The following is a 70,688-nucleotide window of genomic DNA, read 5'->3' on the forward strand; positions in this document are numbered from 1 at the left end:
TCTAATTATGTGCTAAGTATTGAAAAAACCACTGATGTGGAAGTTAATGCTGATAAAAGAGCACATTTTTTATTTTAGAAAAAGGCTAAACATTAACATGTAAAATATAATTATTTTGAATTTACATGGCATTCAATTTTTAATTAATAATGTAATGTATCATTACACCTGTATTAATGGGATTCATTTTATTTGTCGTGGATCTTATTTGCTTAATTAGTTCGTTTGAATCCTTTGTAGAAGGACCACTCTCACAAATTTAATTATCACAAAATTTTCATGTTTCATTTAATATTTATGAAAATTTTCATTTCATTTTGATATTAGAGTGCCAAATTAAATTTGTAGCATTTTTTTTAAAACACCAAAACTGGTAAGATGTCATGGCCTGAGTTTTTGGGAAAGAAGGGCAAGGAAGCAAAAGCTGTGATTCAGAAAGAGAATCCTTATATTACTGCTGCGATTTACACTCCTTAAGATGCCATTGTGGCATTGTTACTGATGAGTACTGCTGCATTGCTGCAATCACATTGGGATCTTTGTGAATTGCAAGAGCTGCGACTATAAAAATGCTGCAGAGGTCCATGTCCCTTATTGGAGACTGCGTATGCATGATCATATTTGTGACAAAATAAATTCTTGCCCATGTCATGCGAAAAGATCACATTAATAAAGCATTCTCCATTTTCCTTCGCACTACTAGTGGTTTACCACCAAAAGAGCTCACCAAAAGTTGGGAATAATACAAAAGAACTGAAGAATTCTGTTGGCAACTAGTAAATGTTGCATATATTTTTTTCTTGAGGAATCTACTACTTACATATTAATAAGAATGTATAGGAAAAAGAGGAGTACCTAAACTAGTAAATATTGTTGTTTAGATAGAGAAATGAGGTCACACACTTAGCTGACGCGTCGTCTATTTCTAGCTACCCCGCCCTTGTGCCGAGAGCCAAAACGAGTTATTCCTTGTGGACTGAAACTGGATCATGCTACTCTTGCTCCTTTGGGGGATGCAATTGTAGATATAGTGCTTATGGACTTCTGTAAAATTCCCTGTGAGGAACCCCTCTCTATTTTCCATAAAAAACGAATTAAAATCAATTGATTAAATGTGCTTGACGAATTATAAACACTTGAATAAATGTACTTGTAGCACCGTGCCATGCTTGACGATGCATTTTTGGTTCCCCCTCGTGAGCTCGTTTGCCTGCCAGTCTCGAGAAAGACAAATGGTGACTCACTCCCAATCTGCCGTAAGTTTATGTTTTTTTCTGTTTTCAATTTTCAACACTCGCCCTGTTTGGAAGGAGGGGCTAAAATTTAGCCCTGAGCTAAAATTTAGCCCCCTCAAATAGAGTGCTAAACTTTAGCACTGTGAGGTGTTTAGGTAGGGGCTAAACTTTAGCACTTTGATTGCCAAAAGACTTTTTTACCCTCATCTATCTCCTCTCCTCTACCCCTCCACAACTCCTTCCTTGTCAACTCCAATTGAGCAAGCACGGCAGCCACATCCTCCTCTCATGCCCTCTCCTCCGCCTCCTGGAGCTGCGCATGGAGCGCCGCGGCCGGGGCTCCGTGGGGTCCGTGAGCCACGCTAGCGGATGAGCCGCGGGGTTGACCGCGGAGGGGAGCCCGCAACGCCGGCGCGGAGGGGACGTCGTGGCGGGAGGCTTGCGGGGCAGAGGCAGTAGCTCGTCGGAGCGGAGGCGGTGGCGGGGCCGGTCGGGCTCGGATCCGGCCGCGGCGGTGGTGCCCCTCACGGGGAGAGAGAGTGAGGGGAGAAGGCGGCAGGACCGGCGGGCGAGGCGGAGGCAGCGGGGTGCCGTGCGGCGAGATCTGGCGGGGAGGAATGAGAGGGAGGAGAGAGGGGCAAGGGGAGGAATTTTGGATAAGGGCACCCTTTAGTCCATTTTAGCACCCCTTGGAGGGGCTAATGGATTGGGGGGCGGGCTAAAGTTTAGCCCTCCTGTTTGGCACGGAGAGGCTAAAATCTAGCTAAAATGGGGGGCTAAAGTTTAGCCTGCTAAAATCTAGCTAAAATGGGGGGCTAAAGTTTAGCCTGCTAAAATCTAGCTAAAATGGGGGCTAAAGTTTAGCCCCCCTCCCAAACACCCTTTTCCTGTACTACTCTACTGGAGAATATATAGCTCCTAAAATTTCTAAAATGTTTAAATACTAATTAGGAGTATTAAATATAGATTAATTATAAAATCAATTGCACAGATGGAGACTGATTAGCGAGACGAATCTATTAAGCCTAATTAGTCAATGATTTGTAATGTGATGCTACAGTAAACATGTGATAATAATGGATTAATTAGGCTTAATAGATTCGTCTCACGAATTAGCCTCCATCTATGTAATTAGTTAATTAACTCATATTCAGTCCTCTTAATTAGCATCCGAATATTCAATGGGACATGAAATTTAGGTTGGACTAAAGTCCAAACACCCGTATAAATGATTCTGCAGACTGCGGGTCTGAAGAATCCATTCAGTTTTGGACAGTGCTATATGTGTTAAAGATCAAACACCCCTATAATGTATAAATGATTCTGTAGACTGCGGGTCCGAAGAATCCATTCAGTTTTGGACAGTGCTACATGTGTTACGAGAAATCATCCTGAGAATCGTAGAACAATCCTGCTCCTCTATCAAACGTAGAACAAGATACAGCATAACAGCACCGTCGAATTATTATATCTTAATTATTATTTCCCAGCTTCTCTCTGGCTCTCTGGTTCCTCATACATGAACTTTTTTTTGAAACGACTCATACATGAACTCAACTACAGATTAGTATAGCCCCTCTGCTCGATTCGGCAGATCGATCCCGACGGCAAACCGGACGCGTCAGTTGCCGCCGACGCCGAGGAGCGCGTCGACCTTGTCCTTGAGGTGCGCCTCCTCGTCCCCGAGCCGGGCGGCGGCGCCGCCGTTCTCCCACCGGATCAGCGTCGGGACGCCCTTGATCCCGAACTTGGGGTCCTCCCTCCAGGGGTGCGCCGGGTCGCGCCACGTGGGCTTGTCCCCGACGTAGGCGCGCAGGAGCACCGCGTCCCTGCCCTGCAGGGCCTCCAGCCGCTCGTAGATCACCGGCTCCGCCACGTTGCAGTCTGCGCGGCGGCCGGCGAACGGCGGTGAGTAACGTAGGCAACGAGGCTACTGCTAGGGGAGAGGAATTTTACAGGTGAGGGGGTTCCTCTTACCGGGGCACCAGGTGAGGGAGGAGCCGGGCTCGCGGTCCGCCAGGAAGAGCAGCAGCTTCAGCTTGCCGTCGGAGGCCGCGGCGGGGGAGGCGATGAGGCGGTCGAAGTGGGCGCTGAAGTCGGCCAGCGTCGCGTCTACCTTCAGCACCGTCATCTCGCCGCGCCGCCTTTTCGGCTTGTCGAGCAGATTTGGAGCAGCAAGAGCGAGTTGGGGAGGCACGGCAGGCAGATTAGGAGAAGGAAGAAGACGGCCGCCGAATTTTATCTCCTCCGTTGCCTACGGGAGCGCGTGCCCGTGATTCCTCTCCCGGTCTTTTCTCACGCTGCCGGGTGGGCCCCTCTCCTCCCTCCGCGTGTCTCGTACGCGAGCCGGATTCGTGGGTGATTTGGGCCAGCCCGATGGGCTGAAGCAGCCAAGAGCTACGCGAGCCCAACCCGTACAGCACAAGTTTCCCGTGCGCACTGCGCCCCCCGAGTCCACCACGGAGTCCATCCATCATCTCGTCGTTCGCTCTCGTCGTGGTCTCGCCGGCTCCGGTGATCTGCCCGCCGTGCCGCCCCGCGGCCGCCGCGATGCACGACCCGTCGGAGATCCGCAACCTCCCCATCGACATCGCCTTCGCCCGCCTCCAGGAGTGGCTCGTCGACCGCAAGCGGGTGCCGCAGGACTGGCGGAAGCGCCTCGCCGGCATCCGCGCCAGGATCGCCGCGGCCTTCCCGTCCCTTCCCCGGGACCTACACCCCTCGCTCCTCGGCCTCGAGCCCGAAGGTAACCGAATTTACTCTGCCTGACCGGCGGCGGCCGTCAGCGTAGCGATTCGGCGGATTCGATTCATCGCGCTTTTAAACCCTCGCCCAATCCCCACAGCTACGCTAGCTCAGCTTGATTCGCGAGTTTCTCTTTGTGTGGGATGTAATTGTTTGCCTGTCCTTCCTTTTCCTTGTTTAGAAATTGGGTATCTTGAAGCGAAGAAGATATACAGCATCCTGCTGGACTCCAACACGGAGAGCCGCAACATATTTGGCCGCCTGACGGGATCCGCGGTAAGCATTTGCTTGTTTTATCTTATGTTAGTTACATGAGGCAATTATACTTTCATGTGCGGCCGGAAAATGGCATATGCTTTGATACAATTTCTATGTATAGGGTGAATGGGAATCCGTCGTGAAAGCTTATGAGAAGGACCATGTCTTCCTCGGAGAGGCGGCACAGATCATGGTTCAGAATGTGAACTATGACATGTACGGTCTATCTTTTTCCTTGTTCTTTGTTTGGCTACTAGTAATGCCTGATTCCACCTTGGCCACAGCTAAATTTTTTACTTGCTCCTTTTTCTGCCCCAAGTCCATATCAGAGAAAGCAGATGCAGAAGACTCAGCAGCAGCTTGCTGAGCTCGATCGAAAGGAAGCGGACATTAAGCGGCTCGCAGCTTTGTCAGCTACTAGATATGTGGAGGCTTGCCAAGAGCTTGGTTTGCAGGTCAGTTTCTCTTTCTGACTAGCACTGGGTGGGCTATGCCTTTCTGATAAGTTGCTCACTAAATCATACTGTCATCCGCAGGGAGTAAATGTCCGGGAAGAACTAATAGAGTCTGCAAAGACACTTCCATCTACATTTAGCAAAATCTTGGAAGTGCTGAACAGTGACCCTGTCTCAAAGGCCATGGAGCACTACACAGCTTTTGTTAGAGACTGCCATTCTGAGGACAAGGTAGACTCAGGACTATGTAGAACATATCAGTTATTCAATACAAAAAAAAAATTGCTGCTAGAAACTTTGTGATTAATGTTAACCATTTTCTTCTGAACCTCAGGGAAGTTGTGACTCTGTGCTGCTGCGCAATCTGAAAAGCCTGCAGGAAAATCCTCCTCCTCTCCATGTCTCAGTATATACTGAGGTCAAAAGTTCTATTGGAGAGGCATTGAAATCTCATCGGTCTATAGAGCAGATTGACTCAAATATTCCTGCGGAGGATATTGATTGGGAGATTTCTGTGGATGCTAATGAAATTGACTGGGATATTGGTGCTGTTGAACAACCAGTTGAAGAAGCTGGTAATGGTTTTGGATCATATGAAATCATTGATGCTAATATAGAGCTGGCAGGTTCTGAAAATTATGACGTTAGTGCCTCGGACAATCCATCTTTGAACAAAGAGGGTCTTGCATCATCTGAGTCTGGGATTTGCTGGGACATCACTGCTGATAATTCTGAAGAAAGTGTGCATGATAATGCCAATATTCAGAATGCTCCAATGGTCGCTGAAGATAGAAGTCGTTTGCTGGAGAAGGAATACAGGAATGATATTCTAGATGATTTACTTGAGGTGTGTTTTGACCATTGTTTGGACCCGTCTTGTTTTGAAGTTTTTTCTTGGCTGTAATGAATACTGATGTAGTATTATAGTGCTGTTGTCTTTTAGAAATTCAGTAGATGACAAGTGTTCTTGGTGTATGAGCTTGTTTTTCCCATGCATCCCCTTTAGCATAGTGCTGTAGCTCATTAATTCTTAATAACTGAAACAGGTAAAATCATTTTTGACTCAACGCCTAGGGGAGATGAGGAATGGTGAGACATCATCTCTACAGCATCAAGTGCAAGCTGTCTCACCTTTTGTTCTCCAGCAGTATGCTCCTGATAGTTTGGAGAATATGCTTGTAGAGGTCTCTTCAGCAATCTCATTGCTCACTAACCAGAAGACTCTTGACCTTATAATGATCCTAAACTCTAAAAGGTAAAAGATTATGTAGCTTCACACTCGCTTATGTCTTTCGTTACTTCTAGTCTACTACAGTGGTGATTTCTTGGTGTATTTTTAAAGACTTGCATGGTACAGCTGTTTTTCCACCGTAAGTGCATGATGTTTTACATTTTCTTTAACTGAATTTTCGTTTCTTTCCTCTTCACAAGGTTTCTAGACAGACTAGTTTCTACTTTAGAAGAGAAGAAGCATCATGAGGTAAAATTACGGGAAGGTTTAGGTGATTTATCTGTTAAGCGCATGGAGCTGCAGAATGCACTGTCATCATCATGGCCGAAGCAAGTAAGTGGTTTCTTTCCTTGGATTAATTAACTAGAGCACAATGCTTGTTCGGTGCTTGCTGAGACACACTGTAAAAATGTTGTTTATCTGATGGACAAGACACTGTTCATTTGCTGGTGGATGATGGAAAAGACCACTTCTGAATTTTCACATTGTTTGTTGTTCCATTTGGCCAAATATCTTTCCAATGTGCCCCCAGTAATCGCTGACCAAGTACCGTGTCCAGAAACCAGTTTCACTTTTTCCACATACTTTTATTCTGAGCATATTAAAAAAATCATGAAGTAGCACATAATATTTGATCTAGGTAAAATCTGTGACCTAAATTTAAAAGGAAACAACATTGTAGTGTTGTAAAAATATGTATTCTTATATTTCATATTTGCTCATGATAGGCTGTGCAAATCAGTATTGTCTGTCCATTTTGTGCTAAAAATGAACCAAAACACTAATAGATCTCCTTGTGCTTTACATAGCCAACAAGTGTATGTTAATTTGCTTAAGGTGGAGCCTGCTAGTTATCTGCCTTTCTATATATTTTACAGGAGGCCGCAATTACAAAAACAAGAGAACTAAAGAAGCTGTGCGAGGCAACGCTATCATCTGTTTTTGATGGCAGGCCGGTGCATATAATTGGAGAGATCAATACTTTACTGAGTTCAAGTGTTAGTCAATTAGCTGGGTGACTGTATTTTCTGTTCTGGATCAAATAAGATTGAGATCTTAAGGTTATTAGCTGATGGTATATACTCCAGAAATTTAGATTTCCTGCTCATGTTGCTTGCTGCTCGATATTTTCTGAAAATGCATATGTATGAGTTTGACTTAAATTATCAGATTCATCATAGGATACAATTGAGCGGTGAAGAAAATAATGTACGGTTACCGAAGGTTTCATTTCTCAACGAACAATGTTTCAATCAATGTTTTATAAAAGTTCACTGCACCTTGGTTATCTTGTGCTTCTTTTTTTTTATACAGGGCCAGTTGGAAAGCAGAACTGGCCAATTTTACTATTACTAAACACCCTGTCCTATCTGTTTCTATAAAACGTCCAGTTACAAGGCTTAACTTGATGATTTTTGCAGCCTTAAGTTTAATAATTCGAATTGTTGCTGTTCCTCAGTGATATGTATCTGTTATGTGCAACATATAATATGGCTTATGATGCAAAAGGAGATTATGTGATCAAGATGAGTATTCTTTTTAAGTTTCGACTCTCAGAATAGCATAGTGGACTGCAGAGGATCACAATATATCCATTGTTTTAGTATTACTGTAGAAATAGTTGCATGCTCAGTGAAACTGCAATCCAATCACCTATGTCATCTTGACTTAACGAGAACTACTTATACAGCTGGAAGCTGGATAGACAACAAAATGTGGATGTTACACTGATGATGTTGCTCCATAGAAAAACATTAGACATGCACGATACAAAATTTATTTATGAAGGAAATGCTGGAACCATTTGCTGGAATGCTTTGGATATCTTTTCAAACCATCCTTGTAGTCGATGTAATTAATACCAAATCTCACAGTATAACCATCCATCCACTCAAAATTGTCAAATAGCGACCATGCAAAATATCCTCGTACATCAACTCCTTCCCTGCCATGTCATAATAGTACTTTTAATGTTGGTACATATACTTAAATTGTATCGTAAGTTAAATTCAGTGATCAGCAACTGATCTATGCATCTACTAGTAATCATGCACCAAACTTACTTGAGGGCTCTTTGAATGTGGAATAGGTGTTGCCGGTAGAATTCTATTCTGGTATTGTCAACTAAGGCTTCTTGAAGTGGTAGGTTTTCATTGTTAATTTCATCAACACCTGCATCATGATTAAACTTATCAGTTAATAGCTCTGGTTTCCTGGAAGCTGTCATAAAATGCAGTTAGGCTGTTGTACCATTTTCTGTGATGTAGATTGTAGGATTGTTGTATGTCTTCTTGGTGTATAGCAGGAGTTCTTCTATGCCTTTTGGATAGATATAGAGCCAAGGAGATCCAGCCTGGATACAAATGTTTTGTTGTTTTCATTCCAAAGCATCAGTTTCTAGTTTTCTATGTTAAATGACTTGGTTTTCTATAAAACGACCCTTTATCATCGACCCAGTTACACAACTATAAAACATGATGCATGATAATTTTTCTGTTTGAGAAATGCATACCTTTGGACCAATAGCTGTCCCATGTCTTTCAACTGTTGTTAAAGTATAGGTAGAGAAAGCTCTTAGCTCACCCAAGTTATTTAAGTCTGGAACGGAAACAATGTCTTACTTGATTACCTGTTTGATTGGTCAGTGAATCAGTATTATAGCTTTTGTTTCCATTGTTACTGTATTTGGTGTTCTGAGTGTATCTTGCTGTATAGTAGTTGAGGCCGATGAAGTCGAATGATCCATTTATGGCCTTTGACTGTTCTTTCGTGAATCTTGGTAATCTGTTACCAACTAGTGTTCTCATGCTGGGTGGGTAATCTCCCTTTGTTAAAGGATCCATGAACCTGTTCAAATTATCACTGAATTATGTAAATAGGTTTTATGAGAATCTTTGAGATTTTGATTTTATGGAAACTTCAAGAATGAAACCTGAAGTCTATTTAGTACAGAATTTAATGAAGAAAAACTCACCAGCCATACATAAATTCCAATGCACGCTTGGCAGCGTCCTTGTCTTGCTTGGAATTTGAGTATGGAACCATCCAATTACTGACTAGAGTAATTCCTATTTTTCCTTTTTGCTTTACCTGCATGATTATTGATTAACGATTATCATTGTAAGCGTAAACTACCAAGCTGGCTAAGTATATGAAAATGATTAATTGAGTTTTAGTGTTTTCAGTGGCTAACTATCTAAACAAGTTGATTGAACCTCAGAAATTCTCGTCTCTTGTCTGAGAAACCTTTGATGTGCTAGCTTCGTTGTCCATCATTAAGTAGAACTCTAGATTAAGGAGATGCCTGGCACGACCATCTCTAGTTTGTAGCAGCAGATTGTGGCTTTATGGCTCTCTATAGTATCTGCTGTCATGTTCTGCTCTTGAAGACCATTTAAGTGTGTAAAGGTCTTCAATCAGAATTATATGATTCGTTACAATACAAACACATATTCTTGGCATGCCAGAATGCAGTTTGTAAGATATTTGATTTGTTTTTTGCTGAAGTAATCACAATTAGGAAACCTAATCTGTACCTGGTATTTGTCTCTGTACACCTGAACCGCTGCTGCATGAGCAAGAAGCTGGTTATGAGATACGGTATAAGGTTCCCTTCCAGAGTCTCCCATGCTACATCCTGAATTTTCCCAAGAGGAGCATCTGCCTGGTGCTAATATACCACTGGCATAGCCAGCAATACTGAAACTCCAAGGCTCATTGAATGTTATCCAGTTCTTGACCCTGTCTCCAAACTCCCTAAAGCAGATGTTGGCGTAGTCACGGAAGTCTTCCCTGGTAATGATAACTCAACATATTACATGATTAGTTTTCTTTGATTTTAATAGCACTCTTATTATTGATCATAGCAGAGAGTTTAGGCTAATTCAACATATTAAGGCTTGATTCTTAGTTTTCCTTTGATTTCAATAGCATTCTTATTATTGATCATAGCAGACAGTTTAGGCTAACTCAATATATTAAGGCATGATCCTAGTTTTCCTTTGATTTCAATAGCATTCTTATTATTGATCATAGCAGACAGTTTAGGTTCCGGTGAGGACAAGTTACAGGATCTGATTGGTTGAGTTTACTTACACAATGTGCTGGCTCAAGAAGCCACCATACTGCTGTTCTAATGCTTGTGGGGAATCCCAATGAAAAAGGGTCACAAATGGTTCAACCCCTGCATGTTGTTTAGACATTAAGATGCAAAAAGATATAAGACCTTTAACTATTTATATTACGAGTATTTTACCTTCTGAAATTAGCTTGTTAATGAGGTTGTTGTAGTATTTTATTCCTTCCATGTTGACCCCTCCACTCAGTTTTCCATCTGCATCCATGCCATCATCCATCATTGCATCAACTAGAGGCTGGGATCAATCTATGTTTTTATTTAATCTACAGATCTCCTCTCTGTTAGAACTACGTTAGCGTTTGCTGCATATCAAAGTAAAAGTTTTCAAATGTTTACAATAGCAACAATTCTAAGTGGTTGGCTGGGATTTGTTCAAAGGCAGTTATGTGCCTGCGGCTCATCTGGGCTTTATTTAATCTCAAGAGCAGGATTCTTTTTCCATTTGTTGAGAATATGAACCTTGCGTGCATGGGAATAGGCTAGATTCATCACTTACTAGGCAGTATTCTTGTCCAAGAAATAGAAAACCTATAGGCATTAAAGCCTATATCTTTCATGATTTTGACATCCTCCTGCATTCAGTGAACGGCATCTGATAAATGCTGGGAAAATGAAAACTGATGGGCAGATAGGATGGTCTTTATTCCATAATACCTGATATCGATGGTAGGAATTGATTGCTATGTCTCCGTTGCTTCCATCTGCTATCTTCTCTGTTGACAAACTTTTGGGGCTTAGAACATCGTAGCATTCACTGGGCCGTAGTAGATGTGAACAAACTGCTCTGTTCTCCGTTTAGGATTTTTTGGTAGTTAGACGAAGCATTGTTTTAGGAATCATTTCTTTCCTGCATAGTTAACTGCCTCATGTGCTGCAGTGAACTGAGTCTGGGCTCCTGACTTCTGAACAGATATCCATGGATTGGATTAACTTTTGACCTTAAAATAGACAGTTTTCCTATGTGTTTGTTGTTGTTTGACATAGACCAATTGAAAGTGGTCATTAAACTACTAGCTATTGCATTGTTTCATTTGTCAGATCCCCATCATTTTGTTTGCAACTTTTTGTTTCTATGTGCTTTTGTCGTAGACCGGTGGACTGGTGGTCCTCACAGGCTCTGATCTGTTTTTTTTCTAGGCTTAATCATATGCCCTTCGCTTGATTTAGCGCACACACAATATGGCAGGAAAGCACTTAAAACTCATTACTATTTATGGAAACAGGCTGATCATGCTATCAAGTTGGGTTACTTTATATAATCTTCAGTTGATTTTCAACAGATTGTCTTCGCTTGTTTGTTCGGAAATTGAGGGACAAGGTATGTTCTTTTTTTCCCTTTACTTGGGTTTTAGGTGATGAGCCTCAGTTTTTTATGGTATCTGTGGTTCAGCCTGTGATTTAGTTGAGAGCCGGGAAGATGGGATGAAAAAAAGAAACTGTTGTGGAGGGTGTTATTTATCAGGCATATCATTTGCATGCTCTTCCTCCAATGCACAGATTCTAGTTTGATACTACTATTTTTCGGATGACACTCCAACTGGAAGCAGTTAAAGTCAAGATGTAGCTTAGTCCTGTCTCAGACTGGTATGACCATTTGCTCCCTAAAGTGAGACCCTGTTCAACAGGTTATGCATAGGCCAAATGATAGATTGATGAACACATTTTCTTGAGAGTTGAGACGTTAACGAGAGTTTAAGGCAAAGAGGCAGGTAGAATGCATGAGCAGAGTTTTGGAACGTGCAGCAAATGACCTGGGTGAGTGTGAGTGTAGGTGTCCCAGATGCTTGGCCCTCTCCCGCCCTCCTTCACAGCTCCTTCATACTGCACCAAGCATCCAAGCTCTCGCATGAAGAGCAAACCACCCACCACTTCTTCCAGTAGTCTTTAGATGGTTCGAGAACTACTTACCTGGTAGGCCGATGACGCTGTGCCGAAGAGGAAGCCCTTGGGGAACTGGCTCCTCGAGATTTTTTCTGGGTTTGCGGTTGACCCTGCAAAGAAGAATGGCAAGAGCAAGAGCAGAAGGGTTAGCCGTGGCATGGATGCCTTAGCTTTGCAGTGTAACTCTTGCTCTGTGTTCATGTGTTCACCAGCCTGGGCACTCTATTTATAGGCTGGCTGGGTCTTGGGCGGCAGTTTGGTAGCAGAAAACCCCCGGAAATCCACATGCCTAGCTGTTTCAAGTCGTGCCAGTGATACCACTGGGCGACCAGCGAAGACCTTGTCTTGTTGATGCATAATTTATGAGTGACCCTTGTCTTTCCGAGGCCATTAGACAAATGGCGCACAGCTGGCCTACTGTTTAGTGGTTCAGCTGTACTTCCAGGTGCTCGTCTGATTGTGTGTTTAAGAGGCAAAAGTGTACTTTCAAGTAAGCCCAAAGATGCACACATACTACTCGAAGGGGAAAACTATTGTTTGGGCTGTAATCTATCCTTGGAATGCATTGATCATAGAAAATGCAAAGATTTCCTGTGTTAGAAAAGGGTAATAAGTACAGGACCCATAGCCTTATGGGGGTGAGGAAAGAATCCAGCTTTGCCTTTTCGGATGCTTTGACGCCTTTGTTTAACCTCCAAAAATAGGCCATGCAAGAGGTCAAGTGGGTTGTATATAAAAAAACAAGAAAAATTTGTGTGGCAAAGCTTGGAGGAGAATAAGGGGGGCCCAATCTAAAATAAAGTTTTGCCCCCTTAGATAGCTAGATTGGTATTAGTGAGTATTTAGTTACAAAATCACTCATTTCTTTAATGAATATTCTAGGAAAAGAGGGTGCCCCTGGTGCACTTGAAACGATATTATAATGCTAAACAGTGCCTTGGGGGAAGCCTAGTCTCTTCTATTCACGAATTAGTGTGGACAGGGGTCGCTTTAGTTTATAATGCGAGGGCTTTGTAATTGCTCAGCTTTATTATACCAGTTCAATTAGGTCGTGGACTAAGTACTTTGCAAACAAAATAGTACTAGCATCAAGGCCTTGTTTCACCCTTGTTTCTAGGGTCCAGCCAAAGAAGCGTAGCTTCAGAACCAAACAAAAAGCAAGTCCAACAGTCTCCAAGGTTTATGCACCAATACATTTGTTGCTTGAAGCTGTATCTTTCTGTAGCATTTACAGTGGTGGCACATGGCAAAAAGGATTCATTTTTTTGTTCATATTCTATAATTTTCTTTTAGATTTCGAAAGACAAAAGGAGCATTTAATTGAAAATCTCCAGAGGTCAGAGCAATAAACATCTCAATTCTCAACACAAAATAGTCCTCAGTCTACCTATTTGCAGTGATAGTGACATGATGCCTCACAAACAACATGCCCAAGCATTAGAATCCGCGATGAGGGGGGCAGAAAGTGCGTGCCTCCAATTGCATCGCCATCCACCATGATCTCCTTATAATCATAATATACTCAAACCTATCCAAACACCAGAACAGGTCAACGGAGCACGAAGCATCCACTCTTCTGTTTTTTCCCCTAGACTAGGGCTACGGCACTATGGCTTGCCGGGGTAGTGAGTCCATCGCCAAGAATACCACCGGCCAAGTTCCACGGTCCGGGTGGATTCAGGGCCATCGTACTTGCCAAATCCGGCACGGTGCACTGCATTCTGGACAAGTGGAACTTGAAATGACATTGCAAAGTTTTGTCTCCACTGGCCAAGTTCTAGATTATGGTCGAAACTTTATGAATTTTGATGTGACTCATGTGGTTACAAACATTCAGACATGTGCAAGAATGGAGAGACACAATCGGAGTGTTTGGTTTTTGGAACGGATGAGTCGTAGATCTGTCCGGTACCATCCTATGTTTGGATGGGACAACACCACTCTTATCTTACATCAAGTACATTTGCTTTCGATGAGACATTATTGGTAAGTATTATGTTCCTGATGAATCCGATGGTTTTGGACCAATGTGTTCTACGCTTAAACCAAATAAGCAGTCTAGGATAGGATGGTTTGTTGCGTCACATTCCTCAAACAATCAAAGAGTTAAGTGGAAAACACTATCATGGTGTCTGAGCCCTTCTTTCATTGTTATTGCACGACAATGATACCACTGAGTAGTGGTGGTGAATTAGGTTGGTTGTGGGCTTGTAGCTAGCTAGCTTCACTGTTGATTCATTCAGAAGGGAGCCAAGTATTTGTGCTATTATACTGCACACAACAGCCACAAAATAATTGTAATGCCACATTCTTTGACAACATCATCACTTCAGAATCATTAGCTCTCAAGATGATACGGATTGCTAATTCACCAACACCTGAAGCCTGAGGGCTCCATTAACGTAGTGCTGGACTACTGGCTCACAGTAACAGCTGCTAGGAGATTACATCTAAGCCAGCATCTGAAATTCAGTCCTACAGTTACATGATTTTTCACTCTTTAACAGCTACAAGCCAGAATGGATGCCAAACAAACAAAATTCATATAATCCAAGATCTGCATGCTTCAGCTTTGAGCAGAACAAACATTCCAGTCTTGGCATAGGTGGGCAGGCCAAGTCAAAACTCATGATATCCTGATTTGGTAAGAACTAGGAACTCATGATACATCCAAACAATCATAACTGTGATAAAATGGCAATGAAAAGGCCCATTGGCAGAATGAAAGTTGCGAGGAATTGTGCTAGCACAGTTTGTTGATGTGAAGCAAAACATGGTGCTTACCAATCAGTTCACTATTCAACCTGTCCATAAGAGAAGAAAACATGCATAACACAGTAGCATATAGCAACTAGATGTGGAGCTCCAGTAGTTCATACATTTTCTTCGACATAAGCAAAACTTCTGATGACTTTGCAATCAGTATATGTTTACACTCATGTAGGACCTAGCAAACACCAAGATGACACAAAATTGAAGATTACTACTAAAAAATATGAAGGTGGCAAAATTGAAGAGCAGCTGCCTAATTGATACCCAAGAATTCCATTCCAATTCAACTATAGCCCCGCCTCAGCTGCCCGCCGTGGCGTGCTCTTCCGACGGCTCCCTGACTGCCGGAACCCATTGGACCTGGTGGACTCATCATTGCTAGATCGAGTGCTCGAGCTGTTCTCCTCCATGTCAAGATTTGAACCATCTTCTTCTTCCTTGGGCACCCTGTTCCTCTTGTTGCTACCAACTCCTGCAGAAGCATGCTCTGTTCTTGAACCCTTAAGTTTGGCACCATCCCCTGCTCCCACCACATAGTCCTCATCGCCATCATCGGCCTCCAACTTTTTCACCTCCGCTTCAATGATCTTCTCAGCGGCGACACGCTTCTGGGGCCGCCCCCTCCTCTTCCTTGCTGGCACGACGACCTCCTCACCGCTGCTCCCCTTGTCCTCATGGTTCCTGCCATTGCTGAGCTGCTTCCTCCCTCTGCCTCTCCCCCTACCCATTGATTCAATTCAGCAGAGGTTGCAGATGTGTGTACCAGGCAACAGCTGAAGCTACAAGCTTTGAAGAAGATATCTAGATGCGGCCTATTCTTTTTATCTTGTTGCTTCCTTTTTGGAACAAAATATCTCACTGGTAAGAACCTTTGCTCTAGGACAGTGCAGCCAATACAATCTAAAAATCTGCACGAGAAATATCGATGAACCTACTGTAAAACCCAACTAGAAAAGGATTGAATATTCAAGAATGGATGATAGATTAATCACAGAGCTGTACTTAGATCCATATCAATAAGCTCAAGAAACAAATATCCGAAATAAATCTCTAACCTCAGATGGGAATGCATCAATACAATCCAGAAATGTTAAGAACAGATTAGAGCGGAACCACTCAAGTGGTTTAATAAGCAATAGAGGAGATAGAAAGAAGCTGACCTTGCATCAAATTAGTATGCCTCGAAGAAACATCCTGCTGCAAAACCCATTTCCCAAGCTCCAGCGGTCAAAAGATGGGATTTTTTTTGCTAGCACCGAAGGGGAAAAGGTGCCTGAGATAGATTGGCACTGATCTTGGATTGAGATTGAGACACCGGGAGACCCACCACAGATCAAGAAGCAGAAGCCATAGACAAAGGTTGGTGCTGTTTGGGGAAAGCAGGAAGATTCTTGAACCAGCAGGCGGGTGGTACTAGGCTACCAGTGGTGCTGTTGGTAACTGGGGTATGGAGGGAGACTATGGAGCCTTGGTGCTTGAGCTCTAACAGTAGCCGTGAGCTCCCCTGCGGGACAGCAGCCGCAGGACACTGTACACACCACGCGATGAGAGAGAAGGAGAGGCCTGCGCTTGCTTGCTGGAGTTGCTTTTTTGTGGAGCTGTCACTCGGTTGCTCAGTTTTGCGCTTTGTTTACCAACCGTTGAAAACGAGTGAGCTGCACTCCACTCCCCCACTGGGGGCTGCTGCAGTAGCCCCTGACAGATGCCGATTTATATATATATATTATATATAATTACGGTGGCCTCGACTTTAATTACTAGTGCCCGCGTAGTGACAAGGTCACTTGTAATCTTTTTCTCGTGCTCTCGGGGACATCGAAAGGTGAGAGAAGGGGCAGCAAGGATCCCAAGACTGACAGCCAGGGAACAACGAAACCAGGGGCTAGTAATGACACCTGCTGCTGCCAAGATCCATCAGCATGTTTCATAGGCCGCAAAGGCTGGTTGTTTCAACTCTTTGTCATTATTCTTTTTTTTTTCGAGGAAAACACTTGGTTAATAGGTCTATACAAATTCCAATTTCAAACTCTCTATTGAATGTGTTCGTTTGTTTGTTGATGGGCGTGTTCCTGAATCAAAATAAGTGCTTTCAGATGTTCTTACATGTGTTGTCGAAGCTGATCCAATCGCCATAATGTTATTGTTTAAGGTCTCTAAACTTGATTTGAACATTTTCCATAGTAACAGCAAAATCAGAGGATGTTCTATAGAAATAGCACGTCTATATTAGTCAATTACTGCACTTATAAAAAGTTATACTTCTGGAATAGATGGCATCGATATGCAGCTTTGGTCATTACTCTTTCCGTTTCAAATTGTAGGTCGTTTTAGCTTTTTTAGGTTCATAGATATTATTATGCATCTAGATATTATTATGCATCTAGACATGTATCTAGTGCGTAATAATATCTATGAACTTAGAAAAGCAAAAACGACCTACAATTAGGAACGGAGGGATTAGCTTTTTTTTAAGACATAATGATCTGAAAGTTATTACAACGAAAAATCTGGCAACAGATTATGTCGCTAATACTGCACATCAATGGAAAAATTGTAGTACTATGAAACTTTCATATACAACAAAATAAATGTATGAATTAAATTTACAATTAAGCCTTAGTGTGTTAGAAAGAAAAGAATAACCTTGGACATTGACATAGTTTTCGAAGCACAACATTGACTAAAGATTTAGTGTATTTCAATACATTGTTGGCAGTACATTATCGACTGTACATATATGTAAAAACTCAATGTAGAAGGCAATTCGTTACTACATTCCTTCTTGATATTTGTTTGGTTCACATGCACATACGGCATCATATAGTGAGAATTGTATGGAATTTACACACATTCGATAGATCAATAGTACATCAATTTAATATGTGCATGGATAATATAATAACTTATTACTACTTTAGTTCGCAATTGTGTTTCCTTAGAGCAACTCCAATAGCATGACTATTTTTATCTCTCCATTTGACTCTCTAGCCACTTATCAAAAGGATTTCTCTCCATAATGAGGGATCGTTTGGGAGGGTTTCTTCCAAAACAACTTTACTGATGAAGCCAAAGTCGATGAAGCCAAAAAAGCTGGCTTCACCAGCCCCCGCTTACAAAATAGCTTGAAGCTATAGTACCTCGATTTGCGTAAAACAAGTGAAGTCGAAACCAAAATAAGCCATGTCAAACATGGGCTAAATTGTACAAACAGAGAATCCATTTCCTACTTTCTAAATTCTAACCCTAAAAATTTACACTTTCTACATTCTCCATCTACTCCAACAACCTCTCCATTTTGCGCTACAACAGACTCTCCATTTTGCCATTATTTTGCGTAGGATCCACATTTGATAAGCCAAATTCGCTTGCCAATTTGGAGAGCGTGAGGGAGCATTTGGCAAGCTGGAATGGTTGGTCATCCGGTTAGCAACTTTGTTGGATCTAGTAGACTTACTAAATTTTAACTTTGGGGACGGAGATGGCCATGTTGGAATTGCTCGTAGATATTCGGACCAAAACATATAGTCAAACGTAGGTAAAATCAAAGTTTAATTAGCCTAAGTCCTAAGATACTTTTTCCCAGAGTTATGTAATTAGCTTGACTATATGCTTACCGAAGTTACAATCCTTAATTTCTGACTCGCGGATAGTAAACAATGTACTCGTGAGGGAAACTTTTGGAAAGACCGGTTTTGCACGTGGTCCTGCACAATCCCCAGACCACAATTTTATGACAGAGTGAGCGCATTCATAGCAAGAGTAAAGGCTCCCGCATTATTGTGAAAAATTTAAATCATATCAGCAAGGACAGAGTTGACAAGTTCCAGTGTCCTCCATTATTTTAGATTTGGATGTTTCATCTTAGTCTGCATTGTTTTTTTTTTCTCATTTTGTTTTCTTGAAATTCTGGTGACTCCGAGATGGAGTGGGCCTGGTAGCTTTAACTACCACCGAAGATGAGTTTTTCAAAGTTGGCGTGAGGAGACGGCATATGATAGAAAGAACATGGCCGGTTTGGGCCCATGTACGGGGCGAGCCCAGCGCATCTGTGAGCTTGCTTAAATGTGTGGCGAAGACGAGCACGGCCCTGTCCCAAAATACACAGAGCCAAAGCTGCTCATTGCAGTTGCAGATTGTCATATTGGTGGTGCTTAAGCTTAACGATCGTATTCCTATTCGAAGGACCTACATCCAATGAGGCCCAAACTGCAATCGAACCACCAAAACCCGTAGAAGGATGGATGCACAGTGGTTGCAGATTTGCAATACAACTAAACAATTTGCAACCTCTGTTCCTGCTGGCGGACAAATGGCACAACGCCATGTAACACACTGTGCTTCCGCACCGTGTACCTTTGGAGAGAGGTATCCACCATTCCACCTCACCAGTTTGACCTCAGTAATGCACCCAAGCGTGCAAGTTCCCTGATCAGGAACTCTTGGTTAAGACTCAAGGAGAAAAATATCCTGCTTGAACACATTTTTCTGTCAGAAAAAGGGCTCCCAAACCTTATAAACACAAGTTGTTTTACCCCCACGTGCTTAAGTTCATCCAAAGTAATATAATGTTGACCCAAACAAATATTGTGTCAACACCCAACCTTGGGAATAGCGTTGCTCCTTTACTAATTTAGGGCCTTATTTTTTCGTATAACATGTTTGCCAGATGCCTACGATAATTTTTCCCTCAACCTCTTTTTTTTTTACATGCATAGCATGTTTTTCTTCTTAGAAGAGAATACACGATGTAACTTCAGGAGAAATCTAAAATGCAGAGTTACAAGAGCCACGATCAACAATAAACAACATAAACACCACAACAGAGAAGAAAACCACCTCACCATCACCACACTAAATACAACCTAAGACGACTGATGCATGCAAGAGAGAAAGATACCATGAACACACACACATTATCGCTTGCCTAACAACCCAGAGTCATCGGAAGAAGAGTGAGGAGGTCATGCAAGACGATGCCTTCAAGAAGAAAGCAACGCCAACGCCAGCATCGTCCGTCTGTCCACGGATGAGCAGACCAAGTCTTTACTTGGCAAAACCAAATGGATTTGACGGTCGCAACAACGCCCCCAGGGAGGTGAGCTACGTTGAAAAGCGCAACTGTTGTCAGCACCGACAAATGCCAGGCAAGGCTTTTGCTAAAGGCCCTAGAACCAACTCCACACAACCGACCGCCAAGGCCTAGATGAGAGCCAAAGCGATGGGATGGCACCGAGCTATCCACAACGACGATGATAAGGAACATCCGCAGGCACAGTAGAGAGGGACCGCTATCACGACGACCAAAAAACGACCAAGGAGCGACCAAGCGACCGAAGGGGGAACAGGCGGGCATGCTAGAGGGGCTCACGCCAGCGAGAAGAAGCGATCTGACCTTGGTGTGTTGGGGTATGGGTGTGGTGGGGGTGAGGAGGGGAGGAGCGCGACCAGGGGAGGAGAAGGGGGAGGTGCGCGCGAGCCCCGTAGTAGCACGCGGCCGCTGCATACTCCACTGCCACTAGCGAGGGCTGCTTCACCCACGCACGCCCGAAGCAGACGCCGCCGACGCCACAAGCTGCCACGCCCCTGCACGCGATCGCAGCAGCCCGCCGCAGCCCGCCGCCACCATCACCTGATCGATCTTCGGAGATTCCTTTTCGCTCACCGTCGCCTGCGGATCCGGTGGTGGTAGTCGTAGATCCGGCCACCACGGGGTGGCTGTGGGGCTGCCAAAGCTAGCCTCAGGTGAGGTACCCGCTGCAGCCACCAGGGATGAAGATGGGAGGATCAGGGAGGAAGGAACGAAATGCAGGTGCACCCATGAACGAAGGTGCGACGAGCCAAGCTCTAGCACCTTCTGCGACCGGTTGACGCCGGAGGCAGGGGAGGCAACGGCAGCGCGTAGGGGCAATGACCTAGGCTAGTGAGACCAGGCTAGGCGCCGGCGCAGCCGAGCCGCGCCGCAGCCTGCTAGTGTCGGGGCGAAGGTGGTGGTGCCGGGTGTGGAGGTGGGGGCGGACCGACCCGCGGTGGCGGCGGGGGCGATGGCGACACGAGCACCCTGGCGGCCTCGAGGTGATGGCCAGGCGAAGCACAGGTGGATCCGAAGCAGGGGAGGTCGGATCCGGCGTGTGGTGGCCGGAGACCACCCTCACCAGCGACGAGCAACAACCCCATGACCATGGTGACCTTGAAGGGGAGAGGAGGAGGAAAGGAAGGAAGGGAGGGAGAGGGCGTGCGGGGCTTACTTCGATCCCGCCACGGGCCGCCGTCCGCCGGCCCGCCGGTGGTGGCGGCCACCGACGCTAGGGTTTGGGGGTGGCGGCGAGCGCCCCCGAGTCGCCAAGGAAGGCGAAAATTCTCTCAACTTCACTGGGGTTAGTTGATTGAGGTAATATAAAATTCCGCCACAACTTTTTAATAAAATTTTGTTAAAAATCATTACAATATGGAAGAAGGAGATGGTCAATCCAATGACGTCATTTTCACCTAAACAACTCAAAACAGTTGTTTCTTAATGGTCAAAACTAGATACATATGAACCGCAGAACCGGTAAATAATAAATAAATGTTTATGATTTCAAGAACTTCAGTTCCAGTTAAGGTGTTTTCAATTTTGGCTATCAAGGATATGGTTCCTCATCATAGTTGCTGTCAAATGTACGAGACCTAGCGTGTGCTGTCCTTGTAATAATTTCTTTATTTCTTAGGGATAGCAATATATGAGTGTAATTCTTCGCCATTTCTAATACGATTCTAGACCTATTTGCTAAAGAAATACAACGACTAGAGCAAAATTTACAACCAGGGGAGAAATAGAATATCTGCCCCCCCCCCCCCCCCCCCCCCCCCCTTCACCTTTTGGATTGGTGGATAAAAAGTTTCATCGAGTTCTGTAGATATTCCACTCACTCAACCAGCAAAGCCACACATGTGGACTGCAGCTCACGGCCCTGAGCCCATTGCAAGCATGATGCCTCACCTCTTCCGGGAGGGGGGCCATGCCACGTCGGCCGGCCAAAGATACCCCGATCCTACGTGGCCCAATGACGCTCGGGCGCACAGATATTGCGCCCAATGGCGGGCGGCATTTGGATATCCCCATCCCGCTCCGTCTCCTCTCCGGCCGCTCGTGCTCGTGCTCGTGCTCTTAATAGCAGCCGCAGATTCTGCTCCGCTCTCAAACGCCACTTGTCCTCCCTCCCTCCTCTCGTCTCCCCGTCACCTCAGGATCAGCAAGCGGCAATGGTGATGGCGTCGTCGAGCGGGCTCCGGAGCTGCAGCGCCGTGGGCGTGCCCAGCCTGCTGGCGCCGTCGTCCCGCTCCGGCCGGCTGCCGTTCTGCGCCAACGCCACCACCTCCGGCCGCGTCACCATGTCCGCCGAGTGGATGCCCGGCCAGCCCCGCCCCGCCCACCTCGACGGCTCCTCTCCTGGGTAATACTCACGGCCAATCACCACGACGACGCCGGCGTCGAGGCTGATGAACTGACGAGTGATGACTGACGATGCTTGTGTCTGTTTTCCAGGGACTTCGGCTTCGACCCCCTGGGCCTCGCCACCGTTCCGGAGAACTTCGAGCGGTTCAAGGAGTCCGAGGTCTACCACTGCCGCTGGGCCATGCTCGCCGTGGTACGCCGCTGTGCTGCCTCTCTGATTACTTACGATCATGTCATGAACTATGGCATGGACCTGACAGATGAGCTTTGCAATTGTGTGGCATGCAGCCCGGGATCTTGGTGCCTGAGGCGCTGGGCCTTGGCAACTGGGTGAAGGCGCAGGAGTGGGCGGCCGTCCCCGGCGGGCAGGCCACATACCTGGGCAACCCGGTGCCGTGGGGCACGCTGCCCACCATCCTGGTGATCGAATTCGTGGCCATCGCCTTCGCCGAGCACCAGCGCACCATGGAGAAGGACCCCGAGAAGAAGAAGTACCCCGGCGGCGCCTTCGACCCGCTCGGCTTCTCCAAGGACCCCGTCAAGTTCGAGGAGTACAAGCTCAAGGAGATCAAGAACGGTGAGTCTCCTGGTTTTGTGTACTATATGATCTCGTTGTTGTAGTGACAGCCTCCCACTCCATTGATCATACGCTAACCACTGGGCATCGTCTAAACGATTGTGCATGATGATGAGCAGGCCGGCTTGCGATGTTGGCGTTCGTGGGGTTCTGCGTGCAGCAGTCGGCGTACCCCGGCACCGGGCCGCTGGAGAACCTGGCTACCCACCTCGCCGACCCGTGGCACAACAACATCGGCGACATCATCATCCCCAGAACGATCTACCCTTGAGCTGAGATGATTGTGAGAGAAGAGGATGAGACGAGACAGGAGATGGGGCTGTGCTGGGAGTGTGGATGATGTTCTATGTGTGTGATTGGTTGGTTACTGGGCACTGCCTGCGTGCGTGCAGGAACTGTACAACGAACAACGACGGCGACTTTCCGGCCGGCCGGGAACCCCTTATAATGTAAAGCTTATTATTATTAAGTAGCGGCTACCCTTATGAATCCACCCAAGTTTTGTGCCAAAACCAAACTATAGCTTTGCTATGTTCCCCATTGTTTTGCCGGAGGGCAAATCAGAGGAAGTTCAGCGTGTGTTTGATTTGGGATCAAATGAGATGTGTTGGATTCATCCTACTTTTCTTGGTCAGGTTCAATCCGTCTTGTGTTTGGTTGGGAGGGATGTGTCCATCTTGGTTTTTTTGAAAGGTGAGATTTAATACCGTTAACCACGGTTAATCCCATCTGTCATCCATGGATCTCATGTGCTATCCTAATTTCCCTTACATTTGTTTTCTTTTAGCCTGCCTTATCTTCTTGTGACGCTTCCTCAACGCGCCCTCCTTCACCATGTCACCTCTCTATTGTGCCATCCTCCCCCGCCGCCCTCCAGTAATACCCCGTCCTCCAAAGCTGCACCGCCCAACCCTTTTGAGGGGCGGGCACGCATATACATATCATCCTACTTATACTTTTGTCGTCGCTTCGTGTAAAAGAGTTAACCCGAAGGTGCTATGGCTGGTGGACAGAGGTTTATAAGTTAGCTCCACCCTTGCTTAACTAGCAAGGTGGTACTAAATATGCGCACCTATGCTCATGGGCCACTACTGGGCCATCCAAAATTGGACCGGGTGCCACATACACCCCCCCTCAAAGAACCCGACGTCCTCGTTGGTCCAACTCACCCACACTTAGCGCACGACCGTACGTCCATTGCCGGCGCCATATGTCATGCCGTGTGTCCCATCTAAAGCCCACACACGACATGCGTCATATGCCTGCACACTGACCCGTACGCGCAACCGCAAGGGTTAGCTCTGATACCACTTGTAACACTCCGTTCTCCAAAGCTGTCCCGCCCAAACATTACGAGGGGGCGGGCACATGTACACATAGCACTGTACTTACACTTTCGTTCTTGTTTCGTATAAAAGGGTTAACCCAAAGGTGCTATGGCTTGTGGTCAAAGGCTTATAAGTTGGTTCTGCTCTTGCTCAACTAACAAAGTGGTACTAAACATGCATACCTGCGCTCATAGGTCACTACTGAGCCATCCAAATTTGAGCCGGGTGTCACATCTCCACCCCTCACACCTCTCCACCCTGTTCCTCCACAGCGTCGGCCGCTGTAGCTCGTGCCCCCAATACACCTCGGGCTGGTCCCAACTCACTCAGGCAGAGCTTGCCCCACCTAGCGGCGGAGCTCTGCATCTACACGATATATTCCCTTCGAGGTATGTCCCAATCCACATGAATCTCCGTCCAAACGGTGATCCATTTGGATCTGACCTGTCCCATCCAGTTCAACCTTCAAACCAAACGCATGCTTAATTTTGAAATAGGGAAAATTTGTATGAGACTTGAGCACCTGGTGATGGTTGCTTTTAGATACAAACTAAATACGCACATCGAATCTATTATGAGATACAGGAAGACAAAGGCAGTTTTCTCCCAAATTTCTTTCCCATCCATTTGTTCTGAATCATCATGATCAAGTGCTTCTAACTGATGAGGTTGTATACCCAAGGGCCAATATATACGTAGGGTGATTTTTTTCAAAAATAAAGGAATAGTAAATATTCTTGACTTCTTTTCTTCTTTTTAATCAAGAAACGTATACTTCCTTTGTCATCCTAAATTATAGGTCGCTTTGGCATGTATAGATTCATAGCTTTTACTATGTATCTAGACATAGTATACATTTAGATGCATAACAAAAGCTATATACCTAGAAACATTAAAACGACCTACTTCCTCCGTCCCAAAAATAAGTCATTCTAGAAATTTTAGGACATATTAACAAGAGGTAAAATGATCTTGATTGGCCCTATTTATTAGCTATATTTGGTGCTAATTAACTGTTGTATTCCTAATGCACACATGCTAAAATTGTGTATAATGATCGAAAATTGCATTTTGGAATTTGCAATAATGCGATGACGACAGGAATTGAATGAAAAGATCAGAAAAAATTCGAATAAATACAATGCAAGTAAAAGTTCATAGATTCATGATTCATTGGACAAATTTTAAATCGCAGAATGATTTTTTTGGACGGAGGGAGTACAATTTAGGATGGATGGAGTAGCTACTAAGAAACACTAACATAGCGTCCAGGTGAGATATTATCCCGAGAGGCGGAGACAGAGATTGACAATAATGAAAGTGGCCAAAAAATGCCGCAAGGTTCAACACGCACGCCGGATAGAGATAAAGGCCGGGCGGACCCGTCATGGCTCGCCTCGCCCAAGGGAACCAAACTGGCACCAACAGAATACACGCCTTCAAAATGGAGGCCTCTCTTCTATATATCGCCGTTGATATTCGCCAGCGACCAACCAAACTTTCACAACGAACTGGCCGGAAAGAAGATGGACATGGACCTGCCGGTCGGGCCGACGTTGTCGTCGGCCGTCGGTGCTGGCGCCGGCAGCTCATTGCGGGCGTGGTCGGTGCGCGCCGGCATCGGCCGCGAGGTGGACGGTCTCGCCGCGGTTCTTGATGAGACCAAGCTGGTCCTCAGCTTGGCACGCGGGAAGGAGGAGCCGGAGAACAAGGCGTTGGAGGGATTCTTCAGGGAGCTAGACTACGAGGTGTTCGACGTGGACACCCTCGTCAACGAGCTGGAGGACCGCCGCCGCATACGGACCGAGGTGGTGGAACCGTGGAAGCAGCTGCTGAGGAGGCCGTCGCTGGGTGGCAGGTTAGTCACATCGTCAGAAAATAGAGATTTTGGATTCCCCCTTTCTACGAAGAAAATGGAGAGATCAAATCAAACGGGCATTTGGGTTTATGATCTTCACAAGAAACATGGATGGATGATGCAGAAACCAAAGAAAATAAGTTTGGACACATGATGACACGGTCTCATCCTTTTGTCGCTATTTTCTAGTAAAATAAAAGGTTATCAAAATATTTTCCAGGATAAATCTACAAACAAGGTTTTTGAAGTTTTCAAACTATGGTAGTCCTTGCGGATCAGTTAAACCGGGTTTGGCACTGCATGCTTCAGCTCTGGTCCTCCATGTGCGCCATTGCATGCGTCAGTAAACATGGTGGCGGTTGCGGACGGTAGCTTCCTCCTCTATTGGTATTTCCATATGGTACTGTATATTTTGGGTTTGCAGTCTTCACTCTTCAGTCTCCTTGGTCTGCCTAGTTCAGTTAATTTGTGATGCTTCCCGCACGTGTGGTGTTGGATCAGATGGTAATTCAGGCTCTCAGTTAGTTTCTGCCAAATTTGATTTCGGACTCAGTTGTATTATTGCAAGAAACTTGTGTTATATTAAACTTCTTAATCGGACATGTTGGATGTTCCAGATCCCAAACTTCAAGTTAACTAGAGAAATGCTGTCGGCATTATTGGAATAAAATGCAGCTAGCACTTAGGCTTAAACAAGAGCACATTGTTTTCTCTCTTCCTTTTCTTTCGTTGAGAAAATTTGTATATGCAAGCATCTATTTATTTCTTCTTTTTAATTTTATTTCTAGTACTTGGGTAACCATACTGAGTGAATGGCATGCAGGCCTCGGCAGACGAAGCTAGGTTGTTCAGATGGAACAAACTGTGATGTATTTCAGCAGAACAGCTCTAATACTGACCCATCAGCCTCAGATTCATCAGAACTTCAGCTCGTAACGTACAAAGAAGAAGCAAAATCTTTGATGCCTGGGGTGGAACTAGACAACAAGGATGACATCCTACGTAGGATATCACATCATGTCAATCCGCTCAGTCAAATGCAACATTATGCACGCAAAGCTCTCAGACATGAGGAGCTTGACTTGCTTGCTCTCTGAATGAAATCTGCTGCAGACACGGACTTGAGACAACTCCTTTGATCCCTGAACCCAGAATCTATGGCAGAGACAGGAGGATTTGTCGGTCTTCGCAGTTGTTGGTAACGGTGGTGTTGGCAAGACCACATAAGCTCGTGTTCTATACAATGACGAGATAGTCGCCCGCAACAGTTATAGAAAGCCACCTGTCTATGACGTGTCCACATCAGCTATAGGTAATAATTGTAGACTAGTTACTAAACAGATCAGCTATATCATTTATTTCAAAATTTAGTGGGTCCCACGCGCCAGGATTTCTTTAATCCTTCCCTCCTCTCTCTCTTCCCTTTCCATCCTCTCCCTTCCTGTCTTCCCCATCTCCCCTATCCCGGCAGCACGCCTTCACCTTCGTCCGCTGCTGCTCGCCGGTGGGCCGCGCCCTAAGCCAGCGGGCCGCTTCTCCTTTGCGTTACTGCGTGGCGGCGCTGAGGCCAAGCTCCGTCCCTGGATGGAGTCCGCCCACGACAGCGGCCATGCTCCGGTGGCCCCGCACCTGGCCTCCGCCGCAGGCACCCCCACCAGCATGCACGCATGCGGCGCCACTCCCGGCCTCCACTGCGGCCACGCCCGCGGTCATGTGCGCAAGCGGCACCACTCCCGACCTCCGCCGCCAGCCGCGCCGTCTGCATGCGCACTAGCGGCCGAGCAGCGCTCCACCAGCTCCATGCCCGCGCCCGCCGCCCAGCCTCCTCCCTCATCGTGCAGGGCGCCGGTGGCTGAGCCCCGCCTTCCCTCCTCGTAGTGCCGGAGGCCGCAACTTGCCCCCTCCCCACTAGGCCACCACGCTCCTCACCTTTGCTTCTGACAGCGCCCACACACACGCAGGTGGCGCCATACTGCCCCTTTGACCCCCCATGTTGGCCACGCCGCGTGCCCCGCCTTGCCCGTGCTCGATGACCTGGGCGACACCTCATATGTGGAGTGGAGGCTTGGAGGGTGGAGGCTGGAAGGACTGAAGGAGAGAGGCAGAGGCAGACGGGGAGCGGGGATAGGTAAGGCATGGAGATGAGCAGGTGGGCGGGGAGCGCTGTCGGCTCTCGCCAGGTTCAGCAACAGCCGCTTCTTCTATTTCCTCCATGCGGGACAAAAAACTGACGTGAAAATCTTGTAGAGAGCACATATCGGCCCGTTGCGGCTGCCATAAGGGTGTGGATCTATGCCTCTATCAATTTTGATGAAATTAAGCTAACCCCTGATTTGTTAGAGTGCTTGTATGGTGACAGGTTTGAGAGAATTGAGGACATGAATAAACTCCAACAGTTTGTTGAGGACGCTGTGAAATAAAAAAGGCTTGGTCTGGATGATATATGGGAAGATTGCCAAGCGGCCCCTTAGCGATCAGTTGTAGCTCTTTCCTCAGAGTATACAAGATCTATTTCAAATAGCATTGTTAGTATAAGCCTTTTGTTGATAAGTGATTCAGATTTAATCTAGCATATACAGACACATAACAGATAGAGCAGAGGTAACCAATCTAGAGCAACCTAGATCATGCATATGTTGTAGTTCTGAGCATGTATAGCAGAGCAATACAGATATGATCTTAGTAAAAGTATCTTTAAATCTACACCTCCGGTCTGGCTTCCGAAAACCCCTATCTTACACAAGAAAGATCCTATCATGATCTCCTCTATCAGCATATGTAATCTAAGGGCACGATCACAAGAACATGTTATACTCATCAGTAGATCAGGCATGCAAATCTGTCACCATGACCATATAAACATCCTAAGCAATCTATCATAGATTGAAAAGCAAGCAAGTCCGAAAGAGCATAAAACCATAGAAGGAGGCACTTAGATCGCTAAGAACAAGAACATATCTATTACTTCACCATGAATGATTGTACATCACCAGATCTCCACAAGGATTCTACCTTGATCTAATGATCCTAGCTCCAGAACTCCAACGTGGATCTTCCTTGCAGGGTTCCCACGTTAGCTAGGGCTTAGCTACGCTAATCCCTATACAACTGCACGACCCTCGTCTCTTCGAAGTGGTATCCCTCAAGCTCCTTCTGCTTCCTCATTGGAGAAATGGGGTATTTATAGTCTGGAGGATCTGTGGCAGATGGAAGGTGAGGGGGCGAAGGAACACCCCATGCCGATTGTCCTGGGCCTTCCTTTTGCCCACTCGCGCATCCCTTTATCTCCAAGTCATCTCAGGTATTCTGAAGTCTTCTTTTCACTTGCATGTAGGCCTGGCACGTCGATAGCTTCAGGATAAGATTGATCCTTGATAACTCATATCTCCGCTTGATCTTCTTTGATCCCGAACTCATTTTGCCATATCTTTACAAACTTGGCCCTTAAGTCATCCTGGAGGATTGCTTGCTAAAAAATGAGCATGAGAGGGGCCCTAAGGACCCTAGGTCGATCGACGTGGGCCTCTATAGGCCGATCGGCCTAAGCCCTAGTTGGGCTTGGTGGCCTTCATCTGTCTCTGGTTCGTTCAGGGCTTTACCCAATTACGCTCCATTAAGTTTAATTTCCTGCAAAATGGGCTATCCTCCAAAATATATTGCATATGTGAAAATGACCCGTTTATTAGGTATGATCAATAGTTTAGGTATTAAATTCATGTTATTATTGAAGATAAAGATGGGTAAAAAAATATCAATAATGAGTGTCAACAATCCCCCCATGCTTAAACCTTGCTCATCTTCAAGTAAGTCTTCAATAGAAATCAGCGTTGCCCTTCGGTGTTCAATCCTGCACTTGATCATGCACAAGAAAACATAATATTCTCATAATATTTTTTTAATTAGTATTCAAGTTGTAACCAGTCTTTTCTAATATGGAGGGTAGATATCATTTAAGCACACCTCCCACAATGTATTAATCACTTGCTCTCAATTTTAAACAAATCTCAGAAGATTTTCGATAAAATTTTTTCAAAAAGAAACTGAACCGAGATCAACAATTTAAACTTTATTGCAACTGCTCATTATTTTCTCAGCTCATCAAGTCTCTCGAACCTGTGCTAGAACTGTTCCAACCTATCATCCCTCGTAAAAATATGTATAAGGCTTTATCTGGATCTTTGGAAGGTTAGTACTAGCAAAATATTATAATCAGGATATTATCAAAATAAGAAAGACTTCTGATGGATCTAACCGAGACTTGTTAAAAAGGTTATGAAAAATAATTGCTTATGGAGAGGGAGAAAATGAACACACACTTTCAGATAGTGGACATGTGCAAGGGCAAAAGGTGATCGCGAGACACAAATGAAGTCCTTGAAATCGGATTGCATATGGTTGGAAAATGAGTATGGATCAATCTTGAGAGCACTTTGGAATTTTCAATGAAGCTTGGAGAATTAAGGAGTACTTTTATTTTTTTTCTCCTTTTTATTTTTTATTTTTTATTCCTTTTCCTTCCTTTTTTCTTTCTTTTCTTCTCAATATATTTTTTTTTCTTTTTCTCCTAAGAACTTCTTGCAACATAGTACTTCACTCAGCAGTAGTTAAAAATAGTGCGATGACTCTCCCCCATGCTTGAACGATGCTCGTCCTCAAGCATGAAAGAGGAAAAAAGATAAACTGCTGATGTAAGTAACAAAATCTTCAATCTTCTGCAGAAAATTATTTTATTCTTCTGGAGGATTGTCCACACCAAAATTCAGAGGGTCCAAAGGGGAATGACCAGCTTGTAAGTCTCGTACCACAGAAATAAATCCTGAATCAATTCACCCAAAAATATATCATGCAGTCTATGGTTCATCATGATATAAATATTTGGCTTTGGATAGGTAGAACAATTGCAAGAAGTATTATTGACAAGGTGAGTGCAATGATAATAAAAAATAAATGAGCCTTTGATCTATTTAAAAGAGAGAGCGATAAATATATGTGGGTCTCAAGTTATCATAACCTCCACAAAAAGATAAGCAGGTATTTATATCATTTCAAACTGTGTTAGAGAGAGCATTAGTTCAATGGTGCAATAACCAAGCACAAAAAGCAAACAAAGCGGCAACGATCATCATCTTTCAACATGACATTTGATGGCAGTTAGCATGCCAATTTATGAACCGCAAGCATACAGATTAGTTGTAGCTCTTCCCTTGGAGTAATCGCTCAAGGTTTATCAATCTGTGGAACAAGTGGATTTGCACGCTTAACTAAGCACTAATCTATGTAACTTAAGGTTCTTTGTATATGATATGATTATACTAATAAAAGAACTGAGAAATCTAGATTAAGGCAGATAGAGAGTATGAATGTAAACAAGATAGATAAAACGCTTGTCCTAGGAATCTAGGATCACCTGTAGATGTAATCGCCATGCATGAAAGAACTAGATCTAAGTGTTATCGTGAGTGGATGTGAATCATGCCCCACTTTCCCTCTCGCACGTTGTCACTACACGAGGGTACTCAAATATTAAACGATAAGAACATAGCATGATGATCATTCTAGGTAAGCAAATAAGTAACCCAAAGTAGCGCTGGCCAACCATTGCATGAAACAGCATCATCAAGATATGATAGATAACAAACAGATCTTAAACAAGAGGTTCAGCAATTACAAATCAAGATCTCCATACAACCCTCGAGGACAAATAGAGACTTTACCCCATGGTCTAACACATATTGACAGAATTTTGGGTAGAGATCACCCTGTAGATCAACTGGACCGAAGACGACGATGAACGGGGGCAGGAAAGCCGCAGGCCGATCGGCTTGGGCAGCTCTAAGCCGATCGGCTTGGGAGGTTTCTCCCTCCTCTGGTGCTCCGCTTCGCGTGGCTTCTTGTAGACCCAATCTTCTCTCCGTTTTTCCTCCTTGTGGCGGTGGTGGATGGTGTTTACATGGTGTTTTCTCCTCTCTCTTTGTCCTACTCTTCTTCCTTGAAGTCCATGAGGGGGTATTTATAGTCTCCCATAGGTGGTGGATCTGGGTCAATGTCGGTGAAAAAACCCTAGAGATCATTGTAGACTTCACGCTGAAGAAACGGGAGGTCGACCGAGCCCTGGAATGGGCTAGGCTGATCGGCCCAGAGGGTCTCAGGCCGATCGGCCTGGGCCCTTCCTAGCCCTTCTGGTCCTCTCCTTCCTTGTGTTGGCTTCCCTCGACGACCCATGTCCAAATAGCCATTAAGCTCTTTATACAAACTCCCTTGATTATGTTGTATTTCCTGCCAAAATACAACATGGTCCAAAATACAACATATATGTAATAATGGAGTTATTTCAGGTGCCAAGTGGTGGGTTAGTATAAGAATAAGTATGAAAACACTGGTTAAGTAGCACTAAAAGTGTGTCAATAACGAGTTTCAACAATCCCCCCATGCTTAGCTCTTGCTAGTCGTCGAGCAAGTTAGGCGATTATAAACTTCTCCAGTAGGGTTGAACAAAGATCTTGAACTAAGCCTAAGCAAGCAAGTCAAGTACCTAGCCTTCAAACAAAAGATCAAAGGAGTAGCAAAGATAATCAAAGTATGAGTGTTCAAAGATTTATCTAAGCAAAGATTCCCCACAGCTATTGTTCAGAACCAAGTAACTTCAAGAATCAACTACACTTACTTTCTGGCTTTCTTCGGAGGGTTTTTATTTCATCATAAAACAATCTCCCTGCAACAAAATTGAAACAAGAATTCTTTTCCAGGTGCTTACGTGTCGCACAAATGAATGGTGGCTATCCTACTTATTTGCAAGTTGTCATCTCTCAAAAGTCACTCAATTATATGGTGGAGCTTGGGTAAAACTAGCTAGAATCAATACTTATATTATCAAATTAAGAAAAGTCTCTAACGGTTGCTTACCGAGCCATTGAGCATAAGAATATCCACATAATGTGAGGTTTTCAAGGATGAGAAGATATAGAATTGTGGACATGTGCAAAGGCAAATAAAATAGTGACTTTGAGGCACAAGCGATGTCCTCATCGTCGGATTGCACGTGGTTGGAATGAAATCCGTTCTGTAAACAAGTTCATCTTTTCTTTGCACCTCTCTTGATGTTCATGCAGTAAAAACTCCTCCTTTATTTCTTTCTCTCTTTTCGTTTTCATTTTCTCAATACTTTTCTTTCTTTTTTTTTTTCCTTCTTACTTTCTTTCTTTATTTTTAATCTCTTCTACGAACCTCCTCTGAACACCACACCATAAAAATTAGTTTTAGATCCTTCCAGAGACCTTCCATGAATGTGCTGCCTGAAAACTGATGCAGAGGAGCCCCAAGCCGATCCGCCTGGAGGGGACTAGGCTGATATGCCTGGCCTCTCCTTTCTTCCCCTCTAGCTCTTCTTTCGGGTGAAGCTTCCTTATCTTGCATCTTTCCAAAATTTCATAGAGCTTGACCAGAAATGGAATAGATCTTCATATAATGGGTTGTGTTCAAGGAATAGGTAATAAAATTGAGAAATTTATGGTTCGGGTTTAGGAATTTAGTAGAAAATATGATTTTTTCCAATGAAGAACTCTCATTACTGAATATTGATGAGGCTAGAAATCAGAGATGGTAAAAGCATACAATCAATGCTCAGAATTAAAGCAAACCAAAGATATAGCGATCCTAACTCAATTCAAAGCGTAAATTCTTGCTTATGTTGGTATGAATAAATATTTTTAGGCATTGGGTAGGATAGGCAAAACTCTCAACCTAGTAGAAAACTTGATCAATCTTGTTTTTGTAGAGGTTTTAGATAAGCAATAAAATTCTAAATCATCTCCAATTTAATCCTTACTAATAAAGCATAATCAAAACCAAAGCACTTAATCATCATAAAGCATGGGTATTGCATGAACAAATCAATTACTAAACTTCACAACTAAGATTTAGAATTCAAGACAATGCTCATGATCCAAAATTGCATAGACAAAATAAGAGACAAGCAAACAAAGGTAGACACTAAAAACACTTGGGTGATCCTCGAATTTTATTCGTGCTTCTTCTCACAAAGACGCTAAAGTAACGATCTAGGCCTAAGTCTTTCTAGAAGCTTAAGAAGACTACTACTTTATCTATTTTTGATTGAAATAAAAACACTAAATTAGACTATCACGTGACTCAACTTGACCAAACTAGATCCAAAAACTTATACGAGCAGTGATCTCCCGACGCTTAAAATTTACGACGTCCTCATTGTAACCACATGGAGTACAAAGGGAAAGACTCTTGTAAATGCACTAGTGATGCTGCCCGCACTGCTTGCATACAGGAGGGCTGCTGCTTCCTTCGCCATGAGCTCTGTTCTTCCTCATGTTACCGCACATCCCGAAGTGCTTCTTCACATTCCTCTACAAGAACTTGAAGTCATCCTCCTGCCGGTGATCACTATCATCTACCTTTTGATCCAGAACTTGCAAGGCTTCCATGATGTCGTCGACGACTTCGAAGAGGTAATGTATGTTCTTCCTGCAAGCGGTGCAACACGTATGATCATGCTCCTCCGGTTCTGGCCCGTCGTCTTCTAGAACTTTTCTCTTTGCCCTTGTCTTGACGGCGGTCCTCTTCCACCTTGCTTTTCTTCATCTTGTCAGCCAAATCCCAGTACGTGTTGGCATCTTTTTCGTCATCATGGCCTGTAGCACCCCATGATCTGGGGCTCCTATCATCCTCCCAATCGCTATCACCTCCGTAGTCAGCTGGCGAGTACTTAGGTGTCTTCTACACATAGCTCTTTTTCTTGATCCCAAGGAGCCTTGCTGAACGCCTTGTGGGAGCGACGATGACCTCCTTCTTCTTGGTTGCTTCATCATCACTTGAGGATGATGAACTTGAGATCCATGAGCTTTCCAAATGGCGCCTTACCCCCAACGTTGATGCAAGCGTTATGAGCGGTCCTTGGCAGAGTTTTGGGATCCAACTCGCACCTCTTGGCTTCCATGTGAAGGGCGAAGGCGGCGGCCAAGGGAGGGGGTGCTGCCGATCGGCCTGGGGAGGTTAGGCCGATTGGCCTAGCCTCCTCCTTCACTGGTTGCTACCCCCTCTCGTCTCCCGAGCTCCTGGATGTCGCCGTTGCACTTTTTTTCTAGTTTGGTGGATCTGAATTGCTTGTGTAGATGCGAAACTCGAGCTTCAATTGGCCTCATTATATACTCTTGAAGTTTTAGCCAAGGATCCACACATTTTCAAAAACTTCCTTACCCCTTCCTGCAAAAATTCACTTAAATAATCTGTCATTACCAAAGATGGGAAAGGGGGAACCGAAATGGAGGCAAAAACCCCCCAAGACAATTGGCCTGGGGGCTACTGGGCCGATCAGCCCAAGGGGTTTTCAGCCTCTCTGTCTCCCATCTTTTCATGGTAGTGCGTATTGTTGATGGTTGTTAGCATGCCAAGTTGTGAACCGCAAGCGTACGGATCAGTTGTAGCTCTTCCCTCAGAGTATTCCCCTAAGGTTTATCAATCCTTGGAACTTATAGCACAAGATCTATTTCAATTAGCATTGTTAATATTAACATGGTGTTTATGAGAGATTCAGATCCAATCTACTAAGGATGTACAGACAGATAACAGATAAAACAAAGGTAACCAATCTAGAGCAACCTAGATCGCTAAGAACATGAACACATCTATTACTTCCATGAATTATTGTACATCACAAGATCACCACCGGGATCCTATCTTGATCTTGATGACTTCTAGCTCCAGAACTCCAGCGTGATCTTCCTCGTAGGGTGATCACGCCAACAGAGGTTCGCCTAGGCTAATCCTTGACAACTACACGGCCCTCGGCTCTCCAGAGAGGTGTCCCTCAAGCTCCTTCTGCTTCTCTGCTATTTCACATCAAGTACGTCATCTTTGATATGGGGCTCGGTGGATTTTTTGGGGTATTTATAGTCTAGAGAGCGCGTGGCAAAAATTGGAAGGCGAAGGGGCGAAGGAAACACTAGGCCAATCGGCCTGGGCCTTTCTTTTGGCCCGTCGCGTCCTGCTTTGTCTTCAGGTCTCCTCTGGTGCTTTGAAGTCCTATTTTCACTTGCATATGGGCCTGGCACGTCGGTTGCTTCCAGATGAGATTGATCTTCAATGACTTTCCAAATCTTCACTTGATCTTCTTTGATTCCTCTTTGATCCCAAAGTGATCCTTGCCATATCTTCACAAACTTAGCCCTTAAGTCATCTCGGAGGATTGCTTGCCAAAGATGGATGACGGAAGGCTCCAGAAGACCCTAGTCCGATCAGCCTAGGCTCCTTTCAGCCGATGGGCCTAGGCCTTTCCTAGGCCCATTGGCCTCCGTCTTCATTTGATTCGATGCTCGTTTATTGCTTTATCCAAAAATATACTTTAAGGTACAATTCCCTGTAAAAACAGAACATCCTCCAATATATGTTGCACATGTGAAAATAACCGCTTTATTAGGTGTAATCAATAGTTTAGGTATTAAATTCATGTCATTATTGAAGATAAACAGGGGTAAAAGTGTGTCAATAGTGAGCGTCAACAATCCCCCCATGCTTAAACCTTGCTCGTCCTCGAGTAAGTCTCCAATAGAAATCAACATTGCCTTTTGATGTTCAATCCTGCACTATATTCCACAGAAGAAAACATAATGCTCTCATAGGATTTTTCAATTAATATTTAAGTTGCAACCAAGATTCTCTAATATGGAGGGTAGATATCATTTAAGGACATCCCACAATAAATTTATTCTTTTGCTCTCAATTTTAAACAAACCTCAAAAGATTTTCAATAAAATTTTTCAAAAAGAAAATGAACTGAGATCAACAATTTAAACTTCATTGCAATTGCTCATGTTCTCTCAGCTCATCAAGTCTCTCAAACCTATCCTAGAACTTCTCCAACCTGTCATCACTCAAAAATATGTGTAAGGCTTTATCTGGATCTTTGGGAAGGTTAGTCCTAGCAAAAATATTATAATCAAGATATTATCAAAAGAAGAAAGACTTCTGGTGGATCTTACCGAGACTTGTCAAAAAGGTCATGGAAAATAATTATTTATGGAGAGGGAGAGAGTGAACACACACATTTAGATAAGGGATATGTGCAAGGGCAAAGAGTGACCGCGAGGTACAAATGAAGTCCTTATAATCGGATTGCACATGGTTGGAATAATGAGTATGGAGTAATCCTTAATCTTGAAAGCACTTGGGATCTTTATGAAGCTCAAAGAACTGAGGAGTATTTTATTTCTTTTTCTAATTTTTTCTTTCTTTTTCCTTTTTCCACAATATATTTTTTTCCTTTTGCTCCTCAGAACTCTTTGCAACATATTACTTACTCAGCAGTAGTCAGAGATAATGCGATGACTCTCCCCCTCATGCTTAGACGATGCTTGTCCTCGAGCATGAAAGGGAAGAAAGATAAACTGCTGATGTAAATACCAAAATCTTCAATCTTCTGGAAAAAATGATTGTACTCCATTGGATGGGTTTTCACGCCAAATTTCAGAGGCAACAGAGGGGGGAACACCCCAGGCCGATCGGCCTGAGGGTGGCTAGGCTGATCGGCGTAGCCTCTTCTGGCTTCTGTTTCTTCCCCTTTTTATTCCATGCACTAGTGGTTGCCTCCAAGTCTTGATTTTCATGAAAAGGCACTGAATAATCTTTCGAATCTTCGTCGAAATATTTTCCATACTCAAATTGGGTTGTGGTCAAGGAGGTAGTCTCAAAAATGATATATTTGGGTTTTGGTTTGGATGCCCAGGGAAGTTTGCGAAATTTTCAGTGTAGAAATTCACAATGCATGGACAGAAAGGCTTGCAATAAGAGGTTACACAAAAAGGAATGGCCAGCTTCTAAGTCTCATACCACAACACAAAACTAGATCCTTAATGAATTCACCCAAAAATAAATTTTGCAATCTATGGCTCATAAATATTTGGCTTTGGATGGGTAGAGCAATTGCAAAAAGTATTATTGACAAGGTCAACATGAGTTGTAACTAAAAATAAAAGAGCCTTTGATCCATTTAAAAGACAGATCCATAAACAAATATATGGGTCCAAATTATCATAACCTCCACAAAAAAGTAAGCCAATATTTATATCAATTTCAGTTCGTGTTAGAGAGAGCATTAGTTCAATGGTGCAATAACCAAGAACAAAAATTAAACAAAGTGGCAACTATCATTATCTTTCAACATGATAAGAACTTAAACCATCACAATTAATTACGTATCATTATATTTAGGTGATGCATATTTTATTTAAGCATGGCATGGTGAAATAAACACATAAATTGAAAATAAAGAGAAAATAAAATAGAAAAGTAAAACAGAAAATACTACGCATACCCAACACACATGTTGAAATAAATAAAAAGAAAAGAAAAGAAAACTCAAACCACACGTGTGTGTTTTTATTCGTCTCCTTCGGTCTCTAGTCCAAGTCATCTTGCGGTGAGTCATATTGTGGCTCTCCTTGCGGCGTGTCTTCTTGCTGTTGGTACTCGTGATACCCCTACTCGTAGTGCTCCTGCGCTCCACCTTGGTACTGATTTGGAGGCACAATCCCTAGCTTGCCGAACTGATAGGTGATGGTTATGTTGTTGTCCCCAATTCTATCAGCAGCTTGCCTCACAGTACCTGCATACCTGCATCTTCTAAATTTCTTTGTATACACATGCCTATGATGCGCGCACTTCTCTATGGCTGTGGCAGGTGGCTGTACTAAGTAGACAATGGAGCATGTGGTGGGGTCCCTAAAAAGGAGGTGCATATAACCATGAAAAGCATATGGTGCCAGTGGAGGTGGATGCGCCGGTTGCTGAAATTCCGATTGTACTGGATACACCGGCTGTTGGAGTTCTGGTGCATATGGACCTTGAGCCCATGCTTGTGCCGGCACCTCCAGCCACTGTTCTTGCTACCATCCTTCATGGACTCCCTCGTAACTTGGTGCATTCTAAAACTCCGTCTGCTAGTAGCTTGAGCTAGGTGGTGGCACTTGTATTTCTGGAGCTGCTTGTGATGATGAGCCTTCTTCTATTCTTTGTACTCTCTTGTCTTTCTTTGTAGGAAATAAAATTCCTTCTTCCCTCCAGTTAGTCTTGCCCACATGGTAGATTTCCAGTCTTCTGTCTTGCAACTTAAAATTAGTGACTCCAACTATATATCCTTTCTCTTCATCACCACCAATTAAGTGTGCATTTTTTATTGTCTTGGCGTCAATGCTTCCTCCTTTAATGAATCACTCAGAGACCCTTTCAATATCTGACTTCAAAAAGGATGCAATCGTGTGTGGCGGAACCACCCAAATTAACCCGGCTAAAGTGTTCTCAACGTCACCTCATATGCGAACCACACTTTAATCAAGTCAATTCGGCAGTCTGTCGTGTTATACCTAATAAACCACTTGTTTCGGATCGAATGAAAAGCATCTCACACGAAGGCGAGTCTAGAGATTACAATATTCCAATACTTAAAGCATAGATCCGAATTAAATTATTACACATCCATTGTTCAAAAGTGCATAAGTAAAATGTTCAGAGTTTCAAAGCAGTGGAAAAATGATAACAACTACACGTCGAGACAAAATATCATGGGGAAGCCAACCATGATATCAATAACCGCGATCCTTGTCATTCAAGGATGGGTCCCACTCGATCGTCCAACCCAGAGAGAGCTGGGTCGGCCAAGTCAAGCTAGCAGCACAATCATCAACATATATCATAGTACCTGAAAAGATAAGCCACAAGCAAGGCTGAGTATACTAATACTCAGCAAGACTTAACCATCGGGTGGTAACTACTCCACCAACTTCTAGACATGCAAGGCTTTTTGGCTGAGCGGTTTGTTTGCCAAAAGCATCTACGGTGGGTCCTTACTTTCATGTTTTAGTATCAGATTCTAGTTGATTATCCATTCTAGGTAAGAACCTATTCTAAGCAAACATGTGATCAAGCAATTTAATTCAAGCATCAGTATTATTCATCACCATTTGTTCCTCTTCTTACTCAGTGCAGAAGCGCAGTCAAGTAGTCTCAAACTATGAGAGGCATATGATTCAAATCGAGTTTCTTAACCTTGCAAGGTGAACCTAACCCCACAATATATGCTACTGCCATGCCAGGTTCACATATATCAGCCGTCCCCGTCAATTCACGACATTTGTCCAGAGCCCACTTCCCTTGGCATACAATACCCCAATGGTCCCGGAACGATGCCGTACCGAGGCTGCACTTGTACCCACATGAGGTCTTATGGGAACTCAGTTCCAGAGAGAGTGGGGTAATGGTCCACGCTGGTTCAATCAGGTACTAGGCTTCCCCATCCTATACTAGGTATGATATTAGTACTTTCAAACACTTGACCACTGTTCTAACATATCTCGACCTTAGCAGTTTACTAGACAGACGGGGCAATCCGAGATCCACCAATACAGAACATATAGACCAGCCCCGTCCGTCATCCTTATGGTTGCAACATAAGTAAATAGGCAACTCCTATAGCTCGCGAGTGACAGGAAATCACTTGACTTTCATTGTGTCCCTATTTAGCATAGCAACTACATGACTTAACATACAAGTATTCAGCACATAGGTACCTAGGATCATGCGACTAAGGTTCAAGCAACTCCTATAAACTTAATGCATAACATAACTAGCATAAGTAGTGCATAATTTTAGAAACCAGGGTTATGCTCCAGGGCTTGCCTTCTCGTCCTAAGTTTAGATTAGCCTTGGGCTCTTTCGAACTTGGTTCGGGTCTTGATTTGCCTCAATTACGTCGGGCTCGGGTGGGTCCTTCTTGACATTTTAGGCTGAGCTCGTACATTCCATTCGCGAGGTTAGCTTCTACACAAGATGAATATGCAATAATTCAACAATTCCACCTTTCACGGTCTAAATGGCATTTCATATATTATTACAAAGCATAGCTAACTCAAGACCAAACTTATTTAGACAAGCACCTATACTATCTTTCTTCACAGTTTGGTGCATTTTCATGATTTAGACACTTAGTTCTTGTTTGATGGTGACTGTGTACACATATAACAAGTTTATTAACTTTAGATTGGAAAGTTCTCCTATTTCTGAATGTTTTGTTGCACCTCTTCCAATATTACCATTTTACCCTTACTACTACTTAATGTTCTTTCATTCATTTAATCGGGTTTAACTTCCAAATTTTGTTTCAGCATGCAAATAGTGGGGTATGACACCAAAAATTTAACAAGAATTCAAGCATGTCATTACGATGTTACTGTAAAAATTTGGAGCTCACTGGACTTCGACAAAAATCATTAAAATGACACCAAGATCCTATGGTTGAAAGTACTTAACTATTTTTATCTCAAAATCTACAGAGAATTTGTTGCTGAAATTTAAACAGTGTGTTATACAAGTGCAACAGAGGTTACAGTGAATTTTCCACGATTTGTGGTGAAGAACACCTATTTTCCATATTTTTCTAGTATTTAACTTTGCATAAAAAGGAAAACATGTATCATCAAGTTTCATCCAGTGAACCTTACTTTTCCTAGCAAGTATGTTTCATGGGTGATCTAACAAAGGTGGTTTCATATTTTTCTCTAACAAATTCTATTACCTATGCAAAAAGTAAATTCTTTCAATAGATTTCAATGATAAATGTAAAACAGTGTGTAAAACATCTAAATTAGGGTCACAAATATTTTTCCTAGCACAAGATCAGTGTGACAAATCTAACAGAGGTGGTTTTGTTATTTTACCATTTTTGGGTGATTTACCAAGCATTTAAAGGCTTAAACACCAAATAAAATCTAGTGCTAAACACAAATCAGAAACATGCATATGAGTATTTTTAAATGATTCTACACGTCACCAGGAACCTAGCAAAATAATAATCATGTTTTTCCCCTTTTTCTACATTTACTTATGTATTTTCAGTTTTTCAGCCTTTTTAGATCTAGGAAATAAAGAAAACCGGGATCAACTTGCAGACTAGCCCCCTGATCTAAGGTTTAATCGCGCAAAGATCCTTTGATTTCTCCGATACCCCCCTACACTTGTCCTTCTTCTTCCTTCACATCCCTCACGCATTAGAGACAACACAGAAGCACGGTACAACATGGATTGGCATGGCCAGCCACGGCAGGGGAAAGGGGGAGGATGGCGTGCTTAGGGAGCACAGAGAGGGGGCATGGATGTGCCCTGGGGCAGCGACGCTTACCAGCAGGGGCGCAACGCAAGGAGGAGAGCGGCGCCATAGGAAGTTCATGGGCAGGAAGGGCGCGGATGGGGGCTCGCCGTGGAGGGGGCTGTCTGGCGAGGGAGGACCGCCGGGAAGCGACAAAATGGATGCGCGGCGTCGAGGAGGCACTGTGGCTGTGAGGAATCAACCAAAGACTCAACAACGGTGAAAAATTTCTCTGGTGAAGGATGGGGAATAGTTGGAGCTTGGTTCTAGCAATGGAGGTTGGGAGGAAGGGGTGAGTGATTCTAGGGGGGGGGAAGGGCGTGGGGGCTGCTTATATAGCCGAGGCGAGGCGAGGATAAGAGTGGTGAGGTGACAAAGCACGGGGCACAGCCATTGGAGGGGAGGGGAGCTCCGGTGCTTGGGCACTTGTAACAATCTGGGTGCTTAAACGGTGTTTTAATCGTAAGAGGAAGTCCTTTGTGCTTAAAGAAAATATTTGGGAACTTTTAGGCAAAGTCCAAGCTTTGGGGCTCTCTATTTAGAGGTTTCCAATGTCATCTTGAGCTGAGCCCTATACCAAAGTTTTAGAGCTTTGGGACCTTAACAACTTTGCTTTAAGGAGCAAGTTTGAAATCTGCCCCAAAAGCCTTCAAATCTAGGTCAAAGTTCCCTAGCTTGGTCAACTCAGCCCCTTTAGCCATTCCGGCTAAGTCTGGAATTCAGCCCAACCTGGCGCCTTAGGGTGGGTTTATCTTTGGAAAGTTGAACAGAACATCAAGAAACCCCTTTATAGAAGTTGGAGAACTAAGTTCCTACAAAAACCTTGCTAATTGGATCTTGGTCCAATTCACCTCCGAAGCTTCCTAAATCTGCAGCTCAAATCAGCTCAGAACCCTGAAAAACCAGCCAAACCGCTGTTTTTCCCTAAGTCCCGGAAACCGGCATTCCTCCAAACTTTGGAGCTTTGAATCTCCAAATACACCACATTTTTGAACTTCGTCAAATTACAAGAGTTGGACCTTGGTCTGTGTACTACAACTCTTGTAAAGGGAGTCCACGTGGTGCAGTTTGAAAATCGGGAGATCAAGAGGCTGGAAGATGGGCCTGGCAAAGGATGTCGCGGATCCGTCGGCCAGACAGCGCCAGAGCACGCGTGCACTGCGCTCCAGAGCGCCAGCGCCGCATGGCGTGACCTCGCTGGTGAGCGCCGCCTCGCCCAGTCGCCGGCCGCGACAAGATGGGTCGACGTGCCTTGCTCCCCAGTCATGTGCGACGACGACCCGCAGTCCTCCGCTCTGTCACGTCTCGTCTCGTTCGAGACCTCGCCGGCCGCGCCAGGTGCACTGCCCACAGCTCCGCTGTCACCCCGGCCACTCTACGACCGAAGACCGTCCGCTGCAGCGCCGGTACTGCCTCACCTCACGTGCGCATCCATCTCACCCGGATCCCCGACCGTGCGCCCCAACGCCTTTCGGCCCTCCCATCACACCCCAATCGCGCTGCCCGTGAGTGCACCCTGCGACGCTACCGTCTCCGCCAACCACCGTGCAGGCAGTGACAGCTCCTTCCCCCGCCTCGCCAGTAGTGTGCCCCGGCAGAGCCACTAGTCCCGCGCATGCTCATGTCACACCGCTATCCCTGTCACCTCGCCTGCAGCACCCTCGCCTGCAGTGCCCTTCCCTCCCTCCTATCCGCCAATGGTGCCGCTGCCAGTAATGGCCGTGACCACACACGCGCGCAGACCTAGCAGATCCACGTGCCCATCAAACCTGCTTTGCCCCCAGCCCCAAATCCTCGCTGCCCAACCAGGGCAAGATTGCGTCCGAGCTCGCCAATGGAGGCGCCAACCAATCGCTGCCGCGGCAGAGCACTCCTTTTCTCCCTCAATCTTATCCTCTCGCCGCTCGAGCTCGTTTTCTTCCTCCGAACACTTCCGCGCATCTATAAAAGGGGTACCGAAGCCTCTTACCGGAGTTCCCTTCGGTACCACCGCCATTGCCGCACTACTTGCTCTTTTATTCTCCACCACACTCGCTGCCACACACTCCTCTGCTTCGCGTTCAAGCGCCACCGCCTGAGCTCATCGTGGAGCTCCCCCTTCCGCCCAACACCGCGCCTTGCCGACCTAACCAGCCGCTTCACCATCCTTTCACGCCGCTCTAGAGCTTGCTTGTTGTCCACAAGAAGCACCACCGCCGCCGAAACGCCGTTGATCCTCGTTCCGCCTCGACTTGTTTCTTCCCGACCCCGGGACCTCGTCAGTAGGATTGGAGGTGAGCTGCCAACCCTCTTCCAGCTCGCCCGACCCTGTCCGCCTCGCCCGAGTGCTGTCCGCCTCGCCCGAGTGTTGTCCGCCCGCTCGAGGGCTCGGTTGTGTCTTTTTCTTTTGACCGAGGATATTTTTTGTAAAATTCCGAGGACTTCTCTATGTTAAATCTGAGGATCCCGGTACAACTATTCCTTAAGTCTAAGGTGTCGGTGTTTGAGGGAATCGTCAAAGTACATTACCGGTCATTCGACTGGTGTTGGTACTTGATTTTCAGTCCATTCAGCCATGAAGTCGACCAAAGCTTGAGATTTGATAGCTGTTCTTGGTTTAAAGTCCAAGGTTAAAGCTCCGAGCTCTACTGCCCATTTGGAAATTCTACCCGTGGCATCTCTATTGTGGTGAATTTCGCCGAGCGGAAAGTCAGTGATGACTGTGATGCTGTGTTCTTGAAACTAATGTCGCAGCTTTCGTGAAGTGAGCAAAATCGCATAAAGGAGTTTTTTGTATTGGCGAGTATCGAGTTTTGGATTCTGAGAGTACTTCACTGAGGAAGTACACGGGTCTTTGGATTTTGTAAACATGGCCTGGTTCCGACCGTTCGACTACTACTGCTGTGCTGATGACGTGAGTAGTAGCTGCTATGTATAGGAGCAAGTCCTCGTTTGGAGATGGAGTAGTGAGGATTGGAGGTTTCGACAAGAAGTCTTTGAGTTGCGTTAGTGCTTTGTCTGCCTCTTTTGTCCATTTGAACTTGTCCTGTCGTTTGAGAAGCTTGAAGAAGGGTAGTCCTCCTTCTCCAAGTCTCGAGATAAATCGATTGAGGGCTGCCATGCAGCCTGTGAGTTTCTGCACATCTTTGATGCTAGCTGGAGCGTGCATGTTTGTGATGGCAGATATTTTCTCCGGGTTGGCCTCAATGCCACGATGGCTAATGATGATCCCGAGTAGTTTACCAGAAGGTACTCCAAAAACTCATTTGGTAGGATTGAGTTTCCATCGGAAAGCTCGTAAGCTTGAGAAGGTTTCCTCCAAATCGGCGATTAGGTCTTCCTGATTTCTTGTTTTGACGACTACGTCGTCCACGTAAGCTTCAACATTATGATGTAATTGCTTTTCGAAACACATCTGTATAGCTCGTTGGTAAGTTGCCCCTGCGTTTTTTAGTCCAAATGACATTGTTGTGTAGTAGAAAGCCCCAAATGGAGTGATGAAGGCTGTTTTAGCTTGATCTTCTTCTTTGAGGCTTATCTGATGATAGCCTGAGTAACAGTCGAGAAAGCATAGCAAATCGCACGTAGCAGTAGAGTCAACTATTTGGTCGATCCTGGGTAATCCAAAAGGGTCTTTTGGATAGTGTTTGTTGAGATCCGTGTAATTGATGCACATTCTCCATCCATTATTTTTCTTGCGAACGAGTACAGGATTGGCTAGCCAGTTAGGGTGAAAAACTTCTTTGATGAACCTTGTTGCGAGTAGATTGGCTAGTTCTTTTTTGATTGCTTCTCGTCTGTCTTGGGCGAACCTGCGGAGTCGCTGTCATTTTGGAGTAGCTTTGGGATCAACATTTAGAGAATGCTCAATCAGTTTCTTGGGCATACCGGGCATGTCAGCTGGCTTCCAAGAAAAGATATCATGGTTAGCACGAAGAAAACTGATGAGCGTGGTTTCCTATTTAGGCTCTAGCCCTGTTCCGATCAGGGTTGTTTTAGAAGAGTCACCGGTCTAAAGATCGACTGGTTTGAAGTCTTTCTCACTTGCCGGTTTCACTTTTGTGGACCCCAACTTGTTTTCTAGGATCTCGAGTTCTGTTGGGTGAAGTTTCTTTGAAGCTGTAAAAACTTGCTGCATAGGGGGGTGCTTGAGAGATTGCGGCAATCTCCACGGCTTTGGTGTCGCACTCGTAAGATCGTCGTAGATCTCCTCGTAGTGTTAGTTCTCCCTTGGGCCCTGGCATTTTGAGTACCAAGTAAATGTAGTGAGGTATGGCAATAAACTTGGCCAGAGCTGGTCTTTTGAGTATGGCATGGTAAGATGTCTCGAAGTCGGCGACTTCAAATCTGATGTACTCGGTTCGGTAGTGTTCCTTAGTTCCAAAAGTAATTGGCAGGACAACTTGTCCTAGTGGTATGGCTGCGTTTCCTAGTTCAATTCCGTAGAAGGGTGAATCTGTTGGAGTGAGCATTTCCGTGACGTCGAGGCACATCTTCCTTAGTGTTTTGGCAAAAATGACATTGAGTCCGCTTCCGCCATCAATGAGTACCTTTGTCAGTTTTGATCCTACCACAACGGGATCGAGTACTAGAGGGAATCGGCCTGGCTTCGAGAATTTTGTCCACTGGTCCTTTCTGCTGAAGGTTATGGGTACTTCTAACCATTTTAGCGGTGTTGGATCTGTTGGTTCGATGGCCATGATTTCCCTAAGTACGATTTGCTAGCCCGCTTGGACGCGGTGCCTGGGATTCCGCCAAAAATGACGTTGACTGTCTTTGAGGCGGTTTGGAAGTCGCCTTCTGCTTCTTCATCATTGTGGACTTTGTTTTTGCCTTTATCTTTTTTCTTGCTGTATTCTTCGGGAGGTGGTGGTGCGGGCAAGTCTTGCATTACTCGACGCATGTTGTAGCAGTCTATTGCTGAGTTTTTGCTAGTCGGGTGTCATGGGCACTGTTTTTTGAGTAGTTCGGTGAAAGTTGGCCCTTCATCGTTTTTGCGGGATCCCTTCTTCCCGGAGTTAGTCATGGAAGCAATGGTGTTGTCAAGTTTCCGTTTGCGATTTTGATTACTCGAGAAGTTGTTTCGAGTATCGTTGTGTCGATTTCTATCCTGGTCATTGTTGTTGTTGTCACGTCCGTGGTTGCGATGAGAGCCGAACCGTTCTCGCTCTTTGTCTTCTCTATCTGCCCACTGTTGCACCATGATTTTGAGGTCTTTGACATTGGCTGCTCGACGTTTGCCAAAGTCTTGGTATGTTCGTCAATCATAGAGGCCATTCTGGAAGCACTCGATGATGTCTGTTTCTGAGATGTTGACTATAGTGGCCTTCTTTTCGAAGAATCGTTGCAAGTAGTCGTGTAGTGTTTCTCCTTCTTTCTATTTTACTTGTGTTGGCGCTAGAAATCGGCCGATGGCCTTCAGCGTCGGACACACGACCCGGGAGAATTTGCTTAGCTCCTGTTCGGGTGATCGCCCTGGTGCGGTTTGCGCAGCGTGCCAGTCAATCTGACGTGTTGATTGACAAGGAAAGAAACATGTTAAATTCCATGGGTTTCGATCGGCTAAAGTTTCGATCTGTCTCGAAAAGCATATCAGCGAATCGGCCGACTTGCTATGAAGATGACCAGCTTTAGAACAGCCGATAATCATGTAGCGATGATGAAGAAACTACTAGAGTAAGCCAAATAACGCTACAAGTGCAACACTTGAAATAGATCTGATCGGCTATATGATGATAAAAAAGAATAGTGATAATAAAGCTGACAGTTCAAATCTCAAGCTGGATAACTGGTGATTAAACTAGAACAATAGATAAAACCTATAATTCTAGTAAATATCGATAACTGGTGAATAAATCTAAACGAAACAATAGCGATGCGTCCAAAGTTAAAGCTTAGATATTACTCGGTAGATGGAACTTACAGAATCAGCCGGAGATCGTGTCGATGCAGCCCTGCCAACCCGTACGAACTCATGAAAGAAAAAGATGTATTGGCAAAGTCGCCGACTTGAAAGTAAAGTACGATAAAAAAGTAGATTATTTGTATTGATTGATGTGTTATTTTACAAATCTCTAAAGATAAAAAAGTAGATTATTTATAGCCTGTTACAACTGATTTCCTTACCGACTAGGATCTATCTTTAATTTTAAACGAAAATGAATATTTACAAACACAACTCGTATCGAAGTTGGTTATTATACTCCCACGAGCCAAACTTTCTCTAATCCACTTTAAGCCCATATTGGCCCAATCGCTCCAGCCTTCCAATCAGCCGATCTCCACCAACTCCGTCTACCAAAACACTGTAGCGCCAATCGGCCGATTTCCAACTGTAGCACCAATCGGCCGATTCCCAATCGTAACCTTTTAATCCGCCGCATCGGCCAATCCTTTCCTCCCTTGACGCCGATCCCATAAGTATCAAAATCTGGCGTCAACACATGCCCCCCAAGTGTTGGAGTAAAACATGACTTTTACTTCGAAATTCTTTTTTAACCTCTCCTCCGAAACAAACGAGGCAAAAATCTCCTTTTGTTTCGCGGTCTTCTACCTGATGATTGCAATCTTTTTCGAACCGGGCGCCTGAGACAACCGCTCCCCCGAAATTCATGTAGACGGCGCGGTAAAAATCCCACCTTTACCCCTTCTCTCGGACCATCTTTAAATACTGGCGTGCCCTGCCGCTGCTTCTTCACGAGCTCAGTAACCTCTTTCCTAGCGAGTCACCTTCCATCTTCTCCCAGCGCCCTTTTGGCTTCCAATCGCATTCTTCGGCGGTCCTTTTTTCGTCTGCATTCTGCTTCATCCCCTCAATCGTGACTCCATCGGCAAATCCACCAGCAACGGAGGCTCCGCCGGCAGCTCCATCAGTAGCGGCAGTTCCACCAGCAGCCCCATCGGTAACTATGAGCTTCATTCCAGAGGTAAACATCCGAAACTTCTCTTTTTACTTTTTACCGCCCATGCATTTTTAGATCTATTCTTACTTCTTCCCTTTTTACCTTTTTTAGGCGGTCAGACACCAAATCACCATCCGCCTTTCCGAAGCTCTTGGCCTCATCTGCTTAGGTCTTATGGGGAACCCAGACCCAACCGATCTGATCAATTTAGAAACCCATAGAATCTCGTTTAAGCAATCATCTATGAATTTGGACCAGTGGTCGGGCACTTTTAGATCTTGGCCGAATGAAACTCTCGGCTAGAAAGAGTGGTACCAAAGAATGGCCAACTCCAAGAGAGTTCTATGGGATGAATTATAAATCAGCCAGTGCATCAACCTATTTTTGTCCCAGATGGAGAAAAATGAACTCTTGGTAATATCAGCTTCTTACTTCTGGTCTGACGCGCTCAATGCATTTCTCTTTGAGCACGGACCCATGACCCCAACTCTGGCTGATGTTTTAATGTTGACCGGCCTCGATATCTCCTCCCCCAATACACCCTTTAATTATCTGGTCAAGCCGACCCATCGGCTGGAAACGAAAGGAATCGGCGGGTGGAAGGGGTATATCAATGAAAACATGAGGACTGGGACAATCTTAGAGAGAGAATACACGGCCTTCTTGATGATGTGGCTAGAGAAGCATCTTTTCTGTGGCAGAGCAGTCGGCGCCTCTTCCAACACACAAGCTTTGGCTGAAGCCCTATCGAGAGGATCAAGTATTCCTCTAGGGAAACACCTATTGGGATCGGCCTACCATATGATGCACTAGATCGGCGTCAAACTGTCAAAGAGAGAGCCAATTGGAAACCCTGGTGGCCCCTGGTGGTTCATCACCCTAGCTCAATTTGTACATGAGCAAAATCTCCCAGTAGCAAATAGAGACCAAGACATTCCCCAACATCGAGTCAGAGGAAAACCCCATCGTACGGCGCCGATGCACCTCTTTCAGCGAAGCAGCATCAGCTTTCCCTGGTTGCCAGTTCACCACCACCCAGGCAGCTGAGTATTTCAGATGCTTTTACAACGGCTTTAGTGAAGAAACTACCAGTTGGTACCCGTACTAGAGAACAGAGCCGCCTTTTGAGCTTCCCTTCTGTTATGATTCGACGTCCAACACCTTTGACAACGACCTCACGGATGCCTTGATCAAGCTAGGGATCTTACCAGCGAACTTCTTCTCTGGGAAGGATTCCCCAACTTATGAGTTTTACAACCCATCAGTTGCAGCTTGGCAGTTTGGCCTCGGTCAGCTGCCGATTCAAGTTTACTTTGCTGGCCGCGCAAAATTCCGGGACAAGCTCACCAAGGGTCTCAATTACAATCGGCTATGCATCTAGTGCCAGACTCCAACACCATCGATCTAAACAATTGGATAGTGCCTCCTTTTGCTGTCCAACAATTCAAACTATGGTGGGCAGAATGGAAGCAGCACCTCTTTTGTGCATCCCTTGCAACATATTGCAATGATCTAGACCCCGACAACATCAATCCAAATGCAGTGGTACATGCTCTCTTCTCAGTCGATTTCAATATTATTTCCTTTTATGTTACAAATTTTTCACTAATTCTTGTTTTCCTTCTGTAGTCCAAAAGTCGACTTCCTCCAATGTGCAGCCGGAGTGGTAGGACTATAGAGAATCGCTACCCATACACACCATTCCCACTCATCGGCTACCATGCCCCATCCATTGAAGACATCACCACCGGTCGATCGAAACACCCATCGAAGAAAACCTCCTCAAAGAAGACAAGTCGCCGAGTACGCGCCCGCATAGAACTGATCGATCAATCGGCGGCGGCATCGGTTGAATCTTTAGCTGCGCCGATTCTGCCGACTATTGAGGAAGTCGATCCCCAGGCTGCTACAGAAGTTGGAGCGGCTGCTGCATCATTGCTGGTAGAAGGTGTTCAGGTAACTTCATATACCTCACATCCTTCTAAGTATTCTTCCGATATTAACTTCTTCTTTCTGTCAGGCTGCGCAAATCACCCCAGTGCAATCTCCGCAGCAATCGGCTACATTCCAGGCAGGAACCGGAACACCAGCAATCCCTCCCACCGAGGTAGAGAATCTTTTAACTCAATTTTTTAATACTTAACCGAAAGCTAACCGATTTGGACGCCGGCTATCCTGGGCTCATCGATTGTACCCTTCCAACAACCATCGGCCGGGCGACTCACGGAGGTACGGTAGCTATTATATATCATCAGATTTAAACATTTGCATTATACTTACAAAAATCCGCTTCCCGTACCTTTCCAGGAGGCTGGCCCGAGCAGGGCACCAATAATCGTTGAATCTTCTTCCTCTAACGAATCAGTCATGCTAGTTCCCGAGATGAGGGTAGCACTTCCGCTGGCGCAAACAGAGAAAATCCGCTTCAAAGAGGCAAGAAACCTGTCACCCAAATTGGCCGATTTCCCATTATCGTCGACTAATCTGCATTTCTCATTCTTTTATTCCTTCGTAGGAGCAGGACACCCCCAACAACAGTGTTTTCTCTTTTGCGGTTGCACTCTCTGACGACGAAGAGGTTGCCTTGCGCCAAATCACACTGCGCTCAATCACTGATGACGTTCGTGCCAAGCTTGAGAGCATACGGACCCTCCTCCAAGATGACATCGGCCGATTAGTGGAAGACGCCTCGCCGATTCGGCAAGTTCTCAGTGAAATCAGAGGCCGAGTTCCAGAGGAGGCAGAAGAGGCTTTGGCACCCGCCGCATACATCGAATCAATGCGAATTCTAGTGTTCAGGGCCTTGCGCCACATGGCCGATCATGCCAAACTAGCAAAAGCCCGCGAGGAGGAAGACTCCTACAAGCATCGAGCTCAAGAGGTGCATCAACGAATCAACTTCCTTGAAAGCTCTCGCCCAGATATCGTTGGTGCCATAGACCGCCTCAAACGTCAAAGGGCAGAGCTTGCCAAGGAAATGGAGCAGGTGACTAAAGCCATAGCCGTTGAAGAGAAAAGATTCCAAGACCTCCCCTTTGTCATCGCTGAGTTGAAGCAAGAGAGACAGAGCCTGGCCCACGAAGCAACCAAGCTCCATCACCATATGCCAAAAGTCCCTGGATCGGCCGACGATGACCAGCGAACTTTAGACTCAGCCAATCAGGTTAGGCAGCGAGCGATTGCGGCTATTAATGCCCTTCTCGGGTAAATTGTAAAAGCATTGAATGCTCTGTAAAAACATTAATGTCCTTCTTCCGTTGACGTGCGGATTCAAACCTGAACCATCCTTTTGCTGTAGCCTTTCATTTATTAACCCTTTTACTCCGACGGGACACGTCTTACCAACCCTTCGCCCTTTTCCTTCTATAAATATGAGGCCCCGTATCGTTTCCGAAGACATTCACATCACCCATCCTCTTTTCCTCTAGTAGTTTGATTTCTATATCCTCAGACTAGGTGCGGAGATGTCTTCTTCCTCTTCTTGCTTCTCTGTCAATCAGGTACGAAACCTTCCTTTGTTCCCCCACCTACCATTTCAATCGGTCTGACGATGAGCAGTTGTTTGTTGATTTTCAGCCAAGACGCCTTAGTCCTGAACTAGAACGAGCGATCGAGGTCATGCATTCCGATGAACCGCTATCCCAGGCGGATAGAGATCTGATCAGGGCTCATCACAAAGAACTCAAACATCATATCCCTGCTGACGTTCAGAAGATCCTGGACCATATGGATGCCAACTGCTCCAGGCGGCCGCCAATTGAAAGGAGTCACCCACTCCCTCGCCCAGTCACCCTCGAGGATGCCGCAATAGGGACCTCCCAACCTTCCCTTGACAGGAGCCACCCACTTCCTCATCAAGTCGAGGTTGAAGCCACCATGGAGGATCTGGAGGAAAAGAGCATCCGCCTCTTGATAGAATAAGGCCGGATCGAGAGGGAGATTAAGAAAAAGCGTGGTCAATAAGTGTGTTGGTACTTTTTATTCTAAGGGTAACTTGTACCGTGTCAGCCATGTACTTTGTTGTTTGTACCGAATAATACTTTTTGTTCTAAGGACGGCTTGTACCGTGTCGGCCATGTACCTTTTCATTTGTACCAAATAATAAATCGGCCGGATTAGTCGAATGTTTCGTCCTTAAGGTGATGTTATCTCTGCATCAGCTATACCAACAAGAACCAATAGGAGTTGGCCACATCATCTTGATGCACTCTATCGTCAGTTACACATCCACCCATATACTAGGGTAGTATCTTTTCAGATATCTCCGTTCAAGGCTCTCGTGAATTCCTCTCCTTTGATAGTTTCCACAAAATACGCATTTCCTGGAGTGCATCGACCGATTCTATACGGCCCTTCCCAAGTGGGCGACCATTTACCGAACTTGGGATCCTTAGACCCTATCGGCAGCACCAACTTTCATACCAAATCTGCTTGAGAGAATTGTTTGACCTTGACCTTCTTATCGTACCACCTAGCCACCCTTTTCTTGTTTTCTTCAATGCTGATCAGGGCTCTTAATCGTTAACCTGCCAAATCGTCGAGCTCTCCCTTCATGAGGAGGGAATAGTCATCGGCCGTCAACTGATCTTGAAGCGATGTGCATCTTGACCCCATCCTTAATTCCCAAGGCAATACTGCCTTGTGACCATATACCAATTGATACGGAGATATTTTAGTGGCCCCGTGGCAGGCCATCCTGTAAGCCCATAAAGACTCAGTCAAACATACATGCCACTTCTTAGGCTATTCTTCTATCTTCCTCTTAATCAACTTGATTATCCCCTTATTGGACGATTCGGCTTGACCGTTAGATTGAGCATAATACAGAGAAGAATTCAACAACTTAATTCCCATATCGGCGGTGAACTCCTCGAACTCTCCTAAAGTGAACATCGTCCCTTGATCAGCTGTGATGGTTTGAGGGATACCAAACCGATAAACAATGTGGTCCTGTTGGCGCTAGAAATCGGTCAACCAAATCCCAGCGTCCGACACACGACCTGGGAGAATCTGCTTAACTCCTGTTCGGGTGATTGCCCTGGTGCGGTTCGCGCGGCGTGCCAGCCAATTTGACCTGTTGATTGGCAAGGAAGAATACGTATCAGGTTCAGAAATCACGATCGGCTAAGTTTCCGATCTCGAGAGAGCTTATCAGCGAATCGGCCGATTTACTGTAATAAAGAAATCGGCTATAGGCAAACCGATCACTGTAGCTTTGTAGACAGAAAATAACTAGAGTAATCGATACAAAGCTTATGATAACAACACTAGGAATAGATCTAATCGGCAATAGATGAATTTAATAGCAGAACGTGAATGAAGCCGAAACTACCGATTCTTAGCTGGATAACTGGTGATAAAACTAGAACAACAGGCAAAAACCCTATGATTCTAGCAAATATCGATAACTAGTGAATAAATCTAAACGAAACAACAGCGATACGCCCGAAGTTAAAGCTTAGATATTACTCGATAAGCGGAACTTACAGAATCGGCCGGAGATCAAGATGATGCAGCCCCGCCAATCCGCACGAACTCGTGAAAAAGAGGAAAGTAATGGCGAAGTCGCCTGCTTGAAAGTAAGTATGAGGAAAAAGTAGCTTGTTGTATTGATTGGTTGATGATTACAGATTTACAAAGGTAGCTATTTATAGCCCCGTACAGATAACTTCTTAACCGACTAGAATTCTATCCCTAATTCAAACAGAAAACGAATATCTACAAGCACGGTTCGTGCTCGGTTAGTTACTCCACGCTTCATGGGCTGACCTCCCCCTCATCCTCTTATTCCTTTCCAAGCCCATGCAGGCCCAATTAACCCATCCTCCTAATCGGCCGATTCCTTATCGGCAAAAGGCAACCGATTGGGACTCCGGCACATTCGACCCGAAGCGAGACAGAAGTCACCGGCCGATCTCGCACTGTAGCACCATTCGACCGATTCCCAACTGTGCCTCTCCGATTCCCTCTCTTCTTGGCGCCGATTACTAGTGACGAAATCTGGCGTCAACACATGCCCCCCAGTTTCGGAGTAAAACATAGTCTTTTACTTCGAAATTCTTTATAACCTCCCCTCCGAAATGGCCGCAATGAAAATATCCTTCCATTTCGCGGTCTTCCAGCTGATGATTGCAATCTTTTCGAAACGGGCGCCCACGACAGCCACTACTCCCAAAAAACTCGAAACGCCGGCACGGTGAAAATTCCATTTTTATCCCCCTTCAGGCATCCTTTAAATAGCGCTTCACCCCGCACTTCATCTTCAAGCTCACGTCTCTTTTCCCAGTGCGCGCGCCTCCTTCTTCCTTCAGCATCTTTCCCTTGCCGCCGAAGCTTTCTAGCACCACCTCCTGTTACTTTTTCCTCTTCTCCTCCAATGGCGGCTCCTTCCGGCAGCTCTCCCGCGCGCGACGTTCCAGAAGTAGCGCCTCCGGCGGTGGTGACGACGGCCGTTGCTCCATCCACAGAAGAAGGAGCTTCATCGGAGATCCCAATGGCGATCCCCATCGCGGCCCCGTCGTCCGCATCTGCACCGGCGACCACGCCGATCACTCAGAACTTCATCCCAGAGGTAAATACCGAATCCTTCTTCTATCGGCAATACATTTACCTTAGATCTGTTTCTTACTTTTTTACACTCCCCTTTCCCTTTTTTAGGCAGTTAGGCACCACATTACCATTCACCTTACGGGAAATCCCGGCCTTGTTTGCCTCAGACCTATGGGAAACCCAGATCCAATAGATCTTATCAATTTGGAAACCCACAGGATACCCTTCAAACTGTCCGATATGGACTTAGATCAATGGTTGGGTACTTTTAGGTCCTGGCCGAATGAAACCCCAGGTTGGAGGGAATGGTACCAACGGGTAGCCGCGTCAAAGAGCGTCTCATGGGAAGAGCTCAAAATCGGCCAATGCATCAACCTATCCTTGTCCCAGATGGAGAAAAATGAGCCGTTGGTAATGGCGGCTTCTTACTTTTGGTCTGATGCACTTAATGCCTTCTTATTCGGGCACGGACCTATGACCCCAACACTGGCCGATGTGGTCCTGTTGACCGGCCTTGACATCTCTTCCCCGGACACACCTTACCACCTTCTAGCCGCAACGTCACATCGGCTGGACACAAGGGGAATCGGCGGGTGGAAGGGATTCATCAGAACTAATAAGAGAACCGGGTCTGTTGAGAATAGGGAGCATACGGCCTTCTTGATGATGTGGCTAGAAAAACATTTCTTTTGCGGAAGAGCCGCCGGCCCATCAACCAATACCCAGGCCTTAGCTGAAGCGCTGTCCAGAGGAAACCATGTCCCTCTTGGGAAACATCTGCTAGGGGCCGCGTACCACATGCTCCATCAAATCGGCATCAGACAATCCAAGGGAGAGCCGATCGGCAATCCAGGTGGACCCTGGTGGTTCATCAACTTATGGCTGAACCTTTATATGAGCAAGATCACTCAGCAGCAGGTGGACCGCATGATGTTCCCCAACATCGAATCGGCAGAAGACCCTACCGAACGTCGCCGATGCATGTCCTTTGGTGAAGCGGCATCAGCTTTCCCAGGTTGCACGTATTCTGCTACAAAGGTAGCCGAGTACTTTCGATGCTTCTATAACAGCTTTAATGAAGATGCAACCATTTGGTTTCCTTATTAGCGGGATGACCCGGTTTTTGAACTCCCAACCTGCTTTGATTCGACTACTGGCCGATTTGATGAAAAGCTCTATGATGAGTTAATCAAGCCAGGACTCCTGCCAGCCAACTTCTTCTCGGGGAAGGATGCCCCTACGTATGAGTTCTACAACCCTTCCGTTGTAGCACGTCAGTTCGGCATGGGTCAGCTGCCGATTCAAGTGTATTTTGCTGGTCGAATCAAGTTTAGAGATGAGCTCACATCCGGTCTGGATTATAGTCGGTTATGAGACCGAATTCTGGATTCCAGTACCATTGACCTGAACAACTGGCTGGTAGCTCCCTTTGCCGTTCAGCCGTTCAAACTCTGGTGGGCCGATTGGAAGCAATTTCTCTTCTGCAATTCGGCATCGGCATACTGCAACTTCTTGGACCCAGCCAACATTGACCCGAACGTCGAGGTACTTTCCTTAGCCGATTTTCATTCCTCTTAACGTGACTGAGCACTAATGATTTTACTATTTCTTCAGGCCGAGAATCGAACTCCTCCAACACACAGCCGGAGCGGACGGCTAATAGAGAGTCATCCATACACCACTTATCCTCTTATCGGCTATGATGCTTCGTCCATCGACGTGATTGCTGGCCGATCGAAACAAGCCTAGAAGAGGACCACCAAGAAGACCAGTCGCCGAGTCCGAGCTCGTATAGAATCGGCGGATCCTCCTGTGCTCGTATCGGCAGAGACTCCGGCCGCACCACCTTCTCAGGTCATCCAAGATGCCGATACCCAAGCCGTCGCACAAGCTGGGGCAGCCGCCGCGTCATTGTTATTGGAGGCCGTTCAGGTAAACCCAAGTTTTATTGCTTCCGTTTGCTGTTCTGATATTAACCCTTCTTGTTTTTAGACTGCACAGAGCACTCCTATGGAAATACAACAATCGGCAGCAACCCAACCGGCCATCGGCGCACCCCCGCTTCCATCCATTGAGGTATAGTACTATTTTACTGATTTCCCTTGGTATTTGCATAATGTACTTATTCAATCCTCTGACACAAGCCATCGGCATACCAAGCGCTCCCCAACCACCGGTCTTTTCTCAGGGAGCTGGCCCAAGCACCGCACCGATCGTTGTGGAATCTTCTTCATCTGACGAACCCATGGCACAGGCCCCTGAGCAAGGCGTGACGTCCTCCCAAGTGCAACACGAAGAAATTCGCTTCAAAGCGGTAAGTTATGTTCCGGCTTTCATTCAGCCGATTTGCTTTTACTCCCAGCCGATTTATTCTTCCCTCTTATTATCTCCAGGAACAAGACACCCCCGACAACAGCCTCTTTTCTTTTGCGGTCGCCCTCTCCGATGATGAAGAAGTTGCCTCCCGCCAAATTGCCTTGAGCTCCGTTCCTGATGACGTCCGAGCCAAACTTTCCAGTATCCGATTCCTCCTTCAAGGGGACATCGGCCGACTAGTAGAAGATGCTTCACCGATTCGGCAGCTCTTCAGTGACGTCAGCGGACGAGTACCAGAAGAGGCGGAGGAGGCCCTGGCGCCGGCGGCCTTCATCAAGTCTATGAGGATCCCGGTCTTCAGCGCCCTTCGTCACATGGCCGATCGCGCCAAGCTGGCCAAGACTCGTGAAGAAGAGGACACGTTCAAGCGTCAAGCTCAAGAGGCGCATCGGCGTATCCATTTTCTGGAGGACTCCCGTCCGGGGATTATCGGTGAGATAGACCACCTCAAGCGTCGGAGGGCAGAGCTCGCCAAGGAGATGGAGCAAGTGACCAAGGCAATCAGTGCCGAAGAGAAAAGGCTTCAAGAACTCCCTTCTGTCATTGCCGATTTGACACGGGAGAGGCAGCGCTTCGCCCATGAGGCCCTAAAACTCCACCGCAGTGCATCAGAAGTCTCTGGATCGGCGGATGAAGACCAACGGGTCCTTGACTCTGCTGATCAGATCCGGCGTCGGGCAATCACGGCTATCGATACCCTTCTGGGTAACCTGTAAAACACTGACTATTTTGTACGAACATTTACTATCTACTTTGACCGTCCTTCGCGACGCCCTTTCTATTTATTGCCTTTCTTATTTCCGATGGGACGTAGCCTTACCAAATTTCCACGCATCTTTTTTCTATAAATACTGGCCTAAGCACTTCCTTCCGAACGTACCAGTTCGGCTTTTGTTTTTCATTTCCTTTCTTCTCTCGTCGGCGCGGCTTTCCAGTCATGTCTTCATCGGCTTCTTCTTCTTCTGTCAACCAGGTGAAATCTTGGTCTTGATTTCCCTTTCTCTTTTTAGATCCTAGGAAGAAGATGTCCCTTCTTATTCTTTTTGTTTCAGCCTCAGCGTCTTAGCCCGGAGCTCATACGCGCCATTGAGCTCATTCACTCCGAGGACCCATTGACGTCCGAAGATAATGAGCTGATCATGGCTTATCGTGACGAACTTCGAGACCACGTTACTGCGGAGGCTCGTGTGGTCTTGGATTTCATAGAGAGTGATAGAAGCCGACGATCTCCGACCGTCAGGAGCCATCGTTGTGACGAACTTCAAGATGATGTCACCACGGCGGCCCGTACAATCTTGGACTTTATGGAGAGCAACGGTAGCCGGCGACCTCCCACCGACAGGAGCCATCCACTTCCTCCGTGGGTCGTTCTCGAAGACGCGGCCGCAGGAACTTCACGCCCGCCCATGGATTGGAGTCATCCTCTCCCTCGTCAAGTTGAAGCGGAGGCCTCAATGAAGGAAATAGAAGAAGAATACCTCCGCATCATGAATGAGTTGGAACAGAATGGGAGGGAGCGCAAGAAGAAGAATAATTAGTTATTTGTATTTTTTGTTCTAAGGGCGACTAATGTTTTGTCAGCCATGTAACCCATCGCCCGTACCGAATGAATACAATCGGCCGATTTGGACGACTATGTGTTTGAACCGTTTTGCATCGGCTATGTGTGATTGTGTTATGGTTAATTCTTTATGCTCCGACCCATATACTAGGGTAATATCTTTTTAAGTACCTTCCGTTCAGAGCTCTAGTAAATTCTTCTCCTTCTATTGTCTCCAAAATGTAAGCATTCCCCGGAGCGCATCTGCCGATTTTATACGGCCCTTCCCATGTAGGGGACCATTTTCCGAATTTAGGATCTTTCGACCCAATCGGCAACACTAACTTCCATACCAAGTCCCCAGGGGAGAATTGTTTGACTTTGACCTTCTTATCGTACCACCTGGCTACTTTCTTTTTGTTTTCTTCAATGCTTATCAGAGCTCTCAATCGTTGGCCAGCCAAATCATCAAGTTCCCTTTTCATAAGTGATGAGTAGTCATCGGCCGTTAACTGGTCCTGGAGCGAAATACGCCTTGATCCCGCCCTTGATTCCCATGGTAGTACTGCATCGTGACCGTACACCAACTGGTAGGGAGATAACTTGGTAGCCCCATGACAAGCCATCCTGTACGCCCATAGGGCCTCAGTCAAACATAGATGCCACTTCTTTGGCTGTTCCTCGATTTTTCTTTTGATCAACTTGATTATCCCTTTGTTGGAGGATTCTGCCTGACCATTGGCTTGGGCGTAATACGGAGAAGAATTTAACAATTTGATTCCCATATCGGTTGTAAATCCTCAAATTCCCCCGATGTGAACATTGTTCCTTGATCGGTTGTTATAGTCTGAGGGATGCCGAATCGGTAAACGATATGATCCCTTACGAAGTCGGCCATGATAGCCGATGTCACGGCTCTTAACGGAATTGCCTCTACCCATTTGGTAAAGTAATCAGTAGCCACCAGAATAAATTTGTGCCCTTTTCTTGACGGTGGGTAAATTTGGCCGATAAGGTCTATTCCCCATCCCCTGAACGGCCACGGCTTGATAATGGGATTCATAGCCGATGCGGGTGCACGCTGGACATTCCCGAACTTTTGACAATCCTAGCACCCCTTATAATATTTGAAACAGTCTTCGAGGATAGTTGGCCAGTAGTACCCATTATTCCTGATCATCCACTTCATCTTATGGGCCGATTGGTGTGCTCCACATACCCCTTCATGGATTTCTCCATCAGAGTCTTGGACTCCTCTGTTCCAAGGCATTTGAGTAGGACGTCGTCGATCGTTCGGTAGAACAGGTCGTCTTCGAGTAGTACGTATTTAGTAGCATGAAAACGTACTCGTCGTTCCACCTTTTTAGACGGATCTTTTAGGTAGTCGGCAATTTCTTTTCACCAGTCATCGGCCGCAAGTTCTAGAGCCATAGCGCCCAGAATTGGCCGATATCTAGATGCGTGCTGGGCGAGCTTGTTGGCACCCTCGTTGTGATCCCTTGGGATGTGCTCGATTACTGCCGATCTAAATTCTTTCAAGAACTGTAAACAATCTTCGTAATAAATTCTTAACACGTCGTCCTTGCATTCAGATCTTCCGGTCAGCTGATCTACTATAAGCATGGAATCCCTGTAGACTTCAACAGACTCGGCCTTGATTTCTCTTAATAGTTGTAAGCCCTTCAATATAGCTCGGTACTCTGCTTGATTGTTAGTAGCAGTAGCTTCTATCGGCAGAGAAAAATCATAGCTTGTCCCCCGAGGCGATATGAGAATGATGCCGATTCCTGATCCGACCCCACATGACGACCCATCAAAATATAAAGTCCAAGGTGCCGGCTCTACGAGGGCAATCTCTGGTCCGCAGTGTTGGGCGACGAAATCGGCCATGACCTGACCCTTGACGGCTTTTGCCGATTCATACCGCAGGTCAAACTCTGACAATGCTAAGATCCATTTGCCGATTCGTCCTTTCAAGATCGGCAGTGATAGCATGTATTTCACTACATCCTCTTTGCATACGACCACGCATTCTGTCGACAGTAAATAGTGCCTGAGTTTAGTGCATGAGAAATAAAGACATAGGCACAACCGCTCCACTGGAGGATATCTTGTCTCAGCGTCCAGAAGTCTTCTACTGACATAATAAATTACCCGCTCCTTGCCTTCGAACTCCTGGACTAGAGCCGACCCAATAGCTTTTTCATCGGCTGACAAGTATAGCTTGAACGGCTTACCAGTCTGAGGAGGAACCAATACTGGTGGCGAGACCAAGTATTGCTTGATATCTTCCAGTGCTTTGCGCTGCTCTTCCCCCCATATAAATTCCTGGTTAGGCTTTAACTTCAACAGTGGCATGAACGCCTGAATCCGCCCAGATAGATTAGATATGAATCTTCTGATGAAATTTACTTTGCCAATTAAAGATTGTAATTCGGTTTTGTTTTGTGGGGCCACGACTTTGTTGATGGCCGCTATGGTCTTCCGATTGATTTCAATCCCGCGTTCGTGCACCATGAACCCTAAGAACTGTCCGGCGGATACGCCGAAAGCACATTTATTGGGGTTCATCTTGAGCCCGTGTTTCTTGGTGCACTCTAGCACTTTTCGCAAATCGGCCAGATGTTCTTCATGTCCTTTGGACTTGACTACGACGTCATCGATGTAGATCTCCACCAGAATGCCAATGAGCTTGTGAAATATGTAATTCATGGCTCTTTGATACGTAGCACCAGCGTTCTTCAAGCCAAAAGTCATTACCACCGACTCGAACAAGCCAAGGTGACCTGGACATCTGAAGGCCGTTTTGGGTATGTCCTCTTCGGCCATAAGTATTTGATTGTACCCAGCATTTCCGTCCATGAAGCTAATAATCTTATGCCCCGCGGCAGCGTCGATCAGTACATCGGCCGTTGGCATGGGGTAACCGTCCATCGGTGTGGCCTGATTAAGATTCCTGAAATCAACGCAAACGCGTAGCTTTCCATTCTTCTTGTACACTGGTACAATGTTGGAGATCCACTCAGCATAACGGCATTGCCGAATAAATTTTGCTTCGATTAGCCGAGTTATTTCAGCTTTTATGTCTGGTAGAATCTTGGGATTGCAGTGCTGCGCGGGCTGTTGGTACGGTTGATACCCTGGTTTTATGGGTAGCCGATGTTCAACAATAGATCGGTCTAAGCCGGGCATCTCATGATACTCCCAAGCAAAACAATCCTTAAATTCCTTCAACAAATTTGTCAATTTACACTTGTATTATGGGTCTAAATTTGCACTAATATAAGTCGGCCTTGGTTTGGTACCATCGCCTAAATCTATCATTTCTAATGAATCGGCCGACGTGAAACCGTGCCCTAGCTTCCCATCTTCTTGTGCGAACTGATCCATCTATTCTGAGTCTTCGGAGCCGACTGCTCGGATTGGCTGTAGGCCAAAATCGGTGACCTTCAGGAAATCGGTCTCCCATACTCTGCCGGATATGCACCTGACGGTTTCGCAGCTCCACTGCTGCGTGTCGGCTGTCGCGATGCTGTATGCGGAATCGGCTTTGACTACCTCGACGTTATCGCCGACCCATTGTACGAGACATTGATGCATTGTTGACGGAATACAGCAATTTGCATGTATCCAATCCCGGCCGAGTAGCATGTTGTAGGATCCCTTGCCATTAATAATAAAGAAGGTGGTAGGAAGGGTCTTACTGCCGATGGTGAGGTCGATGCAGAGAGCGCCGCGAGCGGTTGACACGTTGCTCGAAGTCCTTGAGCATCATGTCTATCTTGGTCAAGTCGTCGTCGCTTTTTCCAAGCTTCCGGAGCACGGCGTACGGCATGATGTTGACCGCAGCTCCTCCATCCACCATCAATCTAGTGAGGGGACGGCCGTCAACATGCCCTTTAAGGAACATCGCCTTCATGTGTTGCCGTTCGTCATCTTCGGGCTTCTCAAACGTGGCCATCATTGGCTCTAAAGCCAATTGTGCCGTCTGCTCTTCTATCGCCGACATGTCCTGTTGATCGGTGGGAGTCATGAATTCCATCGGCAGTATGAAAACCATGCCGATCTCGGCTGCCGATTCGTCACCTGCCGATTCGTCGTTTCTTTTGGGGCGCCACACCCGAGGCCTTCCTTCCTTCTTGTCCGTCGTGCTCTGTTGTTCCTCTTCTTGCTGTTCCCATTGGCGGAGATGTTGGATTCTCTGTTTTTGAGACTTGGTCAATCCATCAGGACACCACCTGGGATTTATTGGTCTTTCCCCTGACTTGGCGCGTTCCCACTCCGGTTCGCGTCCTAACGGGTTTCCATCTGTCACTCGAGCATCGGCCGTCTCTTCGAGCCGGCTGTGAACGTTGGCCTTGTTCTCTGACCGGTCATGCCGATCAGTCCTGCCCCCCTGCCTGTCATGGCGTCTATCTTCTGACCGATCATACCGGTCACTTCTGCCCCCCAGCCGATCACGCACGGGAGGGCGCTGGTCATCTTGGTTGCGCCAATTCCTGCTGATCGGTTCTGGCCTTCCGTCTCTGGAGCGAGACCTGTTGAACGGCCGATTGCCACGATATGGTCCGTTGCATTCTGGGCAATTATCGGCCGAAGGCAGCCTGAGGTTGTTTTCGCAACAGTGGATGAAAAACGAGCACCTCTAGTGATCTTCGTGCCATCGCATTGCTTCTTCCCTGGATCTTGAGCGTTCATGCTGACGTTGGTACTTCTGGAGCAGGAACTGGGAAGTAATGCGCGGTTCTTCTGAGTCGCCATCATCGTCCTCCATCTGCCGCTTCCCTTTGAACCGTTGGCTGAGGTATCGGCACGTGTTGGTAAATCGGAGGCGGAATAATCTGAGGCTGAGTGAAAGCAGGTGGTATCTGATTGAAAGCCGGTTGCGCATTGAACATCGGCTGTTTGAATGAACCACTCGTTTCATCATATAGCATGAGCTCTGCCGTCTTGTTGACCTCCGGAGCGACAGGCTGGTATGGCGGTACGGTCGGCCGAGTGGCCGCCTGAAAAGACACCTGGAATGGAGGGCTTCCTTGATTGGCCGATTGATTCTGACCGACCGTGGCTGAAGGTGCCCCCCAGGGTGATGAGCTAACTGGAGGGAACGGTGCAGAAGACAGTTGAATGGAGTTATACCCCATAGGAGCTGATGACGAGGAAGCACCTGAACCCCCGATAGAAAATTGGATCGGCTGTGAAACCGAATTCGAATAATTCTGGTTTGGTGGATCGGCTGAAAATATGTCGGTCCCCTGTATCCTTGAGGTATCCCGCCAGCGAAGGAGTTGACAATGGCGTTGTGCACCATATTTGAAAGTACCGGGGATTGATCAATGAAGGCGTGATGAATAGACTGTTGAATCATATCGGACATTTTGTCCGAATCCTCAGAAATTGTGATCTGGCGGGGAGCAGGGAATGGAGTCTTCTTGATAGTCTCCCCGCTTCTGGAGCGACTGAAAGACTTCAGGCAAGCTTTCCGGAACTGTGCCGTATACTTGTCCAGCTCTTCCTTCTGGTCGTCCTTCAGATCTGCTTCCGTCACGTCGATGACGTTATCTTCGGAGACTTCAGCAGCTTTCGACATGATGGCGGTTGTATTGGTCCCACTGGGCGTGCCAAAAGTGTGTTGGCACTAGAAATCGGTCAACCGAATCCCAGCGTCCGACACACGACCCGGGAGAATCTGCTTAACTCCTGTTCGGGTGATTGCCCTGGTGCGGTTCGCGTGGCGTGCCAGTCAATCTGACCTGTTGATTGGCAAGGAAGAATACGTATCAGGTTCAGAAATCATGATCGGCTAAGTTTCCAATCTCGAGAGAGCTTATCAGCGAATCGGCCGATTTACTGTAATAAAGAAATCGGCTATAGGCAAACCGATCACTGTAGCTTTGTAGACAGAAAATAACTAGAGTAATCGATACAAAGCTTATGATAACAACACTAGGAATAGATCTAATCGGCAATAGATGAATTTAATAGCAGAACGTGAATGAAGCCGAAACTACCGATTCCTAGCTGGATAACTGGTGATAAAACTAGAACAATAGGCAAAAACCCTATGATTCTAGCAAATATCGATAACTAGTGAATAAATCTAAACGAAACAACAGCGATACGCCCGAAGTTAAAGCTTAGATATTACTCGATAAGCGGAACTTACAGAATCGGCCGGAGATCAAGATGATGCAGCCCCGCCAATCCGCACGAACTCGTGAAAAAGAGGAAAGTAATGGCGAAGTCGCCTGCTTGAAAGTAAGTACGAGGAAAAAGTAGCTTGTTGTATTGATTGGTTGATGATTACAGATTTACAAAGGTAGCTATTTATAGCCCCGTACAGATAACTTCTTAACCGACTAGAATTCTATCCCTAATTCAAACAGAAAACGAATATCTATAAGCACGGTTCGTGCTCGGTTAGTTACTCCACGCTTCATGGGCTGACCTCCCCCTCATCCTCTTATTCCTTTCCAAGCCCATGCAGGCCCAATTAACCCATCCTCCTAATCGGCCGATTCCTTATCGGCAAAAGGCAACCGATTGGGACTCCAGCACATTCGACCCGAAGCGAGACAGAAGTCACCGGCCGATCTCGCACTGTAGCACCATTCGACCGATTCCCAACTGTGCCTCTCCGATTCCCTCTCTTCTTGGCGCCGATTACTAGTGACGAAATCTGGCGTCAACAGGTCCCTTACGAAATCGACCATAGCGGGCAATGTCACGGCCTTCATTGGGACTGCCTCCACCCACTTGGTAAAATAGTCAGTGGCTACTAATATGAACTTGTGTCCCTTGCTTGATGGAGGATAAATCTGTCCGATGAGGTCTATTCCCCAACCTCTGAAAGGCCATGGCTTGATTATTGAGTTCATAGCCGTGGCTGGTGCACGCTGTACATTGCCAAACTTCTGACAATCTTGACACCCTTTATAATATTTAAAGCAGTCTTCGAGTATCGTCGGCCAATGATACCAGTTATTTCTAATCATCCACTTCATTTTGTGAGTCGATTGGTGAGCTCCGCACATGCCTTCGTGGATTTCTCCTATCAGGACTTTTGCTTCTTCCATTCCTAGGCATTTGAGCAGAACTCCATCAATCGTTTAGTAAAACAAATCATCTTCGAGTAGCACATATTTCGTGGCTTGAAAACGCACTCGCCGATCCACTTTTTTGGATGGATCCTTCAAGTTATCGGCGATCTCCTTTCGCCAATCGTCGGTCACGAGTTCCAGAGTCATGGCGCCTTGAATCGGCCTATACCCCGACACGTGTTGGGCAAGCCTATTGGCCTCTTCATTGTAGTTTCTGGGAATATGTTCAATAACCACGGACTTGAATTCTTTTAAAAGTTGGAGGCAATCTTCGTAGTAATTTCTCAAGACGTCATCTTTGCATTCAAATCTCCCCATTAATTGATCTACGATGAGCATGGAATCCCCAAAAATTTCCACCATGTCGGCTTTGATCTCTCTCAACAACTGAATGCCCTTTAGGACAGCTTGGTATTCTGCCTGATTATTAGTAGCGGATGCTTCTATCGGCAGAGAGAAATCATAACTTGCCCCCCAAGGCGATATGAGGACGATGCCGATTCCTGACCCGACCCCACATGAAGAACCATCGAAGTATAGAGTCCATGGGACCGGTTCAACGACAGCGACTTCCGATCCGCAATGTTGGGCCACGAAATCGGCCATGACTTGACCCTTGACAGCTTTGGCCGATTCGTACCTTAGGTCAAACTCTGACAGAGCTAGGATCCATTTCCCAATCCATCCTTTCAAAATTGGCAGTGATAGCATTTACTTTACTACGTCATCCTTGCACATGACTATGCACTCTGCCGATAACAGGTAGTGCCTGAGTTTGGTACATGAGAAATACAGACACAGACACAGCCGCTCTACCGGGGAGTATCTTGTTTCGGCGTCCAGAAGCATTCTGCTGACATAATATATTACTCATTCTTTCCCTTCGAACTCCTGTACCAGCGCCGATCCGATAGCCCGTTCGTCGGCCGATAAGTATAGTCTGAAAGGCTTGTCAACTTGTGGCGGGACTAATACAGGTGGCGAAACTAGATATTGCTTGACGTCTCCTAACGCTTTTCGCTGTTCTTCTCCCCACGTGAATTCCTGGTCAGGTTTTAACTTTAACAGAGGAGTAAAAGCTTGAATACGCCCGGACAAATTGGAAATAAATCTTCTGATGAAGTTGACTTTGCCGATTAGGGACTGCAACTCGGTTTTATTCTGCGGGGCTACCACCTTGTTGATGGTGGCTATGATCTTCTGGTTGACTTCTATTCCATGCTCGTGGACCATGAATCCTAGGAATTGTCCAGCCGACACGCCGAATGCACACTTGTTCGGGTTCATTTTCAAACCATGCTTCCTTGTTTACTCCAACACTTTTCGCAAATCAGCGAGATGGTCCTGATGTCCTTTTGACTTGACCACGACATCATCGATGTAGATTTCCACCAGCGCACCAATAAGCTTGTGAAAAATGTAATTCATAGCCTGTTGATATGTAGCACTGGCGTTCATTAATCCAAAGGTCATTACTACCCACTCGAATAAACCGAGGTGGCCTAGACACCTGAAAGCCATTTTTGAAATATCTTCTTCAGCCATTAATATCTGATTGTACCCAGCATTACCATCCATGAAACTGATGACTTTATGTCCTGCAGCGGCATCTATCAAAACATCAGCTGTCGGCATTGGATACCCATCCATCGGCGTAGCCTGATTAAGGTTCCTGAAGTCAATGCACACGCGCAGCTTCCCATTTTTCTTGTATATAGGTATGATATTAGAAATCCACTCGGCGTAACGGCATTGCCGAATAAATCCTGCTTCAATCAATCTTGTAATCTCAGTCTTTATATCGGGAAGAATTTTAGGATTGCATCATCGTGCAGGCTGCTGATACGGCTGATATCCTGGTTTTATGGGTAACCGGTGTTCGACAATGGACCGGTCTAGACCAGGCATCTCATGGTATTCCCAAGCAAAATAATCTTTAAATTCTTTTAATAAACTTGTCAATTTACACTTGTATTCGGGATCCAAACTAGCACTAATGTACGTTGGCCTTGGTTTGCTGCCATCACCTAAATTCACCATCTCCAATGAATCGGCTGACGTAAACCTGTGCCCAAGCTTCCCGTCTTCTCAGACAAACTGATCCATCTAATCTGAATCTCCAGAGCCAACAGCTCAGATCGGCTGTAGGCTAAAATCAGACACTTTCAGGAAATCGGTATCCCATGTTCTACCGGATATGCACTTGACGTGTTCGCAGCTCCACTGTTGCACATCAGCCGCAACAACACTGTAGGCGGAATTGGCAGTGACTATCTCGATGTTGTCACCAACCCATTGTACGAGGCATCGCGTGTATCCAATCGTGACCGAGCAACATATTGTAGGACCCTTTGCCATTAATAATGAAGAAAGTAGTAGGAAGGGTCTTATTGCCGATGGTGAGGTCGACGCAGAGCGCCCCGCGGGCGGGAGACACGTTGCCTTCGAAGTCTTTGAGCATCATGTCCATCCCTGTCAGATCTTCATTGCTTTTGCCCAGTTTCCGGAACATGGCATATGACATGATGTTGACTGCAGTGCCTCCATCTACTAGTAGCCTGGTGACAGGTCGCCCATTGACGTGTCCTTTGAGGAACAGAGCCTTGAGATGTTGTTTTTTTTTCATCTTTTGGCTTCTCAAAAGAGGCTATCATTGGCTCCAAAGCCAATTGCGCCATCTGCTCCTCCATCTTTGTTGGATGATCGGCGGGAGCCATGAACTCCATCGGCAAGATGAACACCATGCTGACGTCAACTACCGATTCCTGATTGTTGCCTTCCTCATTGTTGTTTCTTTTAGGGTGCTAGACTCGAGACCTGTTATCTTTCTTATCCACTATCAGTCTCTGCTCTTCTTCTTGTTCTTCCTACTGGCACAGATGTTGGATCCTTCGTTTTTGGGATTTGGTCAACCCATCAGGGCACCATCTGGGGTTCACCGGTTTGGTCGGCGGTTTGGCGTGCTCCCAGTCTGGTTCTCGCCCTAGGAGATTTTCATCTGACACCTTAGCGTCGGCCATCTCTTCTAGCCGATCGTGTGCGCTGGCTCCGCCCCTAGTCGCTTGTGCTGGTCAATCCTGCCCCCCGGCCGATCATTGTTCAAGTCTGCCCCTTGGCCGATCATACCGGTTAACTCTATCATACCAATCAACTTTGCCCCCCAGCCGATCACGCACCGAAAGGTGCCGATCCTCTTGCTCGCGCCAGTTTCTACTAATCAGCTCTGATCCTCTATCTCTGGAGCATGACCTCTTGAACGGATGATTTTCATGATATGGACCGCTGCACTCAGGGCAATTATTGGCTGATGGTAACCTGAGGTTATTTTCCCAACAGTGGATGAAGAACGGGCATCACCAATGATCTTTGTGTCGGTGCATCATGTCTTCACGGTGTCTCGAACTTTCCTACTGCTGCTGATATTTGTTGAGCAAGAATTGGGAGGTGATAGGTCTACGCGGCCTCTCCGATCCTTCGCCCTCGTCTTCGACTCGTCTCTTCCCTTTGACATCTTCAACCTGTTGGCGCTAGAAATCGGCCAACCGAATCCCAGCGACCGACACACGACCCGGGAGAATCTGCTTAGCTCCTGTTCGGGTGAATGCCCTGGTGCGGTTCGCACGGCGTGCCAGCCAATCTGACCTGTTGATTGGCAAGGAAGAACACGTGTCAGGTCCAGAAATCTCGATCGGCTATGTTCCGATCTCGAGAGAATTTATCAGCGATTTGGCCGATTTACTTGTAATAATGAAATCGGCTATAAGACAGCCCGATCTCTGTAGCCTCGTCGACAGGAAATTATTAAAGTAATCGGTGCAAAGCTATGATAACAACACTAGGAATAGATCTAATCGGCAGTAGATAAATTTAACAAAAGAAAACAGGGAAAGCCGACACTACCGATTCCTAGCTGGATAACTGGTGATAAAAACTAGAAAAACAGGTAAAAACCTATGAATCTAGCAAATATCGATAACTAGTGAATAAATCTAAACGAAACAACAGCGATACGCCCGAAGTTAAAGCTTAGAAATTACTCGATAAACGGAACTTACAGAATCGGCCGGAGATCAAGATGATGCAGCCCTGCCAACCCGCACGAACTCGTGAGAAAAGAAAAGTGATGGCGAAGTCGCCTGCTCAAAAGTAAATACGCAGAAAAAG

At 45.8% G+C, this 70,688-nt stretch overlaps 5 protein-coding genes across 5 annotated transcripts; 2 read left to right on the plus strand and 3 right to left on the minus strand.

The window, feature by feature from the left end:
* Positions 1–2,522: 2,522 nt before the first annotated feature.
* LOC117851843 (thioredoxin-like protein Clot) lies at positions 2,523–3,490 on the minus strand. The gene is made up of 2 exons (XM_034733746.2): positions 3,213–3,490; positions 2,523–3,119 (listed from the first exon to the last, which is right to left on the minus strand). Exons 1-2 carry the CDS (start codon positions 3,364–3,366, stop codon positions 2,857–2,859), a joined length of 417 nt encoding a protein of 138 aa, XP_034589637.1. The 5' UTR covers positions 3,367–3,490; the 3' UTR covers positions 2,523–2,856.
* Positions 3,491–3,666: 176 nt separating this feature from the next.
* LOC117851840 (CDK5RAP3 protein homolog) lies at positions 3,667–7,212 on the plus strand. Its single transcript, XM_034733742.2, has 9 exons — positions 3,667–3,981; positions 4,162–4,256; positions 4,360–4,454; positions 4,558–4,693; positions 4,775–4,924; positions 5,028–5,540; positions 5,740–5,948; positions 6,125–6,257; positions 6,803–7,212. The coding sequence occupies exons 1-9, from the start codon at positions 3,786–3,788 to the stop codon at positions 6,941–6,943; spliced, it is 1,668 nt and encodes a 555-aa protein (XP_034589633.1). The 5' UTR covers positions 3,667–3,785; the 3' UTR covers positions 6,944–7,212.
* A 291-nt stretch (positions 7,213–7,503) lies between these two features.
* On the minus strand, positions 7,504–12,448 carry LOC117851841 (beta-glucosidase 24). The gene is made up of 13 exons (XM_034733743.2): positions 11,971–12,448; positions 11,814–11,883; positions 10,717–10,775; positions 10,559–10,634; positions 10,180–10,257; positions 10,020–10,107; positions 9,461–9,716; positions 8,899–9,014; positions 8,554–8,771; positions 8,437–8,468; positions 8,175–8,277; positions 7,988–8,096; positions 7,504–7,869 (listed from the first exon to the last, which is right to left on the minus strand). Exons 1-13 carry the CDS (start codon positions 12,142–12,144, stop codon positions 7,701–7,703), a joined length of 1,548 nt encoding a protein of 515 aa, XP_034589634.1. The 5' UTR covers positions 12,145–12,448; the 3' UTR covers positions 7,504–7,700.
* A 2,321-nt stretch (positions 12,449–14,769) lies between these two features.
* LOC117851842 (uncharacterized) lies at positions 14,770–16,379 on the minus strand. The gene is made up of 2 exons (XM_034733745.2): positions 15,876–16,379; positions 14,770–15,623 (listed from the first exon to the last, which is right to left on the minus strand). Exon 2 carries the CDS (start codon positions 15,441–15,443, stop codon positions 15,003–15,005), a length of 441 nt encoding a protein of 146 aa, XP_034589636.1. The 5' UTR covers positions 15,444–15,623; positions 15,876–16,379; the 3' UTR covers positions 14,770–15,002.
* Positions 16,380–21,890: 5,511 nt separating this feature from the next.
* LOC117853799 (chlorophyll a-b binding protein 1B-21, chloroplastic) lies at positions 21,891–23,220 on the plus strand. The gene is made up of 4 exons (XM_034736086.2): positions 21,891–22,148; positions 22,241–22,343; positions 22,439–22,727; positions 22,847–23,220. The coding sequence occupies exons 1-4, from the start codon at positions 21,958–21,960 to the stop codon at positions 22,996–22,998; spliced, it is 735 nt and encodes a 244-aa protein (XP_034591977.1). The 5' UTR covers positions 21,891–21,957; the 3' UTR covers positions 22,999–23,220.
* Positions 23,221–70,688: the final 47,468 nt, after the last annotated feature.

The sequence above is a fragment of the Setaria viridis genome, chromosome 4 (genome assembly GCF_005286985.2).
Source record: "Setaria viridis chromosome 4, Setaria_viridis_v4.0, whole genome shotgun sequence".
NCBI lineage: Eukaryota > Viridiplantae > Streptophyta > Magnoliopsida > Poales > Poaceae > Setaria > Setaria viridis.

Bases quoted from the DNA above. Each gene is read 5' to 3' on its own strand.
- LOC117851840 (XM_034733742.2), top strand. From the start codon at position 3,786: ATGCACGACCCGTCGGAGATCCGCAACCTCCCCATCGACATCGCCTTC. The intron at 3,982-4,161 runs GTAACCGAATTT...TTCCTTGTTTAG, and splicing joins CCTCGGCCTCGAGCCCGAAG to AAATTGGGTATCTTGAAGCG. The intron at 4,694-4,774 runs GTCAGTTTCTCT...TGTCATCCGCAG, and splicing joins GCCAAGAGCTTGGTTTGCAG to GGAGTAAATGTCCGGGAAGA.
- LOC117853799 (XM_034736086.2), top strand. From the start codon at position 21,958: ATGGTGATGGCGTCGTCGAGCGGGCTCCGGAGCTGCAGCGCCGTGGGC. The intron at 22,149-22,240 runs GTAATACTCACG...TCTGTTTTCCAG, and splicing joins CTCGACGGCTCCTCTCCTGG to GGACTTCGGCTTCGACCCCC. The intron at 22,344-22,438 runs GTACGCCGCTGT...TGTGGCATGCAG, and splicing joins GCTGGGCCATGCTCGCCGTG to CCCGGGATCTTGGTGCCTGA.
- LOC117851841 (XM_034733743.2), bottom strand. From the start codon at position 12,144: ATGAACACAGAGCAAGAGTTACACTGCAAAGCTAAGGCATCCATGCCA. The intron at 10,635-10,716 runs GTATTATGGAAT...CACTGAATGCAG, and splicing joins ATTCCTACCATCGATATCAG to GAGGATGTCAAAATCATGAA. The intron at 8,469-8,553 runs GTAATCAAGTAA...CTTTAACAACAG, and splicing joins TTCACTGACCAATCAAACAG to TTGAAAGACATGGGACAGCT.
- LOC117851843 (XM_034733746.2), bottom strand. From the start codon at position 3,366: ATGACGGTGCTGAAGGTAGACGCGACGCTGGCCGACTTCAGCGCCCAC. The intron at 3,120-3,212 runs GTAAGAGGAACC...GCCGCCGCGCAG, and splicing joins CTCCCTCACCTGGTGCCCCG to ACTGCAACGTGGCGGAGCCG.
- LOC117851842 (XM_034733745.2), bottom strand. From the start codon at position 15,443: ATGGGTAGGGGGAGAGGCAGAGGGAGGAAGCAGCTCAGCAATGGCAGG.